Genomic DNA, 72089 nt, shown 5'->3' with positions numbered 1-72089 from the left:
GTAGGCTCCTGTTTGGGACGCAGACAGCGGCAACAGCATACAGCAACAACAGAGCCCACCAGAACAAACGCCACAAAGACAGAGCCGACGATCAGAAAGGGCACGTAGATGGGTACTGCAGAGGGAAAGCAGAAAAGAAAATGGTATTTTGTTAATTCATCACATAAATAAATTCATTAGAATATGTTTGCCTGAGCACTACCATGTTGTTTTCTACAAAAATTTCCAAAAATCAGTTTTGACCATTTTCCTATTTTACGCTGGACTCTTCTGTAATTGTATCTTGTACTAAGGCCGATGGGAAATTTTCTAGGCTGATATGGCTCTAAGCCATGAAGGGCCTGAAACCAAACTTGATTGAGGCTAGTGGGCCAAAGCTAAATATAGTTGCCATGTGTAATTTCCTAATTTATTGAATAATATTTTAAAATAACTAGACAACATTCCTTTATATTAACTAATACAGCATATTTTTTTACGTTTATAATGAATTTATTACAGTAAAAACAATCTCATTTATAACAGAATGGAGGTACACTAGATTTTGCCTTGATTTGCTTACTAATGTCTTCTTCCTGGTCTTCTATCTATCGAGTGACAGTATTTACATTTTAAAAACTGTAGATTAATTTACAACAATTAATTGGAGTTTGCTTTTTTGTAGCTCAGCAATAAAACAAACAAACAAACAAAAAATGTTACGCCAATTAGAAATGACAATCTCTGTTAAAGGCATTCTACCCAACTCTCCATCCTCACTCTCCTCTCAAATTGGATGGTGGGCCAAATCAAAGGTTACAATGGGCTAACTTTGGCCCATGGGCCCTACTTTGGGCATCTCTGCTCTAAACTATACTTTCGGGGCCCTACTTTTTGCTCTAAATTATACCCAGGGTGCAGCAGGTGCAATGATATTATGCAGCGTCGGGACTATTTTCAGATCCTGCATAATACTTTTGGGCCCTACTTTTTGCTCTAAACTATACCCAGGGTGCAGCAGGCGCAATGATATTATGCAGCGTCGGGACTACTTTCAGATCCTGCATAATGTTAAGAAAAGAAATATTTTTGGAAATTTAGCTTCCGACAGACTTGGAGATAGGCTGAATAGATTAAAAAATGATGAAACTCATCTATTTAACTCTAGGGATTTGTAAAATTAGCCTATTGCAAAAAAAAAGTGGAGTATTCCTTTAATACTGAACAAACCCAAGGTCTGCAGCTAATGAGAGTACAGGAAAGTAAACAAGCAAGTGAAAAGAATGTGGCTGGACTACGATTTTGACTGTAATTTGAGTGTTTTGGTTCAGCGTACCAAGGTACCAGGTATGAATACCTTGAATGAATACCTTGTTTTTGTGCGCTTTCTCACAACACTTCCCATAACTTTCACATGTTTGCTCAGTAGGCAGAATGTTTATTTACATTTGACCACATTAGTGTATTCTACAACATAATCCGGTCTAATGCACTTTCCACTGCCTCTGGAAGTAGATTAAAGTAGACAAGCTCAAAATGTTTTAGACACTGCTTACACCGGTATTTGGAAGCCTCCACTTGTGAACATATTGACAAAAGCAGCAGTTCTTAATAGCATCCTAAATAGTCCCAGCAGGCACACAATGTCCTAAGACGTTAACATTAGGTTAGATTTAGGTCGTGATGTCAGGTGACCAAAATTCAATGTCTAGCCAGTGTCTAAGGACAACGTTATCTTGACGGCCAAGAACGACATCAAATGACGTTGATATTTGGTTGATTTTAGGTTGTGTTAGAAAGTGACCAAAATCCAACGTCGAGCCAACATTTTAAACCAACATCATATTGACGTCAAATACTGATATTTATTTGTGCGATATGGCAACCATAATCCAACGTCTGATAGATGTCATAATGATAACGTGTACATAATATCAAGATTTATCATCATTAAATGTTGGTAATTGGTTGATTTTAGGTTTGACGTTGGACATTGACGTTGGGTTCTGACATCAACCCACGACGTTGGGGTACAATGTCAATCTGACGCCATGTTGACGTCTTGTGTCTGCTGGGGTAAGTTTCAGGTGCTTTGTTTCTGAATGAGTTCTTAAAAAGATCCTGTTCATGTCATTGGAAATAGTGATTGTTGTTTTGTACTCATTTGTACTTAATGTTTTTTTGTGCGCGTGTGTGTGTGTGTGTGTTTTATCACATTTGTGATCATTAGTCACAGTCTAGAGAAGCTAGGAGGTTGTTTGCTCACCCAAATCTAACCAAATATAGCTGGGCCTCCCTGCTTTCTTTGGGATTTTTGTTTTGCCCACTTTATCATCAGGTGAAAATCAGGTCAGTTAGAAAATTTAATCTCTTCACCAAACATGCTGCAAGATGTCAGGTATCATTCATAAAGTTTTAATACCTTGTTTTTTTTGTTGTTTTTTTTCATGCGTTGCATGTAATACAACCTTCATGATGTATTTAGGCCATCCAGCTGCATTCCCTGCCATTGATATTAGAAAGTATAAAGTTACAGTATGTATCTGGCCTCCCTAATGACGAAAATAGAGAAAAGTGCCGGGTAGCAGGATTGGGGGAGTTTTGTTTGTGTATAGCCCTTGAGCAATGTTTTTCTTCTCTTTAGAAAGCCTGTATTCTTTTCAAACTCCAGTAGCATCTGAAGTTATTGTACTTCCACTGCCACAAGCAAGACTAGGAAATCAGTAGTGGGCTTGAGCTTAATGTAACTTCGACACCCTTAAAATGAAGAATACTTTTGGAAGCCTAAAGCAATGCAGAAACCTGTTGACGTATTATACAATGCTGCATGCATGTGTGACTTTAAATACGAGAAAAGAACGCTCACATGCTCACAGATGGGTAACCTGGCAGCCCACGTGAGATGAAGGGATTTGGAAAATGAAAGACGAGATGTTGCACCATTGACTTGTCCCCAGGGGTCCGGGGCCCCTCATTAACACTTATTAAGACAGTTTTGATCTGCTCTAATCTCCTGCAACCGGCGGTGACCTCACTGCCCTTGCTGCCTGATCGTGCACTCGCTTTTTTAGACAGGTAACTCTGCATTAAAATTGACCTGTATAGCTTAATTAGACATCTGATGGGCCGGAGGAGGCTTACCGCATTCACTTTGTTGTATCTGGTCAGGATCTCACACCCTGTATAATTGAGCTGAATCAAATCATGCGTAATAGCCATGCAAACTGGCTTTTGATTTTATTATAGGTGCACTTACAGAGCTGTAACCTGAAAACACAGCCTCTGTTCAGTGATTTATTATAACAATATTAAATCAAGGACATGATTGCTGAGCAGAATGACAGGGGAGTCATTTTCACAGGAGCTCTTTTGTGCTTTGGTGGTTATTACTATAACAGTGGAATTTCTGATTAAATGACCTGAATTTTGGCAAGCTTCGAGTTTGCGTGCATGTTTTCAAAATCAGCGCGTTTTTGGCAGTTGAAACACTTTTTTTTTTTTTACAGTACAAACGTGTGTGGAAAAACAATAGAGAATCTGTTATACTACAGGTTATTCGATAGATTTATTGCTCCCGAGTGACATTACACTTTTTATATTTCAAAGTGTCATATGAGACGGAAAGTGACACCATTTTTCAATAGCTTTAATAGTTGAATCATGTAGAATATGTAGTTTTATGTGTCCTTCAGGGTGTGTTCTGTTCACACTTGGCAGGTTTGCAGACCACTACCTCTTACTATATAAGCTGTGTTTACCTGAAATTAGCAGATCCGCTCCGATATATCGCCCTAGTAGAACTATTGTTCCATCCACCAAAGATGAATTTATAAATAACTTACCTGATCTTTCTCTACTTCGAAATGCACCCGCAAACGCAAATGACCTTGATGTAGTAACCAGCAGTATGGATGCCATCTTTACTAGCACTCTAAATACTGTGGCACCCATCAAACTAAAAAAGGCTAGAGAGAATAAAACTACACCATGGTATAATAGTCATACCCGCGCTCTCAAAACAGCAACCCGTGCCCTGGAACGTAAATGGAAAAAAACTAATTTAGAACTCTTTAGAATTGCGTACAAAGACAGTATGTCCAGCTATAGGAGGGCTTTAAAATCTGCCAGGGCTGAGCACCTCCGCAAACTGATAGAAAATAATCATAACAATCCTAGATTCTTATTTAACACCATTGCTAAATTAACAAATAATCGGTCATCTTTGGAACAAAATGTTCCACCGCAAATAAGTAGTGATGACTTCATGAATTTTTTCAGTGATAAAATAGAAGGCTTTAGACAGAAAATAGGAGATATTAAACTTTCTGCACCGCCTTATACTTCAGGTCCAGTAAATATTCCATTGAATCAAAATAACCTACAGTGCTTTAAAACCATAGAACAGGAAGAGCTAGACAAAATTATAAATAGCTCTAAACCAGCTACGTGTATGTTGGACCCAATTCCAACAAAGTTACTGAAAGAATTGCTACCTGTTATAGGAGAACCTCTTCTTAACGTTATCAACTCTTCTTTATCTTTAGGCCATGTTCCAAATCCTTACAAGCTAGCTGTTATTAAACCTATTAATAAGAAACCACAACTGGACCCCAGCAACTTAGCTAATTATAGGCCTATTTCAAATCTTCCATTTATATCTAAAATACTAGAAAAAGTAGTTTCTGCTCAATTATGCTCCTTTCTGCAGACGAACAATGTTTTTGAAGTGTTTCAGAGCTCATCACAGTACAGAAACTGCATTAGTGAAAATAACCAACGATTTACTCTTAGCTGCTGACCAAGGGTGCATCTCGCTATTAGTTCTACTCGATCTTAGTGCGGCATTTGACACCATTGACCACGGTATCCTCATTAATCGCTTAAAGTCTACTGGTGTCCAGGGACAGGCCCTACAATGGTTTAAGTCATACTTAGCTGACCGTTACCAGTTTGTGAATATTAATGGAGAGCCTTCACAAATCAGCCCAGTAAAATACGGGGTGCCTCAAGGATCAGTTTTAGGCCCTTTGCTGTTTACAATATACATGCTACCCCTGGGAGACATTATTAGAAGACATGGGATCAGCGTTCACTGCTATGCAGATGATACTCAATTATATATTTCAACTAAACCTGACGAGACGTCTAAACTATCCAAGCTAATTAAGTGTATTAAAGATGTTAAAGACTGGATGACCAACAATTATCTTCTCTTAAACTCAGACAAAACAGAATTATTACTTATTGGGCCTAAATCCTGTACACAGCAGATCTAACAACTCGACCTACAATTAGAGGGATACAAAGTTAGCGTTAGCTCTACTATAAAAGATCTGGGTGTCATATTAGACAGCAATTTATCTTTTAAAAATCATATATCCCATGTCACAAAAACTGCTTTCTTTCATCTGAGAAATATCGCTAAGTTACGAAGTATGCTATCCATCTCAGATGCAGAAAAGCTAGTCCATGCTTTTATGACTTCTAGGCTGGACTACTGTAATGCACTGTTTTCTGGCTGCCCAGCATCCTCTATTAACAAACTTCAATTAGTACAAAATGCAGCTGCCAGAGTTCTTACCAGGTCTAGAAAATTTGATCACATCACCCCAATTTTATCCTCCTTACACTGGCTGCCTGTTAAGTTTCGTGTTGAATTTAAAATATTGCTTCTTACATATAAAGCTTTAAATAATCTAGCTCCTGTTTATCTAACCAATCTTCTGTCTCGCTACAATCCAACTCGCTCTTTAAGGTCTCAAAACTTAGGGCTTCTGGTAGTACCTAGAATAGCAAACTCGAGTAAAGGAGGTCGAGCCTTCTCATTTATAGCTCCTAAACTCTGGAATAGCCTTCCTGATAACGTCCGAGGCTCAAACACACTCTCCCAATTCAAAACTAGATTAAAGACCTATCTGTTTAGTAAAGCATACACTCAGTGCACCACTTAGCGGGCTTCCACACAGGTTTCTGCACCTTGTTTATATACACTATGAACAGCAGCTACGCTAATTATTTTCTTTATTCTCCATTTCCACCTGGGGATACTCTTCCCGAGGCCCTCAGACTATGCAGAGTCACTGATCTGATCGAAGACCAACGACGAGATGATCCCAAGGTTTCCATATCCTGGACCAGGCCGTATCCTGAGCAGCTACTGTGGTGGTCATGGAGGAGGTGAGAACATGAGACTGATTCCTGTGACGCTCCAGAGACAGACGAGTCTTCGATGAGGCCAGCTTCCAGTCTCCGCCACTGAGACTGCAGCTCTGCACAAGACGTTTGGCCAGCGGAGAAATTAAAATGGTCGTGCCCAACTGAGTCTGGTTTCTCTCAAGGTTTTTTTTCTTCACTTTCACCATTTAGTGAAGTTTTTTCCCTCTCCGCTGTCGCTACTGGCTTGCATGGTTCGGGATCTATAGAACTGCGCATCGTTGGATTTGCTCTTCAGTGTTTGGACTCTCAGTAGTGATTTTTTTAACCACACTGAACTGAGCTAAACTGAACTGAACTTAAACACTACAAACTGAACTACACTGTTCCTATTTATTATTTACTATGACCTTTTATGTGAAGCTGCTTTGACACACTCTACATTGTATAAGCGCTATACAAATAAAGGTGAATTGAATTTAATTGAAAGTTTGGTTTGATTAAAGTTAACCTTGGTTGGGATTGCTCTGTTAGTATTCATTTAATTATTAAAATAACACCAGGACAATTATTGCTTGCGCTTATCGCAGCGTTTTCTTCATGACATTTTTCGTCATTGATGGCAGTGAACCAATTGAACGTACAAAATCTCTTCCCAATATTAGATGCTGCTAAACAGAAATACCTCAGTCTTAGCTGGAATGTATTTAACACATAATCCTTTACCTTTTCTGTTTAACCTTCTCTACTAAAGCGAAGTTTGGGGAAAAATTTACAAACCATGAAAGAACATTAAAGTCGCCATCAAATCCAAATTTCTTTTCTTATTTTTATAGTGTTGTCACGATATTGAAATTCGGTACCAATCGATACTGAAATTCTAAAAACGCCTATTTCCCGCTAATGTTTGAGCACTATTGAATAGAGGTGTGAACCTTCACTTCTTTCACGGTTGGGTTCGATTACGATTATTATGCCATCGATTCGGTTCAATTCGATATCTCGGTGCACTGACGATGCTTTCAATACAGTTTTATATTTTTTCCCAGCACAGCAAGTCTTGTATTAAAATGTGTATATGTGTGTATATGTATATATATATATATATATATATATATATATATATATATATATATATATATATAAACTATTTGTAATACAATTTTGGCCTTTAATACAAACAATCAGATATATAAACTGTACCTTTAAACAACACGAGCATTTATAGCAAATAAACAAATATAAATATCCCGCTCGCTTTCTGAGCCGTCTACCAAGTTCTTTCTTACACCCCTTTGATTCTCAACAGAAAGGGCTGCGATTAGCTCTTGTGCATTGGCTCTCTACACAGATGAGTGACACTGATAAACGGCAGCGGCGATCACAGCTGATCCATGATAGACGCGGTGGAGAAAACTCTTCAGACACGTGCTCGTGTCTGTATCCAGAAGTATCACTATAACAAGCGAGAGGAGAGGAAAAATCCCGCCAGCAGGTCAAATGGGCCACAGTGTGTGTGTGTGTGTCTGTGTGTGTGTGTGTGAGAGAGAGAAAAATGGAGTTTAAGTTACTTTCCTTTTCTCAATCGCTGTGAAATAGGGGCTTCTGCTGTAAGTGTCAGTGAAAGACTGTCCAGCAAACACACATGCAGTGAAATTGTGTAGTTTCTACATTTTTAAGTATTTGGAGCATTGTAAATACTCGTGCTCGCCTCCTTTGCCATAGTAAGTCTACGGCGACATATCTCATATGAGATAAATGACATCAGTACATAATAACCGGTTATGATTATTATTGAACCGCTACCGAACTGTCCAGGTCTGCATCGCGGTGCACCAAAGAAACAATCAAAGTTCTTAAACAGTGATGATTTGCCATTGTGGTCACATGCTCAATAGAACTGACTGTGATTAGCCGTGAAGGTCATCGGTTCACTGGACTCAACGCTGTTTACTAAGTGTAACCACAGATGCAGAGACACTGGAGCATTTCAAAGTCACGTCAATCAGCTGCTTTGTCTACAAGCTGACATATGAGTGATCTGCTGATGAATCACGGCTTTGAAACGCTCCTGTGTCCCTGGTGTTTAAGAACGTGCTCAATAGCGCTCAAATGTTAGCTGGAAATGGACGTTTTTATAATTTCAGTATCGATTGTTACCGAATTCCAGTATCGTGCAACCCTATATCTGTATATGTAAGTAGTAGTTCTTGTTATAAACAATGTATCTGTGCATTTCATTATTTTGTAAAAATGAATTCACCCTCATGAACTTAAAACTAATCAAATAACATAACCGTCCTTCCCCCTCAAAATGACTTCACTTCACTTCCTGTTCACATGGATTTCCTTTATGGCAAGGCTATCAGTGCATGTCTTCTTTCTGCTCTGAATTTTTCCATTTGTCAGTCTTTCTTCATTTTATTAGCAACTTTTTTGCTTCTTAAAGAACGAATTCACACACTGCCCTGCATTTTATTCTCATTTCAGACCAGTAGATGCATGTCATGATAGCAAAAAAAAAGACAATCTTAACTTCCGTTTTAAGCTGTCTTTAAGTGAAATGAAACTCACCATTGAATCTTGAGCTTCACCAAGTCATGTTTTTCTGTAACTTCAGCAGCTCAAGGCACGTTAACCAAAGCACTCGTTGGTTGGCTGTTTTCCACATCAATATGCATGCTCGCATTAGCACCCTTTGTTCATGGGTTTTCATTATTTTTCCTTCAGCTTTGTCCCTTATTTATCAGAGGTTGCCACAGCGGAATGAACCACCAACTATTCCGGCATATGTTTTACGCAATCTATTTTCTTCTCGAAGAATGAAATCATGCACTGCCCTACATTTTTCCTAATTTAAGGACCGTATCAAATAGATGCATGTCATGATAGCAGAAAACAAGGACAATCTTAACATCCGTTTAATGGCGACTTTAAGTGAAATAAAACTCACCATTGAATCCTATTTTATCTGCAATGTGTGTGCTCAGCATGACGGCTCATGCTTAAGCTTTACAAAGTCATGTTTTCCTGTTGCTTCAGCAGCTTAAGGCACGTGAACCAAAGCACTCATTGGTTGGCTATTTTCCATGTCAATTTGCATGCTCACATTAGCACCCTTTGTTTAGTCACGAGGCATTAAATGTCTGTAATAATCATTGACCACTGAAATATGGGTCTTCGTTCATTCATTTTCCTTTGGCTTAGTCCAGGGGTGTCCAAACTCAGTCCTGGAGGGCCGGTGTCCTGCATATTTTAGTTCCAACTCAAATTAAACACGCCTGAACCAAATAATCGAGCTCTTTCTGGGTATACTAGAAACTTCCAGGGAGGTGTGTTGAAGGAAGTTGGAGCTGAACTATGCAGGACACCGGCCCACCAGGACCAAGTTTGGACACCTCTGGCTTAATCCCTTATTTATCGAGGGGTCGCCACAGCAGAATGAACCGTCAACTATTCCGGGCTAGCACATGTTTTATGCAGCGGAAGCCCTTCCAGCCACAACCCAGAGCTGGGAAACACTCATACACTTTTACATTCACACACACTCATACACTACAGCCAATTTAGTTAACCCACTGAGCTAGCCACTGAGCCACCGTGCCACCCAGAATGTGTCTTAGTATGCTTTAAAATAAACTCTAGTGCTGTTTGGCTGGAATATGAATACAACACAGACTAAAGTGTATTTTGTATCTTGATGTTCAGTCTTACCAATCACACTGTCATTTAAACTAAACCAGGACTAAATGTATCATATTCTTTTTGACTTCAGACCAAATGAACCAAGAGAACCAAACAAGAACATGCCGGTTCAATCTAACACATTAGATAAAAAAACAAGCTGTATGTTGATCTGCTATATTTTTATTGTGCGCGAATCAAGAATGTTATTAATGGACTTAGTCAAAGTAATACTGAAGTTCACTGCCGATCGTGGATGACAGCAAAGCCCCTCTCATGTCCTTAAAAGGTTTGGGGCCCCTTAACATGCATTCACACCTGTTGCATTATTGTCCAAATGGAGCCAAGTCTTCAACTGCCAGACAGGCTCTGTCAAAGCTCATGCCCACATGCTGCAGCAGACCACCATTTCCTTTTGCTTTTCAGATATGCATCATTAGACGTCTCTAAAAACCTTTTTATATTAAAAAACAAACTTGTCAGCCATATTTAGAACAAGAATAGTTTGCCATTTAATCAAATGACACTTTAAATTAATTAAAATATGTTTTATCCATTTGTTTTAATCATTCATAATAAAATTAGTCATTATTTAGAATAAGAGCAGGTCAGTATGGTTTCATTTTTACCTAAATATGGAAATATTACACTAATTCAGCATACTTCGATATTTGAGCCATGCTTATACACATATATTTTTTAATTATTTGGAAACATTAAAATAGAAATGTATTTTGATATTAATATGTTTGTTGCCATATACATTAACTGTTCCACTTTTCCATTATTGTTAATAGGAGATTCACTTTTATTTTTTTATTTTTTTATTGCAATTTCAGAACACAAAACATACAAGGGCAATACCATAACATCAAATTGACATCAAAATAAATACAATGTACAAAGAAAAGAAAGAAAAAAAAAAAACAATTATTCAAACAAGATTTAAGGCTTTAAGATAATTAACACTTCTTTTTGCTTTGGTATTTTTTGTTTGTTTTATCGTACATAAGTAATGACCTATTTCTATTTTAAAGTGAGTAAAATTTGTTTTTTTCACTGCCCATTTATGTTTAAAAATAAAACAAATTCCATACATTCCAAATTACTAGTATACCAATTTTTTAAGTCAACTGCATTCTCATAAAGAAAATGAAACATCTTTTTATTTGAATTCCAATGCAATATCCATACTTGCCTAACAATAAAATTACACCAAAACAATTTAAATCAACATCTTTACAAAATTTGGTAATCATTAGAGGATAAACACGATATTAAATGATACCTTTCTAATTTTATTTGTTATACAAAAACGTCTGGAACTCTTAAAAGTCTCAATCCAGTTGACATCTTGAAATTGTGATCTCTAAAAACCAATGGCTGAAGGGATATGTACTTATTTATTAAAAAACTCATAATTTGCATATTTAACTACACCAAATAAGTGGTTCATTATAAATTGGAAATGAGGAAATAATCAACTTGCTGTTTGGTCAGTGAGTCCTAACTCGTTTAGATTCATGAAAAGACCCTGTTCATCATTTGTTTTGGATTTTTTTTTTATACCACATCAATTGTTTTTTAATATACAAACTATCACAACATATAAGGGAATACTCCAATTGAAGAGGGTCAATATTTACTTGCCATTTAATACTAGTTATTTCAATAAAACCTTTTTTCTGTACACCCACACAGTACTGTATATGGTTCCTTTCTAGTCTGAAATAACTGAACTGTCATTGTCAAAATAAAACTAGCTGCTCAGTCAGTGAGTCCAACTATCTCAGTAACCAGTAAAAGGATTCAGAAGTGATTCACAAAAAGAGCTGAAATTGATTCATGTAGATAAACAACCCAACAACAATAATCTTGGGAGTTTTTGTAGCCTAATTTGGGCATGAAGCCTAACCCAACTTCAGAATTTAGCAGAACTTTAAACACAATGACGAAGGGAAATGATGCAGATTTAAATGGGTTGATATTTGCAAGCTAGGCCAGAAGGCAAACTTGATATATATATATATAATTACAACTTACAGCAACAAATTCAAAATGTGTATCTTTTTAAAGCCACTCAGTAAATGGTCCTCTTCATTGAGGTCAAGTTTGTTTTTCGATTTGCACATTCTGACTTTCTCCTTAATATAATTTCACAAAAATATTCTTTGCAAATTCTAAATGGTGAAATCATATGAAGACTATCAAGGTACAACATTGTTCACAGTCAATTAAATGGTGCTAATATTGTTTTCAAGTATTACCTGCATGTGATTACAGATCGAATATTCAACGTACCAGGAACACTGACAGTTCGGCAAATCATCCTAAGATAATTATTATTACATTTTTTTCTTTTATATTTATTTATACCTTCCAATTTAAGACTAAAATCTAAGTTTTTATTTTGAACTATATCATTTTCTAATAATTTCTTAACCTCTGAGGGAATTCCATTAATTACCATCAAATCCTCTTTGACAGGTTTATAAAGGAGATTAACATTTATTGTGACAACTTAAGCCATATTTGTTAAACAACCTTTATGCTTAATAACATTTTTAACAATCCAAGTTTAAGTGTGCGCCTATTAGAAACTGAAATATTAAACCTGCTCTTAGGTAATATTTTCTGAATAAGAATTGGGACTGCTTGCTCCGGTGTTCCCACATTTCTTCCAGTTCAGCTGAAGAGACTCCAGTAGAATTAAAGGTTTTTGAACTTGCACAAAGGCGGAGGAAATGATGCAGTATTGAGGCTTATTTTATGAACGAGGCTGTCAGCACATCACAACAAGGATCCGGTCAAGTCTGAACTTGATCTTCGTGGGTAACCGGACGACTGGAGTTTGCGCGCACTAATTTCTGGCGGAGCGCGTGCTTTACTGTGCTTGGACAAACAGCAGCTATTTATATCTGTGCCCGGTACAATTTGCCATTTGTGAGTGAGTGGACGGTTGGGTGCCAATTTGGATGCTAATTTAACTGCAGCTGTCAAAACCTGGATAGCAGTGACATTTAACCCTTATGCTTGGAGATGAGAATCGCAAGAAACTGAATGGTTCAATGATTCCAGTACTCTTTCAGTACTTTTGAAGAAGCCAGAATTATAAATATGAAATATAACCTAAATACAATTTCAAAATTTGTATGCCACAAACACAGTAAATTATAGCTATCGCTTTAGTCATCAAATAATTACATTTAGCACAAATTAGACACCACTTTATAGAAACACCCACATTGTACATCTTTATTCTTTACCACACAAGATGATAATTGAGTTACATTAGTGAGTAATTACTCCAAATGATTCATAGGGATTCACAAAAAAGAGTTTGTTCATGAGAGTCGTTCATGAACAAGAAGTGATTCTCATTTCTCAGCTCTGATTAAAAAAGGATTCTTCTAAATAAAACAACTTTAAACAGTAGCCACTGACTTCCATAGGAAAAAAGACTCTACGGCTGTAAATCGCTACTGGTTTCCAACATTCTTCAAAATATCTTCTTTTGTTTTTTAACAGTAGATAGGAAAACATGCACTACAGATGTGAATGGCTACTGGTTTTCAACATTCTTCAAAATATCATCTTTTGTTCTTTTAACAGTAGATAGGAAGAATTACACTACAGATGTAAATAGCTACTGGTTTTCAACATTCTTCAAAATATCTTTTGTGTTTTGTAACAGTCGATAGGGTGAAAAATACACTACGGATGTAAATGGCTACTGGTTTTCAACATTCTTCAAAATATCTTCTTTTGTTTTTTTAACAGTAGATAGGAAAACACACTATGGCTGTAAATAACTTCTGGTTTCCAACATTCTTCAGAATATCTTCTTTTGTGTTTTTTAACATTAGATAGGAAAAATTACACTACATATGTAAATAGCTACAGGTTTTCAACATTCTTCAAAATATCTTCTTTTGTTTTTTTAACAGTTGATAGGAAAACACACTATGGCTGTAAATAACTTCTGGTTTACAACATTCTTCAGAATATCTTCTTTTGTTTTTTAACAGTAGATAGAAAAACATGCACTACGGATGTGAATGGCTACTGGTTTTCAACATTCTTCAAAATATCATCTTTTGTTCTTTTAACAGTAGACAGGAAAAAAATACACTACAGATGTAAATGGCTAAAGGTTTCCAACATTCTTCAAAATATCTTTTGTGTTTTGTAACAGTAGATAGGGGAAAAAATACATTACGAATAGCTACTGGTTTTCAACATTCTTCAAAGTATCTTTTGTGTTTTGTAACAGTCGATAGGGGGAAAAATACACTACGGATGTAAATGGCTACTGGTTTTCAACATTCTTCAAAATATCTTCTTTTGTTTTTTTAACAGTTGATAGGAAAACACACTATGGCTGTAAATAACTTCTAGTTTCCAACATTCTTCAGAATATCTTCTTTTGTGTTTTTTAACAGTAGATAGGAAAAATTACACTACAGATGTAAATAGCTACAGGTTTTCAATATTCTTCAAAATATCTTTTGTTTTTTAACAGTAGACAGGAAAAAACTACACTACAGATGTAAATGGCTACTGGTTTTCAACATTCTTCAAAATATCTTTTGTGTTTTGTAACAGTCGATAGGGGGAAAAATACACAACGGATGTAAATGGCTACTGGTTTTCAACATTCTTCAAAATATCTTCTTTTGTTTTTTTAACAGTTGATAGGAAAAATGCACTATGGCTGTAAATAACTTCTGGTTACCAACATTCTTCAAAATATCTTCTTTTGTGTGTTTTAACAGTAGATAGGAAAAGAATACACTATGGATGTAAGTAGATACTGGTTTCCAACATTCTTCAAAATATCTTCTTTTGTGTTTTTTAACAGTAGATAGAAATGAAGGGTGAGAGAATTACAGAACTTTTCATTTTTGGGGTGAATTAATAGGCCTACTTGAAGGAAACTTGCACCCAAAAGGCCTGAAGGAAATAAAAACATTCATGTGCATAGTTATTCTAAAATAGCCTATACTTCTTGCAACAAAGCCCATAATTATGCATAATAACATCTTTCCATAACAGCTGGAAATGAAGAAATGATCAGGTTGCTGGTTAGTCAGTGAATTCTGATTAATTTAGTTAACTACTCCAAATGATTAAAATTATTCTGTTCCCTAGAATAATTCATTTAGTAAGAACTGAATGTAAATGAGAAGCTTAAACTGATCCTTGAAAATAAACAGCCATAAAACAAGAAACTTAAGTGTGTTTGTAACCTACTTTGGGCACTAGCTTAACCCAGCTTTTTCATTTAGCAGAGCATTATGTACAATGCCTGAGGGAAGCAAGGTAGATTTAATTGAGCTGATATGTACTTATTTATTAAAAAACTCATAATTTGCATATTTAACTACACCAAATAAGTGGTTCATTATAAATTGGAAATGAGGAAATAATCAACTTGCTGTTTGGTCAGTGAGTCCTAACTAGTTTAGATTCATGAAAAGACCCTGTTCATCATTTGTTTTGGATTTTTTTTATACCACATCAATTGTTTTTTAATATACAAACTATCACAACATATAAGGGAATACTCCAATTGAAGAGGGTCAATATTTACTTGCCATTCAATACTAGTTATTTCAATAAAACTTTTTTTCTGTACACCCACACAGTACTGTATATGGTTCATTTCGAGTCTGAAATAACTGAACTGTCATTGTCAAAATAAAACTAGCTGGTCAGTCAGTGAGTCCAACTATCTCAGTAACCAGTAAAAGGATTCAGAAGTGATTCACAAAAAGAGCTGAAATTGATTCATGTAGATAAACAACCCAACAACAATAATCTTGGGAGTTTTTGTAGCCTAATTTGGGCATGAAGCCTAACCCAACTTCAGAATTTAGCAGAACTTTAAACACAATGACGAAGGGAAATGATGCAGATTTAAATGGGTTGATATTTGCAAGCTAGGCCAGAAGGCAAACTTGATATATATATATATATATATATATATATATATATATATATATATATATATATATATATATATATATATATAATTACAACTTACAGCAACAAATTCAAAATGTGTATCTCTTTAAAGCCACTCAGTAAATGGTCCACTTCATTATGAATGACTATCATATGAATGACTATCAAGGTACAACATTGTTCACAGTCAATTAAATGGTGCTAATATTGTTTTCAAGTATTACCTGCATGTGATTTCAGATCGAATATTCAACGTACCATGGTAAACAATATAGATAGCATGTCACAAGTTGAGACTGAATGAATGTGTTAATGTAAAACCAACTATACCTCAATGTCTGCTACACATCTGTTTATTAACAGTTTCCTATTTGGTATTTTCCGTTTATTTAGTCGTGAATTGCATTATGGGATGTTGATCTCTGCTCTGTTGACTTTTGATGTTAAAATTTAACTTTACAGTTTAACAAAGTGACATTTACTAACATTTTAGTAGTTTGAAATAATATATAAGAAGTAACATATAGAGAAATAAGTCTAGAAAATGTACTGGCAGTTCATTACCATGGTTTTGCAGCATACTATACAACAATCCATAACTTTAAACGACTAAAAATGTTCATAAAAAGTTTAAAGGGTATAAGGTGTCAGAAGAAAAATTAAGATAAAAAAAACATAAATAATAATAAAATAAAAATCTGAATCACAAAATGTACGGATATTTTTCGAAAATAATGAAAGGATCAACTCCATTGTTTGAGTCGATTATTTAACAACTACTCACTGATTCGAAAAAGAGTCACAAAAAGAGGCTTCATTTCCTCAAGAGTAATGGAATCTAAAGAATCTTATAACGATTCTTGTAAACAAACAAACAGACCAACAAAATGACCCATATGTGGTTTTGTAACCTCATTTAAACGAAATTCAACCCAACTTTCTTTTCACTTTTTTTTTCCCTTTACAAATCGCCTGAAGCAAACAAGTGGGTCGATATATGTTACACACTGCTGCTGCTCTACAAGTTATTGAATTAAACCATTTAAACCAAACCGCTGTGCAATTCGATTACACAGTAATTGCCTAATTTGTTTCAGACAGAGGAAGTGGCTCTAGCAGAAAACAGCGCAGTGCACTCCAGCTTACCTGCCCCAGAGTTTTTGTCGTCCTTGTTGCCAGTGTTGGAGTCTGGTGTCTGCTTGTCGTTATCACATGTGCCCTGGTCCAGGCGAGCTTCTGTGCTGGAGCAGCAGTATCTGAGCTCGCATTTCCCGCAGCAGATGATGGCATCGGCGCTGTCGAAGCGCTCCGGGCACTGAAAGCCGTCTCTCCACGCGCCCTGGGCATCATGCCACCCGTGACAATACTCTCCGCTCGCCTTCACGTTCATGACGGTCAAAAGTGTCAACACCACCGTGACGGCCATCGGGAATCCCGTGCATCCCCGCATCCTGTCACAAACCACTAAAATACCTCAGGTTTTGGTCTAGACCAGATAAGTTAATGACTCGGTAACTAAATCTAATAAAACGAGGAGACGCTATAAAAAGGAACCCAACTAACAATATTGGCAATGTCATTGGGCAGAGAAATTCCGAGGATAATTCAATAGATCCAGTAGAATGGCTCCAGACAAGTATCCACTGTTTACCCCAGCCGTCACAAGACTTCCAGTAGCTTTGTTTCGGATTGACAAATGTGAAAACGCATAAAAGCCATACGGGATGAGTTTTCGAGCACATAAAGCTTTAATTCAGAATATTCCATATTCCTGTGAGAAACTTTGCATTTGCATCCTCATGTCGCCGCTACTCAAATGTCTTCCCCTGAGATAGACTGAACAACAAACACTGACTTCACTTGTAATCCACACGCTCGTTTCCTCTCGTTTTTACAAACCAGTCAAGGAAGTTTTTCCACATTAATCCATATCATGCGACTTTCTGTAAAAGTTTTTGGGAGGTTCGGCTCATTAATATTCAAGAGCATTCAACTGCAACAACTCATTTCCAGAAGAGTGCGCGAAGTCAGCTGTCAACATCTCGAGCAGGACCGGCAGTGCACATTTGGCATTGATAGACTGAATGACCCACTGACAACTCTCCTTCATCCAGGGGGTAAGTGGAAGCCCACCCGTCAGTCGGCGCATGCGCAGTGTTGTGTCTGGGAGCTCGACTTTTTGCCTCTCCGCCTGTTGCGCAGTGCAAACAAGTGTCATTGTATGTTGGCGGGGGCCCCTGGGCGTTTGAGGAGCGGCTTCTGTGCGATGGGTGTTTAGCGGTGCCCGTGGGGATCTGCCTGAGCACAAAAGAGACGGAAACGCCGCATTGTAATGCATTTAGCTTGCCGGTGGCTCACATCCATTAGAGCCTTCAATTAGGGCTAAAAGATCCGCTTGTGTGAATAAAAGGCCACAATCAACAGCAAACAGACAAAAAATAGTTTAATTATATATATATATATATATATATATATATATATATATATATATATATATATATATATATATATATATATATATATAAAGTAGGATAAGAACATACAGTGGTCAGCATAATTTAGTACACCCCATTTTGAAAATGAATGTCTTTATCCATTTCTCAGTGAATAAAGGCAATGTATTTTGGTGCATTTAAACAAAACAGATTTATTAAACAAATATATTTATTAAAATAAAATTTAGTCACCAAATATATTAATATACATGATAATATAATAGAAAAGATAATCCAATTAAATTCAAGCAAAATATAGGGAAAAAATGATATAATGATATTCATTTTTTCTCTTCTTGATTTTTGCTCTTATTTTAATTTGTATTTTTGATTATTCTATAACATATTTTTTTATAATTTACATCTGTAGTCCCTGGGCGGGAAGTTGTAACAAATTTAAAAGTAAAAAATAATACAATATACACTTACAGTACAATACAGCGGCTCAATCAAATCAGTGGCTGCATATTTGATTTTGTTTAAGCCAAATTTTAAGAACATTTTTAAAATGATTAAAAGTGATACTCTCTCTGATATCTTTCTGCTGCTTTAACTGAAAAAAAAACTGATTGTCCAAAAGCAGTTCTCTTAAGTTTATCTGAACAATCACCTCTAACCAATGACCTAGTCTGTCTTATATTGTCCTTGCCGACAATCGCACATTGTTTGAGGGGTGGTGGTGCAAGATCATTAAATATTTTATACATTAAACACACATCAGCATAAAATAAGAAACTGTCGAACGTTAGTAATTTTTGTTGTGCAATACAATTACAATGATGATAGCTCCTTGGCTTTTTAGCTAGAATTTTTATTGTTTGCTTATATGTAATATACAATGGTCTTAATGTTGTAATGTTCATGTGGGACCAGCTTGTAGCTTGGATGGCCTTATATCAATTTGTGTCTACTAGTTTGTGGCTTCAGTACTGACTAATCTAATGTGCACAAATATAATAATGTATATCTTCCCATTAAAAATATGAATTTAAAAGATAGATTTGTGCGGGTGTACCTATATATGCTGAGCACTGTATGTAAAATAAACATGCCACACTCAAAATGTTATAGGTCTGTATATTAAACAATATAATAGCCTATAAATAGGCCATCAACCGCAAACTGGGAAATAATATTTCAACAAGAATTAAGCTTTGTTTAAGTTCTGTACAATAATCAAACTAAAAGGTTGCATAAAAACAGGCCCCCATAAACAGCAAACAGACACAATGGAGTTTTTTATTAGCTATCACAAATAATAATAGTGTTCATTCTAATTATAGATAATGAAAAACTTTTATATTTAAAAATTTAAATGAACAATAAATGGGCCTTTTATTGCTTTATCAACAGCAAACGATCATAACAAAAAGAACAAGTTTCATTTTATTAATAAAATCACACATATTTGTGAACTATGTTTTCGCGCACTTTAAATCAATGAACTACATACGTCATGAAATAAAAAATAACGATGCAGCATTATGTCAGTATCATGTTGAATATTATTACATGCTTTAACAACAATTAAAAGCTTGCAGTAAAAAAAACATTTTCAGAGTTTGTCGAGTGTCATGGGTGTATTTTTGATTGTACACAAGAAGACAACTGAAGAGCTCACGTTTGGAAATCTTGCAGAAAAGTAGAAATTGTAAAGGACGTAACTTTTAGGTCGACAGCGCTCTCTGGTGGATTGCTACGAAGTGATGGTCTTTTATTGTTTGTGGAACAAGTATTTAAAAAAAACATATAAAAAGGTAATTTATCCAAACTAAATTTAGCATATTTCCAAATGTAAAAAGTATTCTAATTAGCGAGAATCAACATTGACTTAAATGGACGAACGTTTGCCATCCAAGGTGAGGACTTTTATTTTGAACTTTGGTCCATTGTAGCGGTGCTTTTAAATTCGTCCAGATCAACGCTTCGCTTCCTCCTGTTACTAACAGCACAAACCAAACAAACGGTAAAGTCACAGTCTATTGTTTTTTCCAGTCATTTTCATCTAAAATAAAAATATATATTTTATTATTACTGTCTCGGTTTTTGTCAGTCATTGTTAAAACACGATTAGCTTACAGTTAGCCAAGCTGAGCTTTAACAACGCAACGTTACCTTTTTTATAACCTAACGTTACAGCCTTTTTTGGCATGATTTTAGCTTGCAATAAACTATTGCAAGAAATTACCGTGGTTACATTATAGCGGAATATGTTTTGGCACAGTGATTACTAACTTTATAACTATAGTTTTCCTAAAACTAGCCTTTACTACTATGGTGAACTGTAAGAAATCCATGCTGAATTTGAGATTACTATAGTATTAAAAAATGAGGCTGACTTGTATCGTAAAAATATATTGATTGACATGATTTTCAGTGTTTTGCACAGAAAGCTATTCATCTTAAAATGCAAAGTTTATTGTTAGATCAGAATGTTGTTTGTTTTGTTCATTATTGTATTGTTTTTTTTTTCCTCTAACGTTAGGTGATACCCCTTTCTGTTACTGAGATGTCTTTAGTGCGAATAAACCGTCCTTTCTATTGTGCTGGTAAAAGACCCGTACGAACCAGAAAAGTGTCTGCACCCAAGAAAGAATGGGTGGTAAGAAAAGAATGTGATCATCTGTATACACTAAATTCATTTCTGCAAGTAGTGCCTCATCATTTCTATTTTATTTGATCTTTTAGAGCACAGTCAATGATCTTTCAGTGCACAAAGCCACGCCAGAGGAGCTGGTAAGATGTTTACAATGAAAGCATTTATTTTTTTATGCTTTTGCCAATAGTGTATTTTTAGCCTGGTATTGATCTGCTTTCAGGCTCGACGTCATGAGATGCACAGGTCTCAGAACAGAGTCGTGGCACAGTGGGAGTTAAAAGAAAAGGCTCTAACACGCAGACGGAGGAAGAACCAGCCCCTGAGCCCTCCAGGACTTGATAGAGCCAAACGAGACATCATCAGAGAAGTGTGTATGGATTAGGCTTGTTATAACTATAGCTGGGAGGAATGTAGTTTGTTTAAACTACTGTATCATAATTGATGCACATGGAAAGTTCAGATTAAATGCACCAACAATTATTTCAGCCAAATTAAGCAATCATTTTAATGAATTAATTTAACTAATTAAAAAAGAACCATACATCATTATTAAAGAAATAATCAAATAAATAAAATTATTATAACAATTATGGAAGAATTAATACAAAAAGTTATTTAATAATAATCAAATAAATCCAAAATTTAGAGATAAATTTAAAGATAAATGAATATGCAAGTAAATACAGCGTTGTATGGAGTAAAAAGTATTATTTAAAATTAATATAACATGCTTTCCAGATCATATTTTTGGATCATTTGAAATAAATTTTTCGCAGTATAATATTAATAAAATATTAAACAAGTTAGGATCGGGGGTCTCTAAATATTAGAATTAGCAGCATTTCAAAGCAGTGTTTTCTGGACCAAAACATCTTAGGTTTATTTGATTATTTAAACATATATTTATTTACAGAACAAAATTCAACATTTTGATAAGTGGTTATTGATTGTACATATTTTTCTTTTTATTGAATGGCATTGTAGTTTTTCTTGCATGTGGCAAAAAACAAAGAGCTTTGATCGTATAACCAAGTAGAATTTAAGACACAGTATGCATTTTATGCAAATAGTCTGCTGTACAGTTAGAGACATTATAAATTTACAGAAATTCATCTTATTTTTCAGCCATATAAATATAAGCTTCTTTACCAAAGTGCATATTTTGTCTCAGTTTGCTCTAAAATTGAGCTTCAATTAAACCTACATACTTTCTTATATTACGCAATATGAGCCAAAAAAAACCTGTCGTATCAGATTTTATCCTTAAATATTTTGTTCAAAAATACACATTTTCTGACTATTATTGAATGTATCAGGTTTTAAAGGATCCAGACAATCTCTTACTAACCTTTTGACTTCACCTTTTTTATGGATCCAATCACTCTAATCTGTTTGTTCAGGTGTTTTCAGATCACTGTCAGTTGCAGGATGTCATTGCAAGATCAGACAGAGCTTTGGCTGTAGTGAAAGACCTTTTTGGCGATGCACCTCGTAGACGCACAGGTAGTCAATTATTGTGTTGTAGAAATAAATATGCTGAAAGGTATTATGTACATGTGCATGCTTATAAGTTAAGAGTGTGTTATAGGATTCCCCAGCATTACTGTGGCACCTGACTGTGACTCTGACTCTGAGCTTCCTGTTCATCAAAAACCTGATCCTCCAACACAGCTGTCATTGCTCAGCCAGTCTATGATGGATCAGCAGGTACGGCCGCACCATCTACATTTTTCACTCCATAAAATATTCTCAAATAATGAAACCTAATTTGTAGGCCCTGAATGAGTTGGAGGAGCATGAAGAAGAATGTGAAGAAGTCCAGGATGCCTCTGTGCACCTCAGATCTTTGATGCACAGGTTTGAAAGACTCTTCATTTATTCTTTGCGCTGCTCACAATTTGTAATAAATTGGTGTTGTATGGTGTTGTTTTAAAATGCTTGTCTTCAGGAAAAGAAATAAATGTAGGCCAAAGTCCTTTCCAAAGGGCTCAGATAATCCAGAGCAAGATCTACCCCAGAAACCATTCACTACAGGAGTCAGAGAAGGCCACGCAGGTAATAACATGAGCGTATTTATCTCAGTGCAAGTCAAACATGAAGTCAAAATCATTTGTTATTGTTTTTTCTTTTCTAGCCCTCAATGCCACAGTGGCTGTAGAGCAGGTAAAGTCTAGACAGACTCATCCTGGTGTTAACCAGTCTACCTCGTTTGTCAACCAGGTTTTAAACCTGGAGCCTGCTTCCTCTCAACACGGTAACTAGGTTTTTTAATTTAAGAAAGTTATCATTTTATTGAGCCTACCCCATCCACTGCTAAAATAAAAACAAATGTGAGAGAGGTTCAATTACACATTTTAAGTTAAAAATAAATAATAAAAAAATATTTGTAGAAAAATACAAAATAATTAATACAATAATTTATAAGTACAAAGGTTGTGAAGGAGAAAATGATATCTTTTTAAAATCATCCTCCAGTTTTTGTGTATCATTAAAAGTAAGTAATACATTGCTACTGCTTTCCAAAAAACAAAAAAAAATTCCCATTTGTCTTTTTATACTTTATTTTTGTCCAAGGATAATTCTTAGCCACTCTGAGATCAAAGTGAGGTATGGGTAGGTTCAAGACAACAATATTTTGCACAGAGCAAGCACTGATGCAAAGGCCACCCAGATCTCCTGTTGGTTATTCAGAGATCATCACTGAGACTGAAAACCAAAACATATGATTGAAAGACAGTCATCTAATTTGATTTTGAGAAACGTATGAAGTTTAAGGACCATTGTTTGCATTTCTTTTAAATGTTTGTGGAATAACTCATTCAAGCCCATAATAACTTAATTACAACTTTTTTAAAATGTGTTGAAAAAAAATCTCTAAGCAATTTTTTGGAAATATTTAAAAAATATTTCTGGATTTTATATATTTTCTTATAATGATTTAAGGGTCACTCACACTAAGCTCAATAACTATAAAGATTTTTTTACTAAATTTAAACCAACAGCAGAATTCAGACTGCTATTACGATAATATAAGCTTAATTATTTGGATCACTTTCAGAACGATTTTTTTCACATAGTAAATGACTAAAAACGGACAACTCTTCAGAATTCATTGAAATATAAATGGCTTGTGCAATTTAAAGCTACAGATGACATTGTGGAGAAGCTCTGCTTGATCGTATGCCTTCTTTTCAAAACTTAATTAAAGATAATGACTATCTAGAAAACAATTGGTTATACCATGGAGGGAATGATATAAACAATGACATGAAAGCTATGCAAGCCAGCCTAGAAAATTAAAGAACAAAAATAAAAGTATCTCAGGTATACTGTATAGTTTCAGCATCTTTGTGTTGCCTCCTTCGAAAATACTGTGGAAAACTAATTGGTTTAGCTTTTATTTCACTTCACTGACTGTGTTCTTTAAATTCAGAGTTTGAATAGTTAGGTTACATAAGCTGGAGTCACTGGTCAAATGCACAAGTAATGTAGCAAGCTGGATATCTGACTTAATTATTGGGATCATGTCCAGAACAATTTTGTTTAACATAATAAATGACAAAACAATGACAGCCCTTCAGACTTCATTGAAATATAAAGGGCTTGTGCAATTTAAAGCTACAAATGACATTGTGGAGAAGCTCTGCTTGATGTTAAGCTTTTTTGATGAGTTAGATCAGTGTTTCTCAACCCTGTTCCTGGAGGCACACTAACAGTACATATTTTGTATGTCTCCCTTATCTGACCCATTCGTGTCAGGTTTTGGGGTCTTTCCTAATGTTCTGCTGAGTTGATTCAGGTGTGTTTGATTAGGGAGAGGTGGAAAATGTGTACTGTTGGTGTGCCTTCAGGAACAGGGTTGGGAAACACTGAGTTAGATTACACGAGCTGGATTCACTGGGCAAATGTGCTAGAAATGTAGTGCACTGTGGACATCTGCTGGTCACAGGGGGGTAATGCAAAAAGCAAAGCATAAACTAAAAATAAGCAGAATCATTATCATTTGCTATTATCCTCAAAGTGAATGTCTCTTTATAGAATAAAAATGCTTTATGGACTATTTTCAATGTCATAAACAGTCTGGTGTATGACATGAGAAGTACATAAACAACTTTCTGCTTTTCTCAATATTCAAACCTCATTTTTTATCTAGGTGTTAAGAACAGGTCAGCTCAAGCCAGCAGGGGGCGCTCAGCACAAACATCTGCTCCGAATGGCTCGGGGTTGAACTCATTGGCAGGAAACCAGTCCAGTCTGGAGCTTCTGCAGAGCATGCTTGAACAGGTGGAGACTGAGCTGGACTCTCTAGACCAGCGGAATCCTCAAAGTTTAGAAACCAGACCTCAGCAGCAGAAACCAGGCCTCACCGGTTTCTCTGTGGCTCTACTGACCACACTCAGACGTATAACCAGTCATATTAAAAAAGTGAGGGCACATGTGAGGGATTTTCAAACTTTTTTTTTTTACTTGATCATTACCTTATTAGCAACATCACTTGCTCACAGAGAGATGAGGAGTCTTTGAGGGAGACACAGGAGAGAAGAAGGCTAGAAGACGAGGTGAAGGAGCAGAGGGCTTTGATTGATGCTCTGACTGTGGAGTCCCTGACGCTGAGAGAGGAGAGCGCCACCATTCAGGTGACCTGTTTCATCCAGATTGTATATTTGTATTTTTCAACAATCATCCAGATTTTAAGTTTGTTGTTGATTTAGATTTCACTAAGTTTTTTTTTTCCCCCATACAGGCGAGGTTGCAGCGGCAGATCTCTGATCTAGAGCAGCGACTAAATGCTGTTACCCTGATGGCAGGAGGACCAGATTCTGCAGAACCTCACAGAACAGTGCAAATCATAGACAACACAACTCAAAGTAACCATCACAAAGTACATGCACGCACTGTAATAAAAACCTCAAGGGTTCCACACAGTTCTTTCATGTTGTCCTAACACAAATCGATTAAGTTAACCTAATTGTTTTTACAAATTTAAGTGGATTGAACATATAACAATTAAGTTGTCAAAAAAAAAAATCTCAAGATTTGTGTTGATTTAGCTGATTTTAAATAAGTAATTTGAACAAGCAGCATGATGTTGCACAAGTCCTTGCAGTTGTATTTTATTAATGACTGCTTGATCAGGATCAGTTATCTTGTTTTATTTGTTGTTTGGATTTTTCATTGTCATTAACCTGTGTTTTATAGTGTTATTTATATATTTTTGTGTCTGTAAATTTTATCTGATGTCTTCGTGAAATAGCCTTTGAAGCTGATATGGTAATAAATTGTGAACTCTTTCTGTAATATCTAGGAAGCAGTCATCCGGAGACTGAAAAGGATCTACAGCAACAGGACTTTGTCTCTGCAGCCGTGCTGCTTTCTCCTCCTCGACAACGAGATGGTCATCCTCACACCGGTCAGTTGGAAATGCAAAAAGATCTCCCAATCTGTCAGTTTACTCACAGTTGTGTTAAGGGTAGAATAACTGTTCATTTTAAATTAAGCACTTTGGGAAAAATTATGAAAAATTCCCATGAGCAATAAGGTCCTATAATCTACATATATAAGCATTTCAACATCCTGGGGTTTTCACCTAGCAGCTACCCCAGAACCTTCTAGCAGCAGCCTTGTTTAGTCACTTTTATTTTCTGAAAAAAAAGTAAATATAAAGAAAGTCTCCACCACTAAACAAATGGAATAATAAACAAACAAATAAGGGCACACTGCCACTATCTCTCGCAAAAGACAATTTATTAAGACATTTTGACCTATAAGGTCTTCATCAGGTCACTTGAGCACATACTGTAGGTCAGAACGTTTGAAATTTGTATTGAATCAACCTAAATGACTATATCATTGTTGTTATTTGTTCATTTGTATTTTTTTGTACAATGAATGATTAGAAAACAGTTGAATAGTGAATATTGCTATGAAGATAGCTAATGCTGCTGATATGGCATTAAAACAAAGAATTAAAAATAAATAAATAATTAAAAATAGTCTTTTGAGAGCAATTTTCACTTGTTTATCATTTCATTTTGGTTTAATTTGATCGAGCACCTACTTAAAGTTTTATTAGGATGTGTGCAATCTGACTGCTTTTCCACCATTAAGGCTCAGTCCCAATTCTACCCCTTAGCCCTTCCCTGACCCCTACCCTTTGTTTTGCGTGTTCACGTGAAGAGGTAGGGGTATTCCAATTCTCTTTAGCTTGATGGCTTATGGCTAAGGGGAAGTGCTAGATAGCCCTCAAAATGAGGATTTTTCAGGACCATACATGAAACCGAGAGGTAGGAAAATTTTCCAGAATACACCATCTACAACAGCAGCATAGCTGCACACGGAATTCAGGAGATGCACACATTTTTGTGATTATTACAAGTTTTCGCAAAATTTTGCTAGCTATCATTCATAATAATAACTCCTGTACAGCAGTCCCACAACATTCTATCACTCAATGACACTCGAATACCCTGTCAGAAAAGTCTAGTGGCTGGGAATGACCTTTTATAGTGTCTGCTATAATGCTAAAGTTGTTTTTTGTATGTTTACATAGATGAATATTGTCATAGTGTGAATGCACAGTACAGTTACGGTCTTATTGCCACATTATACTGTTATGATAACATGATATATGCCTTCAGTGATTTCCTGAAGATAAAAACCAAAGTAACACAACTGGAATAACTACAGCAGTCGTGATCATCGATCTCATATGAGAGATCGTGATGACGTATGATGACGTGTGCTGGTGTTGTAGTGGTGTCCCAATTCTTAGGGGTAAATTTTGAAGCCCTTCTCCTGCACACTCCGTTTCAAGGGCCAATGAGAAGGGTTAGGGGTACAAAAATAGAATAGAATTTGTCAAAGAGATTTTTGACTTGAAAACTAACATCCACTCAGAATACTCAGAAATTCCCTGGAAAACACTCAGTTATGTCGACATGGTGGTAAGAAGTTTGTTTGAGCAGAGTATGTGAAATATTATCAATGAATGAATAATACATTAACCCAGCCTCCTAGCAAGCCCCCAAAGCTGTGAACGCGTGAATAACAATGCCCTAGCAACCATTCAGTTTACCTAGAATCGTGGTAGCTAATTTACTACACCCCACACCACCTTTTTTTCTTTGGAAAATGTTAAAAATAAATAATAATGAGAACTTCTGATTTGGACCAACATGCAAGCACTCGGAACAACCAAACAACTTCATAGTACACTGAATAATTCTAAAAATGTTTTATAATGACAGATATGTTATTCGGATCTACTTTATGAATTAACAATCAAAATTGAAGTGTATGTGTGTTCTTGTGTTTTTGTAAAGTCACTCGCTTTTCTTTCTTTTGTAACTGGGTTAAATGTAAGTGACTCATGAATGTGTGTATGACTCAACGTTGTGTTGGTTACTTCTCCAGCGTTTCGTCCACATCCGCATTCAGCCACCCAGCTCTACAGCGGCTCCTGTGCTGCAACAGGAAGTCAGGGTTCACTGGAGGACTTTGACATCTCCATCTCTCCTTCCTCCTTCGCTAGTCTACCACGACCCGCTCATCTGCTGGACGATCTTTCTCAGGATGCCATGCTGGAGGAGATTGCCGAACTGACTCGACAGAATGCTGCCATCAGGGCTCAGTTGGTGCAGCAGCGTCCATCTCCAGCCGGAGCTTCAGTGTCCAGAGAGCAGAGCGCAGAAACATTCTCTACAACCAGCTCCGTGTGTAGACAAACATCACACTGCGCAGAGTCACAGCAAACACTGCAGGTTAGCTATGCACTATTTTCACATAGTTGTGCCTTTACATACAGTTGGGGAATTAAGTATTTAACACGTCCCCATTTTACTCAAACATATTCTTGAAGGTGCTTTGACTTGAATTTTTCACAGGATGTTGGTAATAATCAAAGAAATTCATAAATGCAAAACAAAACTAATTAGTTTACTAATTAAGTTGTGTAAACAAATGAAATGACACAGGTAAAATATTGAACACATGAAGAAAGGGAGGTGCAGAAAGGAAGTGAAAGTTAGTTATTTAGCAGCCCTCTGCTCTTCATCATTGTAAATTTAGCTGCTTTAGTTTAACATCTACATTACCAGGATGATGAAGATGAAACCAGTGTGGACATTTCAACAGGACAATGATCCTAAACACAGCCAAGGAAAATATCAAATAGTTTCAAAGAAAAGCAAGCTGTACACTGTTTCCTCTAGGATTTTTTTCTAGCTGTGGTGGCAGGCCTTTTACACAGATCTAACAACTTCCTATGGCGTTATTTCAATGACAAATGTTGTGAGCGCAGTGTTACAAGTCAAGATCGCATTCATGTAATACAAGCATGCTAATCTCTTTGCTTGCACGCTGATTTCCTCTATTAATGCACAACTTTTGCACGCCCCCTCAAATATACACTGCTCAAGTGCCGATTTTCTTGCGCGCTCTCAACTAAATGCGGCTGAAGTGCAATTTAGTACGATTATGTAAAGAGTGTCTTCAACATTTATTAGATTTGCTAGGAAGCAAGAGCAGCATTGATGCATCTGGAAGTAAAGTAACACTCCAGCAAGATAAAGTCATTGTATGCAGAGTCATAGATCTTTATCTATAAAGTATTAGTATGGAAACTGTTTATCATAACTGAAAGCTACGACGTGTTTGCTGGCCTCACGCATCACACACCTGTCAGTCAATCAGTCAGTTAGCATGTCCCCGTAAAGGGTTAAAAAAATAACGCACAGCACTACTACAATAACAGAAAAGTTTGTGCTATTATAATTCATTATCCTTTTTAATACATTTTTGGGTCTTTTTTTTTTTTTTTGAATGTTTTGAATGAAAAGCTGTGATGTAACCAGGACTGGAATGAATTTTGGTGTGGCGCTAAGCCATGGAAGAATGAATGTAGCGGAAACCATGCTGTAGGATGGCCCAGCCAGTCACCTGAGTTGAATCCAATAAAAAATTTTTAAAAAAGAGCAGATTTGATAGACAAGACCTACAGAATCAGTGGGTCTTGTCTATCAATCTGTGAAAAAAAAAATCTGATCTGAGACTTCATTCTCCATATGAGACGTGTCTTTAAGCTGCCATCACCAAAAAAACCTTTTATATAAAGTATTAAATACATTTCAGTAGTTCAGTGCTTTCTCAATGTGTCATTGTATTTGTTAATACACAACACATTTTTCAGATTTTTTTTTGTTTTCTTTTATATTTATGTTTGGGTTTTTACCAAAATCTGGTTTAATTCCATGTCACCAGCTTTTTTAGAACAATTATTCTAGTAGTTTGTTTTAAAAGAAGTCTCTTCTGCTCACATGAGCTGTTTTTTTTTTTTTTTTTTTTTCAAATAAATGGAGCATCTATTTCAATTTTCAAACATTTTTTGAGTCAATTGTGAGTTTCCTTTTCTTTGTACGAGTAAAAAATTTTTTAAAAACCTGTATTTTTATTTAGTTTGATGTACAATTTTAATAATGCAAATTAAAAAAGAAAGAAATCATAACATCTAAAAATACATGTCACATTAAAATGATATACTGTAGTTAGCTACAGTAGATACATTATACTGTCAAACCATTAATATATTCATCTCAGTTCATACAGTATTGCAAAGAAAAAATTGATAAATTTAAAAATAACAAGTAAATAAAGTTGCATTTAACATGCATAACAACAAAGCCTAATGGGTGAGCTGTAGTATAGTTTACTTAGCTGGGAATGTCTTTGTAAATCAAGCACTTTTCCCAGTCCTTACTGAAAGCACATTTGTTTCATCTTTAACATATATATGTAAGCTTGTTAATAATTAAAAATATAATTTTAAATAATAGGATAACTAAATTTTTATAAATTTCCATAAATCATATTTTTGTAAATGCGTTTGCTTAATAAAAATGTGCAAAAGTTCAGAAAGAAAAGCAAAGTGGTCGGTTTTGACAAAATAACTATTTATACATAATAATTATGTTTTTGCCCTGGCTTAATATTTTTGTGTAACCATGATGATATTGTAACTCTTTTCACAACAACACAGACACAGGTTGTTTCTCCAGAACGGGCGTTTATTTAAGGTCGTCCATAATGTGCTTTGCGCCTGACGCCATGACGCCGTGAGAACTGTATTAGTAAATGAACACAGTACAAACGTATAAGAAATCATACAAACCACGATTATCTAATACATTAAGCAAAACAAATACCTCGTTGGTCGCTTGTCTTTAAAAGAGGGTCCTTGGTTTAATCAAGTCTTCTTCACTGTCCTTTTGACTTATGACAGCAGCAACTTTAAGCTCCTTAAACATGTAACTTTACACAGCATTGACATGCCGTCATCGTCCGTTTATCCGGCGATTCATAAACAAGTCACTCACATTACACGTCATTTCCTTAAAGTGACACGTTTCTATATTAAATGTCTTAAAATACAACAAATGAAATAATACATTTAAACCTTCCAACACATTTACATTTATACACTTCAGCCAAATTAATACAAAATATTATAACCTTAAATCACTAAAGAATGAAATATGAAACAAATATGTAAATAAATGTGCAATTATGCAAAATGCTTGATAACAGCACTTACAGATATATTTCTTTGATTTGAATAGAAAGTCAAAAATAGCTAAATAAATAAGTACAAAAAAGCTTTTGAGAGCCAATTCTGACAGATTTTTTTCTTACTTTTAAATTATTCTGATATTATTTAGCCTTTTAAAATTAGTTGTTGTTTTTATCACGTTTGACTAATAACTAACCTTTTATCTGATTTTTATATTTCTCTTAAGTGCAGTATTTCATTTATTTGATATAAGAAATATTAGTTTTATTTAAAAATGTATAGTTCACTTTAGTCCTTGATTATGATTGGCTGAGCTGTGTTCAAAGTATAAATGCACAATGAGGATTTTCTTCTGATCAAATTACACTTTAATGTTTCCACAATTTCCCAAGTCTTTCTTAACACCCAAAATTTGTAATCGTTGTAATAAGTTTGCTTTTATAATCTGCTTTTATAGTACACCTTAGATTTGGATGTTGTAGTTTCTTAAAATTGTGTCATTTCTATCCAGCCTGTTTCAGCAGAAAGACCTTCAGCAATGGAGATCGAACAGAAACTGCAGGAACTGAACCGCCAAAGTGCCGAAGCTAGAGCTAAACTACTAGAGCTGATTGAGCAACAGAAACAGAGCACATCCATCAGAGTTTCTCCTGCCATCTCTCCTGTTCCTCCTTCCTCCAGCAGCACTCTCACAGGTGTGTGTGCCCATGTGCTAACATCCTCCCTCAGTCTCTGCAGAATGAGGGTGTCTGATACATGACCGCTGTTTGTGTTTGACAGTTAAAGGCTTCAATCCAGGCTTCAATCCACTTCCTGAGAGAAACCATTCACCACAACTCAGTGCTAGCATTCGAAGGCAAGTTATAAAGAGGCAAGGAACAATTTGCTAATGAGATACAGTCAGAAACCTTTTCCATAGCGGTGTATTGTTTTTATTGCTTCTCTCTCAGGTCAGCTGGAAGAGTCTCACCACACAGCTCTGATAGTGGGGAAATCCCAGAAAATCAGGTATGAAGTCTTGTTTTTATTATTCACATTTAACCATCTATAGGCAACTATTTTCCACTTGGCATTACGATGCCCTTTAGTGGATCCAATCACAAGTAGACAGAACTGAACACTGGTCTAAACAACAACCACATCTAGAGTTGTTTTTCATTTTGTAGATAATGATACATTTGTATAACATTGCTCCACATATTGGCTTCTAGCAAATGGCTAATTTGCAGCCTTAGTTCCTGGTTAGGCTTTTTATAAACTAAAACAAGTATCTTTATATTTGTGCACTGGTGGGAGGCGTGCGTTGTGTCGAACCAGTGATGATATACAGCCATATGGCACTGCTACTCATGTGATACTGCGTTTATACAACAGTTCGATGGCATAATCGTGTATATAAAAAAGAAAATCAAACATGGAGAGTCTAAAAACCCTTTTGTATCATCAGCTACTTTCTTCTGTCATTCATTCACATCTACAGCTGACGTCAGAACAGCAGAAACCGTTGCTAGTTCATGAACATCACTTTAGAGCTATTATTTGAATGATTCTCTAGCGTAATGTCAAAGTGATGACAAAACATTTGCTCACATTATAGGATTATAAGGCTGAACGGCATGAATTGCCATCAACTTAGAGAGAGATCTTCCAGTATTTCTCTGTTTTTTTTTCTCCTCTAAGGGCTTATTATGCTGCCTTTGTCGCCATCTTGTGGATGGACAATGTCAGCCGTCTTTGCTCTGCTTAATGACAGGCTGATGGATGCTGACGCGCTGCATCTCAGAAATGATAAATATTTAATATAGGCACTAACCTTATAAATAAACTGCATGGCTGCAATCTAAACAACTACATTCTCGCCCAAAAAAAGCCTCAAAAGTACATTATGTTGTCCAACAGCTGCAATATTTGTCCAACTGTAATGAGTTTATTGATCTGCTGTCACTCTATGTGGGTGGAATAATACACAAGGGTGAAGAGGCTGTACGAGTTCTGACAATGCAGAATATTGCATAGCTATCAGCCAATCAGATTCGAGAACCAGACAGAACTGTTGTATCAATATTAAAGTACATTACCAATAAAAAAACAGAAGAAACTGCTTGACAATCACAAACCTGATTTAGTTTGAACCACTTTTTGACCTCTCTTTAAAATGTGTTTAAATCTGTTTGCCTATTTAGTTCAATCGGCAGGCTGTTCCAAAGCAGTTTACCTTAAACTGAAATTATATTTTGTGCAAATGTAGTTTTTGTGTTTGGTACTGTGCAGTTCAGATTGGATACGCTTTTTTTGTGATAATCCCTTTACTGCTTGCATTTGTGTTCATTGTTTACTTGTGATCTGATCAACCAAACTGCATCTTAATAATAGGGGTCTGTTCTTCGTACGTGGATTACTCAGTTAGCTGGATTTGGTTATTGACGATTTGACACGATCCAAGATTGTTTCGTTGTCATAGCAACAGTTCTGGTAGCTCAAACTAGATCGGGTAAGTTCAAGCAAAGATAATACTGAATGTATGAACCGAATTCTGATATTTTTTTGCAGTGGTAGTTATATACACTTGGGGAAAAAAAGTAAATATATATTTTAATCTCTCTCTCTCTCTCTCTCTCTCTCTCTCTCTCTATCTATCTATCTATCTATCTATCTATCTATCTATCTATCTATCTATCTATCTATCTATCTATCTATCTATCTATCTATCTATCTATCTATCTATCTATCTATCTATCTATCTATCTATCTATCTATCTATCTATCTATCTATCTATCTATCTATCTATCTATCTATCTATCTATCTATCTATCTATCTATCTATCTATCTATCTATCTATCTATCTATCTATCTATCTATCTATCTATCTATCTATCTATCTATCTATCTATCTATCTATCTATTCTATCTATCTATCTATCTATCTATCTATCTATCTATCTATCTATCTATCTATCTATCTATCTATCTATCTATCTATCTATCTATCTATCTATCTATCTATCTATCTATCTATCTATCTATCTATCTATCTATCTATCTATCTATCTATCTATCTATCTATCTATCTATCTATCTATCTATCTATCTATCTATCTATCTATCTATCTATCTATCTATCTATCTATCTATCTATCTATCTATCTATCTATCTATCTATCTATCTATCTATCTATCTATCTATCTATCTATCTATCTATCTATCTATCTATCTATCTATCTATCTATCTATCTATCTATCTATCTATCTATCTATCTATCTATCTATCTATCTATCTATCTATCTATATATATATATATATATATATAGCAAAGAAAACAAATAAAATAAACAGTGCTTTATGCTTTTTCAGAGAGTCAATCAGTATTCAGGAACAGAAATGCAATAATAAAATGTCAAATAAAATTGTACAGTCTTCATTACGTTAATAATTCAGTAAAATTATTCTACATTAAAGTTACATATATTGTTTGTTATTGTGCCAAATACTTTCTTGAAATGTCTTTAAAACACAAGCAAATGATAAAGTTTCACTCGGTTCTGGTTATACTTTGCAATGACTCCACAAATCTCATGTATTCCCAATTGTTGATCAACTATAATCCCAACTTAATATTGCAGATCGTGTGATGTGACTATTGCGGACACTCTCATTGTGTATCGATCCTGAAACGATATATTGTGCAGCCCTAATTTACGGTTTTCTGGGAAGTCTAACTCTATTCAAGTACAAAATTTGAACAATCAAATGTAAAATAAAATGTTCATCCTCGTATAAATAATTATTAAAAAGTAATAACGTCTTTATCTTTTAATATTTTATAAATAATCTAGTCATGCAATGTGAGACACATTGTGATATTAATGTGTAAACGATATATTGTTCAACCCTACATCTTTTATATTCATGCTTCATTTTGTCTTAATTCTGACAGGTGGACAAGCTGAAAAGAGATGGCTGGTTTGCATTGTCAGCTCACGTCAAATAATGTTTCTATGCATAACACTATATTTACAATGCACAGCATTTCCAATACATTTAACATCCTTAGTTTGGTCTTCCTGACCAGTGTAAGAAACCATGAGCGTTAAAGGAATAGATACATTTTATCTAGAATGTAGTTCACTTGAACTCTCATATGAAGTATTTTTTTATATATATATTAGACATGCTGAATGACTTGTCAGCTTTATTTAATGTATGAATGCAATGAAAAATGCCACAATAAATTTTAGATCGTTAAATGCTTTGTATTTGTTTTCTCTTTAACAATTAGAACGTTTTTTAACATTCATATTTTTATTTAATTTTTTTGATAATTTTTATTTGTAAAAAAATAAGTCAAAATAACTTTAAATTTCCAGCACCGGCATACAAGAAATCCTAATTATTTTGTATATTATGTCTGGTTACTAATAGATTTTTAGGAGCACAGCACCATATAAACAACCCAACAATGGAAATCTTTTATTTAATATGCTGTTTTAATATTTTAATACACTTTGATATAGCATGGATATGAAATTACCTTGATTATTCTCATACAGGTCACGTTCAAACTCGTACATTGAGACTCATACCATTACAGCAGTCATCATTCAGAAATGTTACAGTGTTCTATTATTTTGCTGCTCCTCCGAATGTCATCCAACTCTCCGATGATCACTGGGCCAAGCCACACAGAAGCAACTGAACTTAAGGCCAGTAATACTTTTTCATCAAATGTTACACTGATATGTAGTTAACAGTGCTGAATCTGATCCCAAGTTATATTAATTGTTGTATATTGGCTATATATTTTCCTAAATAAATGAAAGATTCAGATTTTACCTTGAAATGTATATGGAATCTACCGCTTGCAATAGATACTAATGATCATGACATTTCAGAAACATGTTGTGGTTCACAGTGTGGTTCATTGTTTGGACATGTTGCTTTAGATATGTAGCTTAAAACCGCTCATGCAGAAGTCACTTTCAACCTAATAGCTTTTCATTTGGACCGAAAATTGTCAAGAGATTAAATTTGCACCATTTCAAGAAATTCTCGACTAGACTTTACCTTTGAAATCGCGTAGAGGAATGATAAATGTAGTCTCTGCTTCAGATGCATAAGCACTACCAATCGGAACTGATATAAGCCAACTGACAGCTACAGTATGGAGGACACGATGACCGAAGCATTATGTCCTTTGTGTTTCAAGCTAATAGGGATGATAGAATGTAGACATAGAAGTTATGCTATTGAAACAAAACAAAACAGTAAAGCACCTGTGACAAATATGCTGCTAACATTAGCATTTTGAATGTGTATGTTTTATGACACCTTAAAATACTGTGCCGGTGGTTTGTGTGGACCAACGTACATTTAGTCACCTTTAGTACCTATCGTGCTGGATTAGACCTACCCTAAAGTAGGAGCTAATTTAGTTCCCCCAAATGACAAACCTAGAACTACAATTGTTCATCGTTCCTGTGGCACAAACATGCCAAATTCATGTGGGTACTTCTGCTAATAGTTCTAAGAACTATGAAAAATTTACTCCAGTGTAAAACCCCCAAATTAGCCCATACCATTATCTGTGGGGAAAAAAAACCTGGATATCAAAACTGCATCTAGTTTATGGCAAAAGACTAAAATGCAACCATGAAGACGTCAGTGTTACAACATTCACATCTATGAAAATATGGTACGAAGCAAAACCCTACCTCTTAGGATTACTTGATAAAATGCACTCACAACCATGTTACTGAACTTTATAGATACAGAAATTGCAATAGTTTGACAATAGAATAACAAACCCTTTTTTGAAAAACTGTTCAGCATCAACACCTTTAACATGACGCTGTTTCTTTTCAATTGGTTAACGTAAAAATCTGTTGAAATTTGAACAAATAATCCACTATTTCACTTTCAGCTATGTAGGAGCCATTTGGCACTCACTGACAGGTAAAAGCTGCAGCTCTCTCTTGTCTGTTGCCTTGGTGCTGAAGGATTGAGACGCACTGGCAAAGAGAAAGCTAAAAGTAATGCAAAAAGCACATACAGTAAATGATGCCTGTAGAGATCAAAAGCTGAATCCCACACACTTTTGGAGATTTAGTAATCCCAGCCGGATTAATTTTAGTTAGTCACAAAGGGTAACCATATTCCTGCACCTTTTAAAATGGAAAGTGTTTTTTTCACAGTTTTTAAATTAGATATATTTTTTAACCTAAATCTATAAAATACATTTGTAATCTTTAATACTTTTTCAAAAATGTTCATTCAAATACTTTTAAACATCAAAACTGTGGCCCGCTGCTTTGTCAGCAACCCGTATTTTCAATCCACCACACAATCCCTATGCGGCACAGCCCACAGCCTTCCACTCCTGTATATAAACTTGACCTCGCACTCCAACCCAGCGCTCTTGACCTTAAAGCAGCAGCCGTCATCCTTAATCTGAGCGCAGTGTCTCTGAGCCAGAGCCTGGAGCTCATCCCAGCCCACACCTTCCCCCTCTCTCACCCACACCTTCCCACCGACCTCCACCAGAACATCCCCTCCGCACCACTGCATATCCCGCAGACCTTCAGCCTTGAGCAAATACATACACGCACAACGCGGCACACACACCTTAAAGCGCCCCCTCCCCTCTTCATAACAAAGACAATGCAGGCGAACTAAAAACGAGGTAGGTTCTGAAGTGATGAAGCGAAGGATTTCTTCCACCCCATTATCAATAGCGACAGGCCCATGAACCCTACTCGCAGAAAAAAGCTTCGCGGGACCAATTATCCGCACCGATTCGAGAATAAACTGAAAGTTGTGATGCTCGCCAAGTTGCAGATAGCTCTGCAAGTCGGAAAGGGTCTCCTGGTGCAGCTGCATGAGAGAGCCTATGCCTAGATTCTCGGGATTAAACTCCAACACCGAAAGCAAACGATGCCGGATTCCAGCATCGAAGGACTCGGAGTTAAAAGCAGGATTTGATAGAACAAACCGAACATGCTGGGTAACTGTAGCAACTTGGGCGTTTGAAAAATCAATGGTGGTTCTTGTGGGTCGCACAACTTCTAAAAGGCGCGCAATACGAACACACGCCTCCAAATACTGTCTAGCCAAAAGAGTTGCATCCTGATCCGAGGTGGATGGAACCATGCTGCTCAGAGCTTTCCGGATGACCCGTGAGGATACGCCCTGGAAGGAAGTGACCCGGTGTAGCCTGCTTGGCCTGCAGGAAAACAAGCCTTCCACTGAAGAGGACAGCTGGAGCCCTTCTTGATGGGGATGCAGGTCTTTCAGCACCTGAGCGAGCACTCGAACGCTCTGCAGGAGACTCTCGCCGTCTCCTTCAGTCCAGCACTGCTCGATCTCCTGCAGAAGAGGGCCTTCGATTCGCCCGCTGGCGCTCAGCTGCTCCAGCATTTTCAGGATTCCTCCGCTTGGCTTGGCCTCGGGCTCCTCCAGAACCTCCGCCATGCAGTCCCACATCAGAAAGCTGAAGATGGCCCACACTGTCCGCTGATCCGTGCTGTCATCAGGACACAGGTAGTCCCAGCTGCGCAAGTGGTCCTGGTCATGCAGGTGATCCCAGCTGTGTAGGTGACTGTGGATCCCGCTGCGGAGGAGGGTCTCTGCCTTTTGCAGCAGTCTCAGCAGCAGACAGCCCCTCTCAGAGAGTTGGACCCCTGCGGATGACAAGCAGCTTTTGAAAAAGGTCTGTCTATCTCCCCTTCACATGCTTTACGCTCATCTGATATATTTTTAACTGTTAAGTCAACAAAAAAAATCTCAAATCTATGGGGCTTTGGGATTCTTTTCATTGGCACCTAAATTGTAGAATTGTCTGCCCTCTAAAATTGGGAATGCAGAATCCCTGAGTGTTTTTAAATGAGCATTTATGTAATTTTTTAGGGTAGTTTTAATATGTATTGTTTTTTTACATTTATTTTCTGATTTCATGTCTTTTTTTCTAGTTTTTTAATGTATATTTTACCTCTTTACTTTTTATTTGTATATAAAGCACTTTGAGCTGGTGCTTTTAAAAGGTTCTGTATAAAATTAACTTTGTTATTGAACAGATGTCAAAATAAAATGTAGTCTTTTCTAAAAATTGAATGCGTTTTCCTCCAAGAAGCAAGGCTCAAGGAATAGTCTTTTAAAAGTTCTTTGTGTTCTAATGTTCTTTTTTGTTGCAAATGACATGTCTTCATTATAGGATTGTTTTACTAAGTGAAGTTTAGTTATAAACAAATTTCGAGAGGATCACGTGCTTATGATTGCTAGTGGCTGCATCCGCATTATCCAATTCTCAATGCACCAATCAGACGACTCCTAAGCTACTACAAATACCCTGGGTTACGTACCACCGATATCTTCGTTTTGAAGAATCCCCCCTATCCACCCCTACTCCTCCTTCTTCCTAGATGGGTGACACGGTGGCCCAGTGCTTAGCACTGTTGCCTCACAGCAAGAATGTCTCTGCTTCTAGGCTTTACTAAACCAGCAGACATTTCTGTGCGGAGTTTGCATTTTCTCCCCGTGCTCACGTGGGTTTCCCCCGGGTTTCCCGGTTTCCTCCCACCGTCCAAAAAACATGCAACATAAGTTAATTGACTAATCCAAACCGGCACTATAGACATGCTCCTAGTAAATGGTTATCTCTCAAGAGCAATCACTGGCTGTTCATTGTTTATTACAGCGGGGGAGTTCTCGAGATCTACCTGAGCTCAAACTCGCCTTGCAATGGGAGGGAGCCCCGGGCTCGAGGATCTTATGAGCTCAGGGCTCTCTCCCGGGACAGCATGCCAAACAAGCTTATAATTAATCATCAGCTAAGTGTGAACTCTTGAAAGGTATATAAAAATATGTCTGTTAACTAACTTAATTTATTGTATGTGACTGTTTTATTTTTTATACTATGATTTATTTTTTTTTTATTTACTTGTTTATACATTTGTTTTCGGTCACACTTTATTTTGATTGTCTGTTTGTTGAATTTAAGTTACATTGCATACATGCCAACTAATTCTCATCAGATTTTAAGTAGACTGTTAGGCTGGGGTTAGGGTTAGTGTAAGTTCACATTTAAGTCAGTTAAATGTTTGTTGAAGGAGCAGTATCAGCAGATATTAAACAGACAGTCTACTAATAATTAAATGGACCATCAAAACAAAGTGTTACCTTATTTCCTCTTCAAATTTTTAATTTACTTATTCTCGAACTCTTCAGAAATTTTTTTATTTACTTTTTTATTATTCTTTTCCTCTTCAAATGACTATTTATTAACTTCTTATTAATTTCCTCTTCAGGTTGTTTTAATTCATTTTTTTATTACTCTTCCTCTTCAGATTTGTATTTATTTACTTATTTGTTGTGGATAAGGGCATTTATTTGTTATTGTTTATGTTCTGCTTTCGTAGTCTGTTCTGCCTAAAATGCATGTCACAACTTTAAAATTCACTTTTAACTATTTGTATTTTTGGAAAGCACATTTTTTTTCTGCTAATTTTGAACAAGCATGTCACAAAAATGAATTCATTATAAACATTAAGGAATTTTTTTTAAATTTATTTCTCTTACACCCTGAACACATGAATGTACATCAATAATTTACATTTTCTTACATTTAATTACTTAATTTAATTTTGTTTAGAAATGTGTTTAAGATATTTGTGCCTTTATGCCCATAAAAATATGAAAATTATTATTTTTGACACTGAATTGATTGAACATTATAATCCCCATATGGTATCATTTAAAGTTTCATTTACAAAATAGTGTTTTTTTTACATATATAAATTTAGATGAATTAAACTGATCAAGTGACATAAATTCAGCATTTAAAATTTGTTTCTTCTTTCATAAACATTACATTTTCTACTAAATTAGTTCAAAATATTTATTAAGCATAAATAATAGTAAGAAATATTAAAAAACAACATGATTTCTAAAATAATTTTCATTTTCTTCAGGAGGAGGAACTGCTGCCATCATGTGGTTGTCATTTTCTGGTGCATTTACATTATACTGCATGCATTTAGATTATAATCTTCATTAAGATAATATTACATGCATTTAAATTGTCATTTTAAATCCATTTAGAGTATTACACATGCTTACACGTGTATTTAGGTAAATCATTAGGGCTTTCTAAAGCTCAGATATCTTTTAAGACAAAGTAAAAGCAGCAGCAATGCAACATGCATAAAAATATCTACTTAAAATAATATGTAGATATTCTACATGTATATTAAAAAACTCTACATAAAAGAAAAGGTAATTCAATATAAATATTAGGGTTTTTTGTAGTACTGATAAGAATCTGCATAAGTCTGTCCATCACTTACACTGAGGGCTGAGTTCAGCCACTCTGCTCAATAGCCTGTCTTTATCTTTTGTCTTCTCCATATAGAGGGACACCAGAGCCTCCAGTTGAGCTGAGTCTTCTATGCTGACCCCTTCCAGAAGATACTCTCTGACCGTCCGACGCGGCAAACCCATCGCCACACCGACCTCACACACGTTAAATCTGATCTCATCGCCCACGGTCAACCCCAGATGAGCCATCACCTGCTGCAGGCCACCTAATGGAAACTATATCAGTCTGGTTGAATTCTAAAATGTGGTCAATTATGGTATAATGTTGAATCGTGAATTACCTGAAAGAGGTAAAGCTGCTCTCAAGTGACCTCTGGTTTCCTCCACTGCTATTTGCACAATGCTGCTGCCTTCAGTCTGTTTATTATGGTCTTCCACCACACTGTTTACTACAAGGAGAAGATTGCAAGGAAAATTGAATAAAAGGTTAGTGAATTTCCTGCTAAAGCAACATTAGATCTTACATTTAGTGTTGTTATATAATATATAGCATGCATTTAAATTATTTTATTGCAATTAGCATATACAGTGCATCCGGAAAGTATTCATAGCGCTTCATTTTTTTTCCACATTTTTTATGTGACAGCCTTATTCCAAAATGGATTAAATTCATTATTTCCTTAAAATTCTACACACAATACCCCATAATGACAATGTGAAAAAAGATTTTTTTGAAATTGTTGCAAAGTTATTAAAAAAAAACTGAAAAATCACATGTACATAAGTATTCACAGCCTCTGCTCAATACTTTGTTGATTCACCTTTGACAGCAATTACAGCCTCAAGTCTTTTTGAATATGATGCCACAAGCTTGGCACACCTGTCTTTGGGAATTTTGAATGCCTTCAGATGCCTTTTGGCAAATTCCAGGCGGGGAGTGGCTTCCGTCTGGCCACTCTACCATACAGGCCTGTTTGGTGGATTGCTGCACAGATAGTTGTCCTGTGAGGTTCTCCTCTCTCCACAGAAGAACACTGGAGCTCAGACAGAGTGATCATCGGGTTATTGATCACCTCCCTGATTAAGGCCCTTCTCCCCCGATCACTCAGCTTAGATGGTCGGTCAGATCTAGGAAGAGTCCTGAAGAATCTAGGAAGAATCTTCCATTGATGGAGGCCACTGTGTTGTTGTTCTGTAACCTTCCCCAGCCTTGTGCTTCGAGACAATCCTGTCTCGGAGGTCTACAGACAATTCCTTTGTCTTCATGCTTGATTTGTGCTTTGACATGCACTGTCAACCCTGGGACCTTATATAGACAGGTGTATGCTTTTAAAAATCATGTACAATCAACTGAATTTACCACAGGTGAACTCAAATTAAGCTGCTGAAACATCTCAAGAATGATCAGTGGAAACAGAATGTACCTGAGCCCAATTTAGAGCTTCACGGCAAAGGCTGTGAATTCTGATGTACATGTGATTTTTCAGCTTTTTTATTTTTAATAAATTTAAAACCATTTCAAAAAATCTTTTTTCACATTGTCATTATGGGGTATTGTGTGTAGAATTTAAAGGAAATAAATGAATTTAATCCATTTTGGAATAAGGCTGTAACATAAAAAAAAATGTAGAAAAAGTGAAGCGCTATGGATACTTTCCGGATGCACTGTATTCACTATAAATTACTAGTATTTTTCATGAGATCATTCTTCCGTGATAAAAATAGCAAACGTGATCTCCGCCACTGGTGATGTTTCTAGGCGGCAAAACAGCGAGATTCAGAAAGTGTCTGACTAAGGATGTATTTCTTCACTACATTGCAGTCAAGGCGAGGCAGATCTCAATCGAGCCTAATAGCGGAACAAAGTAGTTATTTTTTATACTCACAATTATGCCCTCGAACTGTTGTATAAACGCAATATCACACTCGTAGAAATGCGATGTGGCTGTGTATCGTCACTGGTGGGGTGCATGCGGCCTCATGCCTTAGTGTCCCACCAGTGACGATACACAGCCACATCGCATTTCTACGAGTGTGATATTGCATTTATACAAATGCGTTTATATTTATTACTCCGCATGCCTTATGCTTATAATATTAATTATTATAATAATACATGCATGCATTGATATTGTGTGCATTTATTACACTGCATGTGTTTATATTATAACATTGTCTGCATTTATATAATATTGTATGACTGTACAGTATACTATTGAGTGCATTTAAATTGTAATTCTGCATAAATATAAATCATCATTTAGCATGCACTTCAAATTATAATAGTGCATCCATCTAAATTATTTGGCATGCATTTATATCACAATAAACATTTATAATATTTCATGCTTTTAGGTTGTAATATAATATACATTTAGATTACAATATTGAATGCATTTACACTTGGATAATAGTTTTCTGACCATTAAGTTCCTCAGCTAGCTGCTTGTCCTCATTTTGTAGGGCTGCATAAAAGCTCTTGCACGCTCTTTCTCCTTTCTTCAAGCAGATGGACAGCAGGGTTTGTGCTTGCTGGGTTGGGATGAGTATTGCTTCGATTTTCTCCAGCTCCAGCTGAGTCAAAATGCCACTAGAGAAAAGATCATAGGAGACCGGCAGCGCAGAACAGCCCAGGCGCGAGGACAGAACACTAAATCGGGCCTGAACATGACGTTCTGCATGGAGAAAGAACAACAGTGAGGGATGGAGACATTTACAGAAAAATGTCATTAAAAATGATGGTACTTTCCTACCTGTTGGACCTTGCTGAATGCAAACTGGTGCGGGTTGATCTGATTTGAGAGCACAAAATGTTACAAATGTTACATTGTATTACTATGTTTAAGCTTTAAGGCAAGACGGGGTAAAAAAAAATCCTGATAGTTATTACTATAATTCCCAAGTTGATTGACACGTTAAGCAGATTTTAAATTTCTTTTTTTATCACTTCATAATTCATTAAAAAAAGCATTTTTTGTACAATAAAATGTATATATTCAGGCAAGGTTTTCATAAATGTCTCTTTAAAAAAAATAAAATAAAAAGCGTTTTCACTGGTCACTTTATTAGGTCCACCTGTCCAACTGCTTGTTAACGCAAATTTCTAATCAGCCAATCACATGGAAGCAACTCAATGCGTTTAGGCATGTAGACATGGTCAAGACGATCTGCTGCTCTTCAAAGCGAACATCAGAATGGAGAAGAAAGGTGATTTAAGTGACTTTGAACATGGCATGGTTGTTGGTGCTAGACAGGCTGGTCTGAGTATTTCAGAAACTGCTGATCTACTGGGATTTTCACGCACAACCATCTCTAGGCTTTACAGAGAATGGTCTGAAAAAAAGAAAATATCCAGTGAGCGGCAGTTCAGTGGGCACAAATGCCTTGTTGAGGTGAGAGGAGAATGGCCAGACTGGTTCCAGCTGATAGAAAGGCAACAATAACTCAAATAACCACTCGTTACAACTGAGGTGTGCAGAAGAGCATCTCTGAACGCATCAAACCTTGAGGCGGATGGACTACAGCAGCAAAAGACCACACTGGGTGTCACTCCTGTCAGCTATGAACAGGAAACTGAGGCTACAATTCGCACAGGCTCACCAAAAATGGACAATGGAAGATTGGAAAAACGTTGCCTGGTCTGATGAGTCTCGATTTCTGCTGCGACATTCGGATGTGTTTCAGACATCAACAACATAAAAGCATGGATCCATCCTGCCTTTTATCAACTGTTCAGGCTGGTGGCGGTGCTGTAATGGTGTGGATGGTGTAATGGTGTGGATATTTTCTTGGCACTCTTTGGGCCCATTAGTACCAATTGAGCATCGTGTCAACGCCACAGCCTACCTGAGTATTGTTGCGGACCATGTCCATCCCTTTATGACCACAGTGTACCCATCTTCTGATGCCTACTTCCAGCAGGATAACGGGCCATGTCATAAAGCACAAATCATCTCAGACTGGTTTCGTGAACATGACAATGAGTTCACTGTACTCAAATGGCCTTCACAATCACCAGATCTCAATTCAATAGAGCACCTTTGGGATGTGGTGGAATGGGAGATTTACATCATGGATGTGCATCCGACAAATCTTCAGCAATTGAGTGATGCTGTCGTATCAATATGGACCAAAAATCTGAGGAATATTTCCAGTATTTTGTTGAATCTGTGCCCCAAAGGATTAAGGCAGTTTTGAAGGCAAAAGGGGGTCCAACCCTGTACTAGTAAGATGTACCTAATAAACTGGCCAGTGAGTGTAGATACGAGAGATGTGAATAAATGTCTGGTTTAAATGCTGCTAAAGTAAAGATTTATGATTTAATGCATGAGGGGAAAAAAACTCTTTAGAGTTTAACATTTTTAGAAAATGACCTTTAAAAACATGTACTGTAATAACATTGATTAGGGCAACAACAAAAATGTGTAATTGTATTTTGGATGTTTTCTTTTATATTAGACTGAAAAAAAAACACTTTATAAAGAAGCAAAATCTCAAAATATTATAGGAGCATAAAAAATCTGTGTCTCGCCTTAAGACAAAAGTACTTTATGCAACATATAGCATACTTTCTTCTGAAGTCAGCCAGGTTCGTAGACGTGGGTAATGTTTCTGGCATTTTCTCAGACTCTCCATGAATCTAGAGGCGCCACTTTCGTCCATCTGAGCATCAACAATCTCTAGAAGTTTTCGGGCTCTATTGGGTGGTGTTCGCTCAGCTTCAATCTCGTAACAGTTTTCTCTAGAGAGCAGCCCCATGGATATAACACAGTCTAGCAGAGGTCCCAGGTGATACAGACCATCCACCAGCAACATCTGCGAAGACAGCAGACGGCCCTTAACTGTTTGCTTCTGCTCTAGTCCTGTAGGAAGAGTGGGGCAGAATGTGCCATTTTTTATTACTTATGTTGTCTACTTTGATCTTGTTTAGATAGATAGATAGACAGACAGACAGACAGACAAACAGATAGACAGACCCTACTGAAAAAAACTTAGAAAAAAGCTTAGGTTGGTTTAAGCTGGTCGACGAGCCTGGTTTTACAGGGGTTTTGGCCACTTCCAGGCTGGTTTCCAGCCATTTCCAGCCTGGTCTTAGCTTGCCAGGCTGGAAAATGACCAGCTTAAACCAGCTTGACCAGCGTGGTTTAAGCTGAACATAGCTGGTTTTGGCTGGGCTCCCAGCCTGACTAGGCTGGTCAAGCTGGTCATCTCCCAGCCTGACCAGCAAAAACCAGCCTGGAAGTGGCCAAAACCCTCTCTAAAACCAGCCAACCAGCCTAGGCTGGTTTAGGCTGTTTTTTTCAGTTGGGGATAGATAGATAGATAGATAGATAGATAGATAGATAGATAGATAGATAGATAGATAGATAGATAGATTCATTGATAGATAGATAGATTCATAGATTCATAGATAGATAGATTTATAGATTCATAGATAGATTCATAGATTCATAGATAGATAGATTTATAGATTCATAGATAGATTCATAGATAGATAGATTTATAGATTCATGGATAGATAGATTCATAGATAGATAGATAGAATATTTAGAGACAGAGAGTACCTGAATTGTGGGGTATCTCGGGTGTGGAAGCCATCACAGTTTTAAATGGGCAATAACTCAGACTCCTCTTTAAACTCTGTCACTTCCATTCAGACGTCAGATAATCTCTCTCGGTTATTCGTGTCGGTTCTGTTTACGGAAATCCTGATTATAAAAGTTCGGTCGACGGGGACCTGTTGTCACTAATTACACGTTTTTAATCATATGTCTTCTAATGCAAAAGTTTCTAACGAGGCGTCTCGAGCAGTTCCTTAGTGTGCCACACTTCCTGGATGTGGTGAGCGACCGGCGACACTGAGTCAACAAGGTTTCATATTCACAATAAAATGTTGAAACTTCTGCTTATTAAACTGATATATACACTTATATATTCTGTTTTCATTATACACTCTACAGAGTTTGAGCTCAGGAATACACTGAAATGTATGGGCGTGTCCTCTGTACCTGCTACAGGCTACCTGCTTTTGTCTTATGAAACCAACACAAATACTGTTCAAAGAGGTCGAATATGAAGGAATACTTTACTCCTCAGAGGAAGGCTCTTCGTATGTTGTGTGGGCACCTGTTGAAAAGGTGTGGGCACCTGTTGTGATAATCTACAATATGTTGTTTGAGGTTTTCCCAGGTGATGATATGTCATTATCCCTTTCACACATACAGACCTTTCCGTAATATGTTGTTTAAGGTTTTCCCAGGTGATGTGGATCTGTCATTATCCCTTTCACACATACAGACCTTTCCGGAAAATTACTGTCAATTTTCCGGAAGGTTTGTGTGTGTGAACTGGCCCATTTTGGAAATTCCGGTAAAGTCGTTCCGGAAATTTTCCGGATATTTACCGGTATCACTGTGTGAAAGGGGCTATTGAGACAGCAATTCCCTTTTTTCACTATGTATTGCAGTTATATAATAAGGCTACTTATTATTATTATTATTATTTCAGCACCTGTTAGTTGAGACTTGAGCATTAGGTCTATTGTTGTTACTTAAATACTCATATATTAAGATATACCCATTATCAGGGTATCTGTCATCATTACCCAGTTTGTAGTGTGAGTATGACTGCTTTTTATAGACCACTATAAAGTAACCCCTCTTTGAAGGCATAACAGAAGTTCTAAAATCGGTCAAATAATTATTATATCAAAACTTGATTTAAGCCTGATAAACATATTTGGAAATTCCTGTATTACTTGAACAAACATGAATAAATATGGAAATTACACTACATGTCCAAAGTCTTCTAATTTTGAAATATTTTTTGTTAGGACATTTAGAAGACACTTAATTATTAAAATTATTTAATAAATTGCCACTTTATGATAAAGATCTAGTATTTGACAAGTATATAATCATTTATTTATTTTTTTCCTTAGGCTTAGTCTCTTTATTCATCACGGATCACCACAGTATAATAAACCGCCAACTTATCCAGCATATGTTTTACACAATGTATGCCCTTCCAGCTGCAACCCAGTACTGGGAACAGGGGTGGATTAAGTGTTTTTTTGGGACCCTAAGTAATTCCAGCCATAGAGCCCACATCCTGAAATGCACCCTTTCTACTTTTATAAAATTTTTATATGTATTGCTGTTTTTCACCCAATTTTGTTTTCGACATTTTATATTAAAACAAGCTCTACATTTTAAATGATTAGCTGTCTTAAATTGAATTTACAACTAAAAATAATAAATACATATTTTTATATTTGTTTACTGCTGGTCTGCTCCGTGATAGATATTTTGTTTTATAATATGATTATTATTATTACATAACATTACATCATTATAATAATATTATATTTGATTTTATATTAAATCATATTTAATTATGTTAAAATTGTATTTTTACTTTTCAACATACAAAATATGGTAGAAAACAATGTTATATATAGTTTATAGGTATTATTGATACTTCTAGATAATTATTGGGGGCCCTCAGATTTCCTGGGGCCCTAAGTGGCCGCTTATTTGGCTTATTGGTAAAATCTGCCCCTGACTGGGAAACATCCACACACAATAATTCACAGACATCCACTACGGCCAATTTAGCTAACCTAATTCACCCATACTGCATGTATTTGGACTGTGGGGGACACAGGAGCACCCAGAGGAAACCCACGCCAACATGGGGAGAGCATGCAAACTCCACACAGAAATGCCAACTGACCCAGCCGAGGCTCAAACCAGCGACCTTATTGTTGTGAGGCGACAGACATACCACTACCCATATGTATCAATCAATAAAAAGTAACTGTAATCTATAAGTAATTTAAAGTGTAATATAATCTAATTCCAGTTATGTAACTCCCCAAAAATGACAATTTACTCACTTTATACTCACCCTCAAGTGGTTCCAAACCTTTATGTGTTTTATTTTTCTAAAAAAAATAAAAAGATATTCCAAAGAAAGCTGGCAGTACCCATTGACTTAGTAGGAAAAATGGAAGTGAGTGGTTACAGGTTTCCAGATTTCTTCAAAATATTTATTGTGTGTGTGTGTGCGTGTGTGCGTGTGTGTGTGTGTGTGTGTGTGTGTGTGTGTGTGTGTGTGTGTGTGTGTGTTCATTTATTTATTTACTTTTCGGCTTAGTCCCTTTATTAATCAGGGGTCGCCACAGCGGAATGAACCGTCCACTTATCCAGCACATGTTTTCAGTGGATGTCCTTCAAGCTGCAACCAATCACTGGAAAACACCCATACACATTCATTCACACATATACCCTACGGACAATTCAGCTTATCTACTAGCACATTTCTTTAGACTGTGGGGGAAACCGGAGCACCTGGAGGAAACCCACATGAACACGGGGAGACCATGCAACTCCAAACAGAAATGCCAACTGACCCAGCTGGGGCTCGACCTTCTTGCTGTAAGGTGATCGTGCTACTCACTGCGCCACTGTGACACCCCTTCATTCATTATAATAAATTAAATTGGTTTTAAAATTAAAAGCTCGAATAGGTTTGTGCCAAGGGTGAGTACAGTAAATGATGACAACAATTTTTAGTGTAACCCCACATAGCAAAATTTCTCTGGCCCACACAATCAGCTTTTGCTCGGCCCACAAGCTTCCAGACAATGGCCAAACGTGGACCATATCTGGGCCAAGTTAATAACCCATTACTGGGTCTGAACTGGACCAGATATATTGGTGTCCCGACTGCAATGAAATTGATAAACTCGTGAATCATTGCGTTTTGGGTACGTATGGTCAGGCTGGAAAATGACCAGCTAAATCCAGCTAAAACCAGCCTGACCAGCCTGGTTTAAGCTGGACATAGCTGGCTTTGGCTGGGCTCCCAGCCTGCCTAGGCTGGTCAAGCTGGTTTTAGCTGGTCATCTCCCAGCCTGACCAGCTAAGACCAGGCTGGAAATAGCTGGAAACCAGCCTGGAAATGGCCAAAACCCCTCTAAAACCAGACTGGTCAACCAGCTAAAACCAGCCAACCAGCCTAGGCTGGTTTAAGCTGGATTTTTCAGCAGGGAAAGCAGAGCCGTGCCTTGGCTACTACTGAAGACTGAGATTTGGCTACAGCAGGAAAAGCTTTATCGTTAAATCCAGTAGAGGTCGCCATTTCTAATGTCTGTGTGGTTTCTAATGCCCCAGATTATACTGTAAAATGAACGGTACATCAGATTGGATGTTTAAACAAATTTCTGGTGTTAGCCAGTAAAGCTCCTTAACATCAGGCAGCTCATACCTGTGCCTGATTACGCCACTTCACTGATCAGACCCAATCTAATAAGTGTTTTTGACATGAGGAGGGACATGAGCAGGAGTAAATATGGAACAAAGTAACTGCGCGCTCTCATAAAGTGGTTGGGAATAGCAGTGCAAAATGCCAGGTTAGGGGTCGTCACGGAAACCCTCCATACACAGGGTGGGGCCCTTTGTGCCAAGAACGGCTGAGTGGAGGAACGGCTGAATGGAGGATTAATCCCACACCAGTGCATCTCAATGCTCAGGCCCCGTCAAGAACCAGGAGCTCATTCCCATGTGCTGGTCTTTATTTCAGCCATTCAAGAGTCAATAGGTCTGATACACCCACAGCCCTCCACACACACACACACTTGTGAACACTGAAAAAATTGCAGTCCAAATAAATGAACATATGGATACATAAGTGTGTTTACAAGTCATTATAACTGATAAATCAGCGTTAACAATATGAACACATTTTATTCATTCAAATGTAAAAGGAAATCTAGCTTCTGAACAAAGTAAACATATATTTAAAAGCATAATATATTCAGAATTTATCTGTCATTTCTAACTCTAAAATAAAATTATATCGAATTTACTTTCAGGCTATTTTACTTAGAAATTGCTTGTAAAAATAACACAAAATTAAAGGTTACATTTTCAAGAAGGCTTTAATTTGTTTTTGTTAAATGTACTCTTATATATATTTTCCAAAAACTAAAAAAAAATACATCTGTTCCTAAACACATCTATGCAAGCTTTAAAACACATTCATTCATGTTCACAACCCCCCTCATTCATGGCACACTTGTTTAAAACAATGAGGAGCTCTTATAATAAGTAGGGGGGTTGATGCAGACTGGTTCTTCTTTAACACATTTAAATCTACCCCCACTTCACCTTCACCAAGAACCACAGCAGCCTCTCACTTCCCAGTCAAGCACATTCACGCACATTTTCTCTTTCATCAGCAATTGACGCAATGCATATCCTCTGTGGCAAGACTGACACACAGGAAATTTTGGTCATTCGTGGAAGCTCAACATCTGCCTCATTTGACTATTGGCTAATGCTAAGATTAACTACATAAGGTTTGATTTGATTTGGTTGTTTTGGTTTTGTTTCTCCAGAAGCAACAGATGTTTTTTTTTGTATCTTAATTATGACTTAAAAAAGCTTTACATTTTTTGTAATGTGTATAAGTCATATTATGGATCATCCCCTCTCAATTTTCCTATTTCATGCAATGATATCTCATTTCATGACGACAGTTGTAAGTCTCCAGCAGAGGGCAGTACTAACTATGTTGTGTTTGTGGACATTCAACCGATGTGACTGTGAATTATGAGAAGGTTTTGACTCACTTCTCTCTCCTCACACCTTGAAGAGTTTCTTTAGTAAGTTATTTTATCACCTCAGTCACTTACGTTAATGTAAACATTCCTTTATCTTAAATATTAGACCATGGCGTTAGTTTGTATTTGCTTCATCTTTGTCTTGATGGGTTTTCGTAGCGAAAATGAACTGCTCCTAGAGTAAAAGCAAGGCAGCCACTTTTTTAAGCAGATTGACAGTTGTAATACAGTTTTACAACAAATACCATGAGTAAACACTGGTTACTTCAGGAAAACCATGGTTAATTTGTGGTCACCATGCTTTACTGGAACAATTACACCGTGTTTTGGTTTTATTTGTTGTAAAACTAGTTAATTTTCCTAAGGTTGGTGCTAAAAATACTGTTGGCAAGTTTAAATATCGTTTGGTGTTGCAAGTTATACTCCCTTTTTAATTTTAAACATATTTCTAATATTTTATAAACTACATATTTAAAAAAAAATAATTTAAATGCTTATTATCACACTCAAAAATAACTCATTGGATCTCTAAATCGAAATTTAATTGGGTATTTCATCCAATAAGTTTGTTTAGCACCAACTAAAAAACTATTTACACAATTAAATGCAGTTGAGTTGGTCCAACATGATTTTGTCAAATAAAAGTATAAATACATTTGTATTTTTAAACACAAAGTTAAACTCAAATGTCTGATAACATCATGTATGTCTGTTATGTGTTGTGCATTTCGAAGTCTCTTAGTTTTATTTAAAGTTATCCTAAATGAACTAAAATAGGAGTTTTTAAGCATATTTCAAGAATTACATATACAGTTGATTAAGACTGATCTCAGAACTAATTTTAGGACACTTAATGCTCACTGAGCAAAGTAACAAACTGCATTTTTGCTAATTAAGCTGCCAACACTCAAAGTATGGGTGCTTCTGCAAGGTGGTAATCTCAAAACTCAAAGCATTACATGAAAATCTTCTGAATCTTCAAACTACAATGAAGATTAAACTCTAACAAGTATTTCTATTAACTTTAAACACCCAAGATTACCTTTATTGTCAACATTTCCCTCTCTTAATTTAATCTCACGCAAAGCATGCTGGGAACTACAAATCCCCTATCCAGGTAATTGTACCAACACAATTCCTTCATGTTGTTCCAACACAAAAGGCTTAAGTTAACCTAATGATTTACTAATTTAAGTGGACTGAATATAAAACAAAGAAATTGGCCAAATAAATGACAAGAATTGTGTTGTTTCAGCTCATTTTAAACCGGTAGTTTGAACAAGCAGCAATAATCAAAATAAATCATATATATATATATATATGTTGTTGAAATATATATATATCGAGCCTGGCTGGGTCAGTTGGCATTTCTGTGTGGAGTTTGCATGTTCTCCCAGTGTTCGTGTGGGTTTCCACTGTGTGCTTTAGTTTCCCCCACAGTCCAAAGACATGCGCTATAGGCGAATTGAATAAACTAAATTGGTCCATGATGGGTTGCATCTGGTAGGGCATCCGCTGGAGTGTAAAACATATGCTAGATAAGTTGGCGGTTCATTCCGCTGCGGCGACCCCTGATTAATAAATAGACTAAATCGAAGGAAAATGAATGAATGATAAATCATAGTTCTCATCCTTGCTGTAAACTGCACCAAAACAAGTCACATTTCCTTTTTAAAAGTACTTTTAATTTATAAATCAGAATGGAAACACCGTCTTGCCCACTGGCCAATCACAAGCCTCAAAATTAGCTTGTGTTCATAAAATAGTTTTATAAAGTACTGTGTATAATAATATCGTAACATAAACGACCGGTTGTTTTCAGAAGTGTTGATTGTGCTTTGTTGTAAAAATCAAGAAGCAAGCAGAGCCCCTCCAACTGTATAATGTTTGTACCCAGAAGCATATGTCATGCAGTTTACACACACATATCAGCCTGTGTGTGTGTGCATGCATGTGTGTGCATGAATTTGCATGTGTGTGTGTCCAGGCAAGTGTCCGCCGCAGCTGTGCGGAGCTGTGATCTGAGGCCGGCTTTTGCTTGCTGTGAAAATATTATTGCAAGTGTTTATTATTACAGCACTGAGAGACAGTGGGAGTGTTGTGTGCCGTGCGGGCCAGTGAAAATGGGGTGTAGACCAAGAGTGTGTGTGTGAGGTTTTTTTATGCTCATTCCTCCCTATTCCCACCGACCGGCCCCCATCGAGGCACGGTGCATTGTGGGTAGTGGGGAGGCCTATTGGAGTTGATTAGTTCCGGCTGAGTCTCAGATAGAGTTCTGACAGGCTGTAGAAACAGACTCACAGCATGAACGGCCCCCTCCCTGCCCTCTCCAGCAGACAATAGGAGCAGCATGACAAGAGCTTTTTAAAACACTCCATACACTCCACTCCTCTGTCTATCACACACAAACACTCGCGCACACACTATGTCCATATCATGTTATGCACAACAGAGCTGGCTTGACAAGAGCATTGTAAGGTGTTCTGATGGGGCGCATCACTGTTATAATGGCGTATACTTTGGATTTTTCACCAATGCGCCAAACACTTTCTTAGTAACACTCCATGCTTCTGGGAAAACATCATGCAATTCTAATTGTGCTTCACATAGGTAAGTGGGCTTGACAAACCACCTGTAGGTCACATATTTTTCTCTGTATGCACCAGACAGCTTTAAAAACACTCTATGTGTTTTGGTAAACATTGTGCAATTCTAAGTGTGCTCCACACAGGTGAGTGGGCGTGACAAACCACCTGTAGGACACAAACTTTTCTTCATCATTTACACCAGACATCTTTAAAACAGCCCATGCTTCTTGGAAAACATTGTGCAATTCTGTGTGTGGTCCAAGTAGGTGAGTGGGCTTGACAAACCACCTGTAGCATACACACTTTTCTTCGTCATATGCACCAGACACCTTTAAAAATGCCTCATGCTTCTTGCAAAACATTGTGCAATTCTGTGTGTGCTCCACACAGGTGAGTGGGCTTGACAAACCACCTGTAGAACACACACTTGTCTTCTCCATATGCACCAGACAGCTTTAAAAACAGCCCATGCTTCTAGGAAAACATTGTGCAATACTGTGTGTGCTCTACACAGGTGAGTGGGCTTGACAAACCACCTGTAGGTCACATATTTTTCTCTGTATGCACCAGACAGCTTTAAAAACACTCAATGTGTTTTGGTAAACATTGTGCAATTCTAAGTGTGCTCCACACAGGTGAGTGGGCTTGACAAACCACCTGTAGGACACACACTTTTCTTCATCATATGCACCAGACATCTTTAAAAACAGCCCATGCTTCTTGGAAAACATTGTGCAATTCTCTGTGTGGTCCAAGCAGGTGAGTGGGCTTGACAAACCACCTGTAGGACACACACTTTTCTTCGTCATATGCACCAGACACCTTTAAAAATGCCTCATGCTTCTTGCAAAACATTGTGCAATTCTGTGTGTGCTCCACACAGGTGAGTGGGCTTGACAAACCACCTGTAGGTCACATATTTTTCTCTGTATGCACCAGACAGCTTTAAAAACACTCAATGTGTTTTGGTAAACATTGTGCAATTCTGTGTGTGCTCCACAAAGGTAAGTGGGCTTGATAAACCACCTGTTGGACACACACTTTTATTCGTCATATGCACCAGACACCTTTAAAAACAGCCCATGCTTCTTGGAAAACATTGTGCAATTCTGTGTGTGCTCCACACAGGTGAGTGGGCTTGACAAACCACTTGTTGGACACACCCTCCTCTCCCCATAAGCACATCGGTCCACCTAGCAATAGCAAGAACCTTCCACCAAAATTCATTACTTTTTCTTTTCCTTACAGACCTTAATGATAACACCATGGCAAATGACGAATAATTTAAAATATTAATTTACATTTACATAATAGAGTCATATAAACAGTTATTTAACATTTTTAAATACTTGTTTTTTGTGTCTATTTTTTTCACTCATTCCATTAACTTTATTGATCACCCTAGCAATCAATGAGAAGTGAAGTGTGCCTTGTCAAGTGTGGTTTTTACCCATACTCGAAATTGTTTCTCTGATTTTAACCTATCCAAGTGAACACACACATTTTTCAGTGAGGAGTGAGGGCACAGACCATGGGCACAAACACGCACAGTGCCTGGGAAGCAGTTAGGTGCTTCCTCAGGGACACCTCAGCTGGGTGTCGAAGATGGAGAAAGTGCGATTCATTCACTCCTCCATCTTCAATTCCTCCCAGGACCAGGGATTGAACCTGCAACCTTTTAATTACAAGTCCAACTCCCTTACTGTTATATGCCCAAAACAACAAATATAACAGCATACAGTGTATTGTGTACTCCTTTTAAAGCGCTCCATTTTATCCTGTTTTCAAGATGTAAAAGAAGTCTTTTGGGTCTCCAGAATGTGTCTGTAAAGTTTCAGCTCAAAACACCCATCAGATTATTTATTATATCTTTCAGAATATTGGAATTTTCTGCTCGGAACATAATGTAGCTGTTTTTGTGGGATATGCCTTTATTGCTAGTTCTCCCCGCTTACTGTTCCCACGTGCCTGTCAGAATGTGCCTCACTCTGCCTCAGCTGCGTCAGATAAACAGCACAGTGACAGACACGAAGGAAGCAGATCTCAACGATTGTGAGAAATACTACAGCAAGAACTTTCACAATGATTATTTTATATATTTGTTGTGTAGTTAATGCAAACATTTCTGCAACGATGAGCTGCACACAATGTCATTAGAAAGTTCACACACACACACAGCGGACACACACACAGCGCGCGCATCTAACTTTGCACTGTTTTTGCACGCAAATGTGACAGGATACATGTTAATTTCCACTGCTGTATGAATATCCTTTATGTTAATGTACAAAATTAACCTGATTTAATGTCCACAGACCGGGATTGAAGCGTCTTCTTTTATAGTTGTACTGACATGCGGCTGTGGTGATAAAGATGGTAAAATCGCTGTAATTCATTACAAACATGCACTGTTTTAAAACGTTGATCACATTTGATGATGATTGATGATCATAGAGAGCTGAACAGAGCTTTTAATCCCAGTTGCCTTGCGCATGTCCTATCGCGTTGATATGATTATATTCGTTACTACAAGGGCGTAGGTCTGCATTTGACATTGGTGGGGACGGGTGAAAACAATATATATATATATATATATATATATATATATATATATATATATATATATATATATATATATATATATATATATATATAGCTATTAATTATTTAACTGCTATGAAATATATTATTAATTAATCAATCCTCTCTTCATAAAATTTATTAAGTTAAATTAAATAGTCAAGCCCGTAGCCAAGGGGGTACTGGTGGTTTGAAAGACCAAAAGTTGGATTATTTTAAAAATAAATGAAATGATAGATGATAATTTTTTTAAATAGTTTTTAAATTTTTCATCTTTTTCATAGTTCTTTATTATAAATTTTTATTATTTATAAAACTTACAGTTTAAATGCACATGGGCCTGATAGTGTAATGTTAAAAGATTGTATATTACTTGATAAAGAGAGAGTTTAATAAAGACTTTATTTTAGCCAAAATGCTAATTAAACATGTCTCATATTTCAGTATTGATAAAGGATGGAGCACAGGCTTTATTTCTTCTGAGAAATTGTTTCAAATTGGACATGCTATTCTGAGAGATTAGGAGAACTGGCAGGGATCAAATACTTTTACTTGTAGCTGTTTATTCTGCTGTTAGTTTTCAGGGCATATTATACACATACTATATTAGTCTGCTGTAACGAGTCACAAGCAGTGACACGAGCAGTAACAGCATTATGATGGACCAACACAATCTCACGGCAATTCGTAACTTTTTGATTTAGTGGCTAATTCGTATGAATTTGTACGATCTAATTTGTACATTTTCGTACGATTTGCTCATCCCCCAATGACGGTTGGGTTTAGGGGTGGGGTTAGGTGCCACGCCTCCTTTTTAAAATCGTATAATTTCGTACGAATGAACTCGTACGAATTCGTACGAATTAGCCACTAAACTGACAAAACGTAAAATACTTACGTTTTCTCTTGAGATAAGGCAGGATGGACTCATTCAGTAGCGAACTAGAGTTTATGTGACTTTTCGTTGAAAAAAGCTCCTTATGTCCACCTTTCTGCATGTCTAGTTTAATATTAACAGCGCAATTTTTTAAAAAGTGATTTAATTTAGTGGTGGGACATTTTAATAGTTGGCGGATATTAGTGGGGACGCATCCCCTCCGTCCACTCTAAATCTACGCCCCTGCATTACTATTGAGACATGTTAATACGTGGCTGTCAATCAATTCAGTGGGTGGGGATACCGCAGTCCTACCTCACGTTGCAGTGGGCCTCAAAATGCGAGGGATTTAGATCCTATTTTAACATCATGAAATTTAAAAAAAGAGACTTACTGTCTTTATATCACCCCAATCCACTGTACACACAGTTCTGTCCAAACAGCTTACAAAAGATGATTTTCATCATAGGTGCCCTTTAATATATTTTTGGATTGGCTGCAGAACAAATCAATATTGTCTAATGACTTGCATACTTAACCTAGCTAAGCCTTTAAATTGCACTTTAGCTGAATACTAGTGTCTTGCAAAATAACTAATACTATATTATGTACTGTCATCATATACACAAAATAAATGAGTTATTAAAATCCGCTGTTTTAATCCTCTCACACAGGTGCTCATCAACTCAAACATTTATTGTTTTGGTCATCTCATGTAGTTTATTGTTCCATGTCTGTTTCCTTTCTGTCACTGTGTCAACACATTGTGGACAAGATATGTAGTGCTTAAACGAATAAAAGTTTTCATTCAGTCAACAAAACACTGTACCTAACAGAAGCTAAAGGGATAATCACCAAAAAATAAATATAATTTACTCTCCCCCATGTGGTTTTAAACCTTTATGAGTGTCTTTCTTCTGTTGAAGATATTTTGAAGAATGCTGGATGCTGTCACCCATCGACTTCTGTAATAGGATTATGGGATTCCGGCATTCTTCAAAATATCTTCTTTTGCTGAAAGATGAAGAAAGAAATTCAAATAAGTTCTGAACAAGTGAAGGGTGAGTAAACCCAGCAATGGACATCACACAGATGTAAAATTGATGTTAGACTTCAATGTCAGAATTTTGGTTGTATATGAAAATCGTGGTGACGTCAGACTTCAAATTAATAAATATGAATATAAGACTAAAATTAATAATATGAATACAACCTTGTTAGTGACTGCTGTTTGTGTGACAGACCTAGATGGTAGTTCAATTTATGGGGCTTGTTGGTGTACAAGATTTACCCTCATTGGTCTTTTGAATTTTTTTAGAATCAGTAATCACACAGATCATCATAAAAACCATCAAGGTCAGACTGCAACGTTAAGATGAGTTATAGTTAGTTTACGACCCAACACAAAATCAACCAAAGATCAACAGCTAATGATGTTAGCTTTTGACATTGTATGGACCGCACATTATGACATTAAAAAGACGTTGAATTTTAGTTAGGTAATTATACAACGGGTGTAATGGGTGTTTCCCAGTGATGGGTTGCGGCTGGAATAGCATCCACTGCGTAAAACGTGCTGGATAAGTTGGCGGTTCATTCTGCTGTGGCGACCCCTGATTAATAAAGTGAATAAGCTGGAATGAATGAATGAATAATTACACAACATAAAATCAACCAAAGATAAACGTCTACTGACGTTAGACTTTGATTTTATATGGATGTCACATCATGCCGTAAGAATGATGTTGGATTTTAGTTAGTTAATGCCACAGCCTAAACCCAACCAAATGTCAATGCCATATGATGTTGGTATTAGATTAGATTTGGTCACCTGACCTCGCAATCAAAATAGAACTAAAGATCAACGTCAAATGCTGTTGTGTGCCTGCTGGAAATGCTGACAGAATTCTCATTTTGGGATGAACCATCCCTTTAAACCAGAGGTGCCCAAAGTAGGGGTTCGTGGGCAAAAGTTGGCCTATTGTAACCTTTGATTTGGTCCAGCGTTCCATCTGAGAATGATGGAAAGGGTTGGGTAGAATGCTTTTAACAGAGATTGTCATTTCTCATTTGACGCACCCTTTTTTGTGTGTTTTTTTTTGCTGAGCTATAAAAAAGCAAATTGAAATTAAATGTTTGAATTAAATGTAAATAAATCTTAGTTTTTAAAATGTAAATACTGTCACTCGACAAATAGAGAACTATGCAGGAGACATGGGCGAGCAAATCAAGGCAAAAACAGTGAAACTCAATTATTAATGAGATTGTTTTTGTTTTTACTGTAATAAATTCAATATAAAATGTAAAAAAATATATATTATACTATATAAAGCAATGTTTTCTAGTTATTTTTAAATATTATTAAATGAATTTGGCCCAATAAAGTTTGGTTTTTGTTCCTTCATAAGAAAAAGTTTGGGCACCCCTGCTTTAAACTAAAGGTGCAATGAGGAACCAAAATGAGCTTTCAGTGATCCTATAGAAGAATTCTTTTTTGTTGTTATTGTTTGTTTGTTTCCCAAAAGAACCTTTTAGTAAAAAGTTGTTCAAAGAACCAGTTTTTCATAGTGTGAAGAACTTTTTTCCACTGTGAGGTACATTTTGTGGCGGCGTGGTGGCGCAGTGGGTACGGCAGTCACCTCACAGCAAGAAGGACGCTGGTTCAAGCCTCGGCTGCGTCAGTTGGCATTTCTGTGTGGAGTTTGCATGTCCTCCCCGTGTTCATGTGGTGCTCCAGTTTCCCCCACAGTCCAAAGACATGCTATAGATGAATTGGGTATTATCCGTGGTGTATGTGTGTGAATGAGGGTGTATGGGTCTTTCCCAGTGATGGGTTGCGGCTGGAAGGGCATCTGCTGCGTAAAACATGTACTGGATAAGTTGGTGGTTCATTCCGCTGTGGCTACCCCTGATTAATAAAGGGACTAAGCCAAAAAGAAATGAAAAATGTTTTTATTGAGCGATTTATTTCAACAAAGAACCTTTTTTTTTCAAGTATACTTCAGGCCAGAATTCCAAGCCGAGTGTAGTTTACATTGCGAAATTGTCAAAGCGTAAACAGAGCTTCATCAAACACACTACTCAAACCTGTAGCTTCAAGTGCTTCCTGTGACATACGGACACTGGCTTCCTTGAGCACTTGATGCACACACACAGGGCTGAGATGGGGGATACGTGCGATCCCTTAGTGCTGTTTATCCAGCAAACCACTATACAGAGCAAACTCAACACAACACTCCAAACCTCCACCGAAAAATAACATCCCCTCACAAACAGCAACACGTCGCAACCACACAATGTAGCTAACCAGCGCTAAACCACAGTGCTTAGTTCAACATCCCACCATGGTGCACTCCAGGGGCAAACTACTTCAACACCTCGCTGCCCCATTTTTCCTCACCTCTTCTATTTTATCTTACCTCGCCGTGCTCTCTGATTGCCCTCTCCCTGCATTCTTCTCTCTTTTCTCTCTCTCCACACATAATTGATTAAGGGCCGCTTCCATAAATCAATTTGGTATGGGCATCAGTCAGTAATGAATGGGCAGAGCCCCCCTCAGAGCGTCCAGTATTAATCTAGCACAGCAGGCTCTTCCACTCAGAGCTCTCTGTCTTTCTCTCTTTTTCTCCCTTTCTTTTTTCTCACACACTCACGCATACACAAACTGAAGGCAACTGCCAAAAACACACTCTATAAGCTCAGAGGGGAGCTGCTTCTCATCCTGGATGAAAGGGAGAGAGAGGGACGGCTGGAAAGGATGGAAAAATGAACGGACAGGCATATGAAAGAGAGAACTTGTGGTCAAAACCAGTAATGGCAGAGCAGAAAAGAAGCGATGGCAGGAGTACGTACTCGCACACATATTCATGCTTGCTGATTCCTCACAAACGCTCCCCGAACAATGTTCCAATGAAAACTAAAGATTGTTTTCTTGAATATGTCTGGAATATGTTTAATAAGGTTGACCTCTGGACATTGTGTAGTCAGATAGTGAGTTTGCTAGTTGGTATGCTTCTGTTACGCACTACAGGTTTGTAAGTGTAAATTATTTCGTGCATTGATTTTGCTGTCAGTAACTTTTGAGGACAGTTGATCATCATTTATAGTTGACATAAATTCTTTTAGGTTTCTTTACAGCTAGTAACAATTGTATTTAAAACCATAGTTGCATCTGAAGTACTCTATAGTAGGGTTGTCACGATACTGGAATTCGATACCAGTCGGTACTTAAATTTTTAAAAGTTCCTTTCCCACTAACATTTGAGCGCTGTAGAGAACGTTCTTAAACAGCGCTGATTTGCCATTGTGTTCACGTGCTCAACAGAAATGACTGTGATTGGCCGTGAAGGTCATCAGTTCATCGAACTCACCACTGTTTACTGAGTGTAACGACAGAAACAGGGACACTGGAGCGTTTTAAAGCTGTGAAGTTCAGTCGATTCATCAGCGGATCGTTCATATGTCTGCTTATAAACAGTTCATCTTATCTTTGCGGCTTTAAAATGCTCCAGTGTCCCTGTATCTGTAGTTACACTCAGTAAACAGCGGTGAGTTTGGTGAACTGATGACCTTCACGGCCAATCACAGTCATTTCTGTTGAGCCACGTGAACACAATGGCAAATCAACGCTGTTTAAGAATGCGCTCAAATGTTGGCGGGAAATGGATGTTTTTAAAATTTCAGTACCGATTGGTATCGAATTCCAGTATCGTGACAACACTACTGTATTGTGTGTAAAAACAGTATGTGAGCCATGTAGCATGTACAAATTAGTATTCGCAAAAACAGTAGGTGAGATGTACCTGGTACATACTACTTCGAGCGAGATTCTGTAGTGCACATCTAGTCCAGTTGCAATGATGTAGTCCAATTTTGGACAGGTGAAACACGCGGAGAAAAGTGGAGAAAAAAAAGTTTAAAAAGTCACCGAAGTTGTTTGTGGTCTAGCAAAACTATACCGCCATTTTGGGTCATGCACCAGGTCTCGCAGGTTCATCCATACATCACTCCCGTAACTTAGTCCCATTTAGTGCGCAATTAATGAACACTTTACTATCCAATGATAGGAAAACAGGTCATGTGATAATGACAAATGGGCAGACGTACAGTAGTACATCCGAATCCCATTCATACACACCTATCATACAGATACTTTTCTAATGACTGTGTCAATGCAAATTCAGATGTAGTACTTCCTCTAGTAGTTTGAGATTTTGGACACAGCTCATATCTACCTAATGAACATTGTTATGCTAAAATGGCTCTTTGTGTTAGAGCAGTGGTCACTGTTCCTGAAGAGCTACCTTCCTGCAGAATTCAGCTCCAACCCTGATCAAACACACCTGAACCAATTACTTAGCACCTGAAGCAGCACTTGATAATTACATGCAGGTGTGTTTGGTAAGGGTTGCAACTGAAATCTGCTGGAAGGTAGCTCTCCAGCAACAGGATTGGCGACCCCTGTGTTAGAGAGTTTTGGTGTTCATTATTTCCCGCCTTTTTGTTCTTTAAACTAGTCACTGGCAAAACACCTCTTCCTTATCTTCTGGAAATCAGCTGTTCAACCAAAAAAGATGATTATTTAAATGTTCTTTACACAAATATTAGCTGTTTAGAACCATATCATCCTGAAAAAAGCATTAATGCTTAATTCTTAGTCACCTTTTTGTTTTTCAAACCTGTATCTGTTAAAACATCTCAGTAGTGATTTTCTTGATTTCACACATCCAAACACACTTAAAGAAGATGTTTTGTTTAGTTTTGTAACCATAGAAACAGTTCTATTTGTAAACATATCATACTGATTTTAATGATACATTTAAGGTTCTTTATTTCCCGCCTTTTTTGTTTAAATTAGTAACTGCCAAAGCACCTCTTCATGGTCTTCTGGTGCTCAGCCATCCAACCAAAAAGAAGACCTTCAAAAAAGTTCTTTACAAATCATTTTAATTTTATTTAGGATCACATCATCCTGAAGATTTCTTTAAATGCTGAAATAGTTATTTATGTTGAGTTCATGGTTCTTCATTTTGTTGTTTTTTGTTTTTCAAATCTGTAACTCTCTAAGCACTTCTTTACTGATTTTCTGCTTCAAGCTCAGCTGTTCAACCACTCTGGTTGTAAGTTAGCACACATAATATTTAGAATAAAAAATATTGTTGGCCAAAACTTTTCTGTCCTGATTTTAATAAATTATTTTTGAAGATTCATGCGACACTGAAGACCGTATGAAATCCAACACCATAGAAATCAGTTGTATTCTAGTATAATTGAAAACCATTAAATTAAAATTAAAAATAACTTTTCACAGTGTTACAAATGCGACTTTGGTTTGCACAAGACTTTTGTTTTGTTCAATAGTATGGGTAAAGTAAGATTATTCTTTAAAGAGATCTATATATTTGCTGGTTTACGGTTATTGTTAGAGCTTCAGCACCACATTTCTTGCTATTTTAAAAGCTATTTAAAAAGCTGATGATCAGTCACAAACTTCTCTTTTACACAAGGGACTGCGGGCAGTTTTTGGCAAAAAAAAAAAAAAAAAGCTTTTATGGAGGCATACTTGAAAATGCACCAGAAATAGTATTCAATCCAAGCATCTATGGCATACAAATAACATAGTGTGGTGTTTGCGGTTACCCAGAATGCAATGCAACATTTTGATGTTCCTATCCTGATCAGTTAACTGTTACTGTAATTTAGTTTATCTCTTCTTTTATATAATTACATGTTACGGTAGTATGATTGAAACGTTAAGTTCACCCCAAAATTAAAATTCTGCCATAATTTACTCACCCTGGTGTCTTTATGTACACGTAAGGCTTTCATTCATTTTCAGGACACAAATTAAGTTATTTTTGATTAAATATCACATATTTAATTTCCTCCAAGTAAACCAAAATTCATTAATGTTGATAAAGAGATCAAATATAAATCCATATGAATCAATAATCAGAAGAAACACTGTATATGATGAACAGACTGAATTTAGGATTGTATTCGCATATAAATATTGATAGGAAAAAAGTGTTTACAGCATTCAAATTTAGGTCAAATATGCTAGCTTGTGAACCAATGAGATTCAGTCTTGTTTGCTATGGCCCTCGAGAGTTTGACACCTGCGCTGTAGGATGTGGTCAGTCTAAACAGCTTTCCTCAGAAATACCCCATCTGCCATTGGTCAACCAAAAAGATAATTCTGCATAAACTTGTGCCATTTGGTTGAGCCAGGAGTTGCCAGACGGATTGGTCAGTTCAAATTCAGACTTCACAACTAGAATGGAGCATTTCATTCAAAAAAAAAAAAAAGAAGATCGTATAAGTACTGAAATGATCATTTTAATGATAATAATGTGTGTCTAGCACCTTGAAATGGACTCTTAATTTCTATTTCCAATCAGAATCTGCCATTTGTTGACCAAACAGCTTTTGTCAATGTCAATTTTATATATATATAGCACTATTAAACACAACCAGAGGTTGACCAATGTGCTGCAGAAAACACATCACAACAAAGAAAAATCTAAAATTATAGCTTGAACAGACAATTTTCATTGATTAAAATGCCAAATCAAAGAGGTAAGTTTTCAATCTGAATTAAAAAACAGACAGAGATGAAACAGATCTAATACAGAGGGGCAGAGCATTCCACAACCTAGGACCGAAGAGACCGACCAGGCTGATGCTCAATCAACATATCTGACAGATAAGAAGGTGCCAGGCCATTTAGAGATTTAAAAACCAAGAGAAGAATTTCAAAAGTGACTCGATGCTCAGCCAACCAGTGCAAAGAGCATAAAACTGGTGTAATGTGGTCATGTTTACTTGGTACCGGTAAAAAACCTTTTGCACTGTCAATAAGCATGTACGGTTTATATTCAATGCTCAATATTTATATGTGAATAAAAGTCCAAATTAAATTTGTTCATCATATGAATCGATAATGAAATAAACTGCCAGCTACTCCGGCGTATGTTTTACGAATCGAATGTCCTTCCGGCCGCAACCCAGTACCGGGGAACACGCATACACACTCATTCAAAGACACACTCATACACTACGTCCAGTTTAGTTTATTCAGTTCACCTATACCGCATGGCATGTCTTTGGATGTTGGGGGAAACCGGAGCACCCGGAGGAACTCACGCGAACACGTGGAGAATATGCAAATTCCACACAAAAATGACAACTTGCCCAGCTGGGACTCAAACCAGCGACCTTCTTGCTGTGAGGTGACAGTGCTAACCAAAAGTCTTAGAGTTTGCCACAACATGAGGCCGATTTGAAATTTGGGGTGAACTAATCTTAATTACAGTATCGTAAACTACTTCGAATTGTGACAGACGTTCCTGTCTCAACTTTAGCCCAGATCGCTTTTCGTTTTTTCCTTCTCCACAGTTTGTCGCCTTTCGCTGCTTCAGTTTCGTCTTCCTCCCCCTCTCAGCTGCAGAGTGTTAGTGCTGATGATAGCATAAGCCGCACAGCCTTTAAAAACAGTTTGTCTTAATGAGCTCCGAGGAGGCGGGTCACAGCTGAAGCCAATTGCGAGCCCTTCCTGTCGGCATGGCTGAAGGCTCTGGGGTGACAAGGGGTCGTGCTGGCCCCATCGCACCATTGGGCCCCGACCCAGCGCCCTAATCCACGGTCGCATACTTACACTCATGGGGACACATCTGGATCTGATGCAACACACAGCCGGCTCTTAGGGTTTAGGGGAGAGAAAGGGGTTGCATACTTCTCCTAGTGTCGAAGTCAGGGCCGAAGGTGGCATGTGCTCCTTGATCTTTCTCCTCTTCCTCGCCAGTTAAAGCAGGTGAGATCTGGATAAATCGACGTGGCAACGCTTTGAAGGGATTGCCAGTAAAACGCGCAACTATTAACGATCGTAACTAACAAGCTGCAGGCCTCGCTGGTGCACATTCTCATGCTCGTTTAATGCTTGTCTGTTACCATGTGTGCGCGCTCTTTCATGGATGCCTGAAGCTAATACTTCACAGACCAAAGCACTATTTTATCCCCCTTCACAGATCTGAAGATCAAACGGTAATGTACCTGCACACATGCGGGGGACATATGCGGGTTTAGGGAGATCAGACGGGCATATGCAGGCTTGATGTGATCGATTGATGGGATTGTTCACTCAGATGCAGACTTGGACATCATGGCTTTTGGCTGCTCCGGGTTGGGAGTTTTAAAAAAGCTTTTTGGATTTCGGCAAAGTTCATAGAAAAGTTTAAAAAAGAAGGTTTTGTTGCAAAATTTGGATTGATAAAAGTACATTTCATATATATATATCATGGTCAAGAAGATCTGTTGCTGTTCAAACCAAGCATCAGAATGGGGAAGAAAGGTGATTTAAGTGACTTTCAACATAGCATAGCTGTTGGTGCCAGATGGACTGGTCTGAGTATTTCAGAGTATTTCCACACACAACCACCTCTAGGGTTAACAGAGAATGGTCCGAAAAAGAGAGAATATTCAGTGAGCCGCAGTTCTGTGGGCGCAAATGCCTTGTTGATGCCAGAGGTCATAGGAGATGGTTTGAGCTGATAGAAAGGCAACAGTAACTCAAATAACCACTCGTTACAACTGAGGTATGCAGAAGAGCATCTCTGAACGCACAACACATCCAACCTTGAGGCAGATGAGCTACAGCAGCAGAAGACAGGCACACCGAAATTGGACAATAGAAGATTAGAAAAACTTGATCTGATTATTCTTGATTTCTGCTGCAGCATTCAGATGATAAGGTCAGATTTTGGCATCAACAACATGAAAGCATGGATCCATCCTGCCTTGTATCAACGCTTAGTGGTGGTAGTGTAATTGTGTGGGGGATATTTTCTTGAATTGTTAGGGATATTTTCTTGATTTGTACCAATTGAGCATTGTGTCAATGCCACAACCTACCTGAGTATTGTTGCTGACCATGTCCATCCCTTTATGACCACAGTGTACCCATCTTCTCATGGCTACTTCCAGCAGGATAATGCACCACGTCATAAAATGCGAATAATCTCAGTCTGGTTTCGTGAACATGACAGTAAGTTCACTGTACTTAAATGGCCACCACAATCACCAGACTTCAATCCAATAGAGCACTAAGCACTTTTAGCAGCACAGGTGGAACGGAAGATTTGCGTCATGGATGTGCAGCCGACAGATCTGCAGCAACTGCGTGATGCTATCATGTCAATATGGGCCAAAATCTCTAAGGAATATCTTGTTGAATCTATGCCATGAAGGATTAAGGCAGTTCTGAAGGCAAAACCTGGTCCCACCCGGTACTAGTAAGATGTACCTCCATGTAATAAAGGGGCCAACTTGTGAATTCATTTAACAAATGATTGCATTCAAAATTTTGCCCAACCTAAACACACTTTAAAAAATATATTTTGCTGCTTGTTCAAACTTACTTCAAATGAGTTAAAGCAACACAATTCCTGAGATTTTTTAGCGACAACTTTATTCGATATTCAATTTGTTCAATCGGCTTAAATTTGTTAAGTTAACTTAATGGATTTGTGCTGGGATGATATGAATGAAATGCGTGGAACCATGCATTTTCTACTGTGTAGTATAATTGCACTCTGATATGAATGTTTTTTTTTAATATAAATAAATAAATGTAGCATTTTCATTACCAACTTAAGTAAAGGTTATTTCCAGTTTTAATAGACTGAAGCCTACGTGTATAATTTATCTGCCACTATACTAGTGTCATGAAATTAACTCCTAAACAATGAGTTTGTTTCCAAACAGGTTTCCTCATTTGCCATTGATCAATCAAACAGAGATGATTCATTCCATTGGTGGAGATACTGATTTCTGGCAAACTGGTAAGCTTAAACAAACACGACAATGTTTTAATAACATCACAGAGACACAATTTTACACATGTAGAAAAATTTGAATATGAATGACATCCTTATAACTTAAAACATATAAACCAAAATGGATCTGATATCATTGTTCGATGCAAAAAAATCCTATAAACAAACATGCACTTCCTGAATGACAGGCATTCAGAAGTGCAGAAATCTCATCACAGTCAAACAAGGTTTATTATAGATCCACTGAAGCTGGTTCAGTTAAGGATACAACACAATGCACATTAACCATCTACAACCGCACACTTATATATTCATCTGAGCTGTTAATGAAGGATACTTTTGCAGGCGCTTACATGTCTTATTCCTCACCGTTTGCACTTCCAGATGCTCCATACACCTGAGCCTATAAAACGGAGTGCGTTATGCCAGTAATTTCTCCCCCACTACTCTTCGCGCACACAAACATGTACACACATGGCGCCATAATTGGCTCCTATTCCCTCACCGGCTCCGACTCTACACCCCGCAGAACCCCTAACCCCCACCCCACCCTCAACAGCCCCATAAAAGCACATCTGGAAAGGCACTCTAGTCCTCCCCATCTCCCTCTCGCTCCCTCATGCAGCCGACAAGACGAACAGCACAGAAAGAGGCTCTGCAAACACAGAAATAACACTGTCAGACTAAGTGAGATGTTGTAATGAGGCATCGCCACTGAGAACCATGAGGAGGGTGGGTTATTGGAAAAACCATATACAGAGAGATAGTGTTAGCCACGATGACCGCTCTGGACTGACTGAGGTGCAATTTCATAAAGTACCATGAAGATCCACTTGCTTAAATAAAGGCCGTCCTGAAAATATTTTAGTGCATTAGGTGAAGGGCTAGCATGACCACTTGCATTAGCTTATATTTGCTCAAATGGTTTCATATTTTTAGTCTATAGATACTCTACCGTTGAAAACCTTTAAAAATAAAAATCTGTAATATTGTGAAATATTATTACAGTTTAAATAAAATCTTTTTCTGATGGCATTACTCCAGTTTTCAGTCATAAAGTCCTTCATAAATCCTTTGAATATTACCATTGTTGGAAAAAGCTGTGCTTCTTTTTTATTGGAAACTCTAATATGTTTTAGGATGAACAAAGATTTCACAAGTACAACATTAACTTGAAATAGAAATTGTTTATGACATTTTAAATATGTTTCATCACTTTTAATACATTTTATTCATTCTCCTAAATAAATGTTTTCAGAAAACAATAAAAATGACTGATGACAAACATTTGTAGGTTATTTATGATACTATATATGTTGTCCAAAATATATAACAGTTCTTGAGTTTCGTTGGGAGACAACTTAATTGTTTTATGTTCAATCTAAACCATTACGTTAACCCAGTCGATTTGTGTTGAGACAAGATGAAGGGATTGTGTGGAAGCCAGCATTGTACAGTGTACACAAATGCAACTTCTTTAAACCTTTTAAGTATATTTTATAATATATTTTGGCCTGTATTTGTTTAATCAAAGTATATTTTTAGTAAGGCTTGCTTTGATTTAGACTAGAGTTTTATTTTCTGCTACATTTTGTGTCAGTAGAAAGGACTTCATTGTCACATTTACCAGGCAGGAATTCCTTTCCTGTTAAGAATTGCAATTTCTTCTGTTCATTTTTCACTGACACTTCCCACACTGTAAAATATGATGATTACTTTACTCAAAAAGTGAATAAACCCGTTGCCTTAAAAGCGACAAGTTGACTTTACTTGAAGAATAGTGATTAAATCTGTTAAGTTGACTTTATTTTATAATTGTGCACATAAACTCAAAAAGAAAATGTTGGTGCCTGTTCAAACTGCTTATTTAAAATGAGCTGAAACAACACAGTTCTTGAGTTTTAAGGGACAACTTAATTGTTTTATGTTCAATTAAATTATAACAATCATTAAGTTAACTCGATCGATTTGTGTTGAGACAAGATGAAGGGATTGTGTGGAACCCAGCATTATTTACAGTGTACAAAAGATATGGAAATGTATTTTTTTTTGCACGTTAAAGTACATTTTATAATATATTTTGGCCTTTAATTGTTTAATTAAAGTGTATTTTCAATTTGAAAAATGCTTTATTGTAAGGCTTGCTTTGATTTATATTCTGGTATATTTTGTGTCAGTAGGATAGACATATTTTTCATATTTACCAGGCAGGAATTCCTTTCTTGTTAGGCTGCACTATATTGGAAAAATCTAACATTGCAATGTTTTTCATTTTGCAATATGCAGATAAAGTCAGAATTATTAGCCCCCCTTTGATTATTTTCTTGTTTAAATATTTCCCAAATGATGTTTAACAGAGCAGGGAAATTTTCACTGTATGTCTGATAATATTTTTTCCTCTGGAGAAAGTCTTATTTGTATTATTTCGGCTAGAATAAAAACAGTTTTAAATTGTTAAAAAAAAAATTTAAAGTCAAAATTATTAGCACCTTTAAGCTATATTTTTTTCAATAGTCTACAGAACAAACCATCGTTATACAATAACTTGCCTAATTACCCTATCCTGCCTAGTTAACCTAATTAACCTAGTTAAGCCTTTAAATGTCACTTTAAGCTGTATAGAAGTGTCTTGAAAAATATATAGTCAAATATTATTACTGTCATCATGGCAAAGATAAAATAAATCAGTTATTAGAAATGAGTTATTGAAACTATTATGTTTAGAAATGTGTTGAAAAAAAAGCTTCTCTCCATTAGAAGAAATTGTGGAAAAAAATAAACAGGGGGGCTAATAATTCTGACATCAACTGTATATATTGCGATATGAATACAATT

General features: G+C 36.8%; 3 protein-coding genes across 5 annotated transcripts in view; 1 reads left to right on the top strand and 2 right to left on the bottom strand.

Annotated features, from left to right (window-relative positions):
• The window catches only part of LOC130218475 (protein shisa-2), a 21640-nt gene extending 3724 nt beyond the window's left edge, over positions 1–17916 (bottom strand). The window contains exons 1-2 of the mRNA XM_056450670.1: positions 16930–17916; positions 1–115 (exon numbers count right to left, since the gene is read on the bottom strand). The exon at positions 1–115 is cut by the window's left edge and continues 3724 nt beyond it. Of these exons, the coding sequence (XP_056306645.1) occupies positions 1–115; positions 16930–17233 (419 nt within the window). The 5' untranslated portion in view covers positions 17234–17916. The remainder of the gene's footprint in view (positions 116–16929) is intronic.
• Positions 17917–20180: 2264 nt separating this feature from the next.
• spice1 (spindle and centriole associated protein 1) lies at positions 20181–41931 on the top strand. Of its 2 annotated transcripts, none has more exons than XM_056450616.1 (18): positions 20181–20244; positions 20764–20880; positions 20967–21014; positions 21098–21244; positions 22278–22380; positions 22466–22584; positions 22652–22734; positions 22826–22932; positions 23012–23131; positions 25031–25302; positions 25383–25514; positions 25622–25745; positions 26183–26287; positions 28291–28637; positions 31953–32136; positions 32222–32297; positions 32392–32449; positions 41845–41931. In XM_056450616.1, the coding sequence occupies exons 2-18, from the start codon at positions 20788–20790 to the stop codon at positions 41866–41868; spliced, it is 2142 nt and encodes a 713-aa protein (XP_056306591.1). In that variant the 5' UTR covers positions 20181–20244; positions 20764–20787; the 3' UTR covers positions 41869–41931. The 2 variants fall into 2 exon arrangements, with proteins under 2 accessions (XP_056306591.1, XP_056306590.1); XM_056450615.1 differs by lacking the exon at positions 41845–41931 and adding an exon at positions 35380–35662.
• On the bottom strand, positions 35930–47926 carry LOC130218423 (uncharacterized). 2 transcript variants are annotated; one of them, XM_056450613.1, is made up of 7 exons: positions 47315–47926; positions 46319–46612; positions 44504–44542; positions 44174–44425; positions 42092–42199; positions 41780–42016; positions 35930–39118 (listed from the first exon to the last, which is right to left on the bottom strand). In XM_056450613.1, the coding sequence occupies exons 1-7, from the start codon at positions 47346–47348 to the stop codon at positions 37770–37772; spliced, it is 2313 nt and encodes a 770-aa protein (XP_056306588.1). In that variant the 5' UTR covers positions 47349–47926; the 3' UTR covers positions 35930–37769. The 2 variants fall into 2 exon arrangements, with proteins under 2 accessions (XP_056306588.1, XP_056306589.1); XM_056450614.1 differs by having other exon boundaries at positions 46319–46565; positions 47315–47925.
• Positions 47927–72089: the final 24163 nt, after the last annotated feature.

Source organism: Danio aesculapii, chromosome 24 (genome assembly GCF_903798145.1).
Source record: "Danio aesculapii chromosome 24, fDanAes4.1, whole genome shotgun sequence".
Taxonomy (NCBI): Eukaryota; Metazoa; Chordata; class Actinopteri; order Cypriniformes; family Danionidae; genus Danio; species Danio aesculapii.
Note: the sequence above shows the minus strand (reverse complement) of the source record. Positions and strands in the feature narration are given on the sequence as shown.

What these genes read in the sequence shown, in the direction of transcription:
- spice1 (XM_056450615.1), top strand. Translation starts at nt 20,788, where the DNA reads ATGTCTTTAGTGCGAATAAACCGTCCTTTCTATTGTGCTGGTAAAAGA. An exon ending in AACGAGACATCATCAGAGAA is followed by an intron (nt 21,245 to 22,277) that starts GTGTGTATGGAT and finishes CTGTTTGTTCAG; the next exon opens with GTGTTTTCAGATCACTGTCA. An exon ending in AGTCTATGATGGATCAGCAG is followed by an intron (nt 22,585 to 22,651) that starts GTACGGCCGCAC and finishes CCTAATTTGTAG; the next exon opens with GCCCTGAATGAGTTGGAGGA.
- LOC130218423 (XM_056450613.1), bottom strand. Translation starts at nt 47,348, where the DNA reads ATGGCTTCCACACCCGAGATACCCCACAATTCAG. An exon ending in CATTCAGCAAGGTCCAACAG is followed by an intron (nt 44,426 to 44,503) that starts GTAGGAAAGTAC and finishes TTCTCCATGCAG; the next exon opens with AACGTCATGTTCAGGCCCGA. An exon ending in AGCAGCTTTACCTCTTTCAG is followed by an intron (nt 42,017 to 42,091) that starts GTAATTCACGAT and finishes AGTTTCCATTAG; the next exon opens with GTGGCCTGCAGCAGGTGATG.